Source organism: Pelophylax lessonae (genome assembly GCF_965119305.1).
Source record: "Pelophylax lessonae genome assembly, chromosome: 5".
Lineage (NCBI taxonomy): Eukaryota > Metazoa > Chordata > Amphibia > Anura > Ranidae > Pelophylax > Pelophylax lessonae.
This window is the reverse complement of record NC_138772.1, coordinates 458403554-458475642: the sequence shown is the minus strand read 5'-3', so window position 1 is coordinate 458475642 and position 72089 is coordinate 458403554. Positions and strand designations below refer to the sequence as shown.

Below are 72089 nucleotides of genomic sequence, written 5' to 3'. Positions count from 1 at the left end.
CTGACTCCATTAGAATCTATGGGGAAAAGCATATAAAGATAAAAATAACATAAACATGGGGATGGTTCCAAAAGCTCTTCCAAGTCTAAAAGCCAGGAAGACAGTTTATATATTTGTGTGTGGACAACAGACCACTTAGTTGTGATCTCAGCAAACTCTCATTGTAGACTGGGCCTTTAATGATGCCCAGACTGTTGAAAACAGTTCTTTGAACAGCCAAAAGTGATTCCTTTAATTGCTCCAGGTTGCAAATTGAGTTGGAAAGGAAATTTGATCTCGACTTTTAAAACGTCACTCACCGCGGAGTGCGAGCTGAAACACTTTGATAACGCAGGCCGAGGCCGGGGCTGCCAGGCTCTGAGAAATGCCTGTATTAATTCTTGTCAAGACCATAATTGAACACCACTTCCTGCAAACATTTCATTTTGTTCTTTTAGTGTCGCCCGTGTGATCTGCCACCTGGTCTGTTCTCTGCACATGGGTACAATAAGACACTAATTTGTTTTGTATTTTTAGGCTGGGAATCAATGATGGAAAGACACATTTATTATTATACAGGTGATAAATGTCATGTAAATAATCAGAGTGACCATATACATGTATTAGAGTCATTATAGTAGACAAAGGCCAACAGTCTGGTGAATAAAAAGCAACCACAGGCAACAAGTAGAAGTCAACTGCTAGTGCCAGCCAGAAAAATCCAGAGCTGTGCTAAAGTCAGTTCACCCAATTAACAGTAACCTATATTTTATAATACAGTAAACCCCCCTCCATTGCGGGGGTGGCGTTCCGGACCCAGCCGCGAAAAGTGAAAATCTGCAAAATAGAAAAACCCTATTAAAATGCATTGTAGACATGTTTTTTTACTGTCACTGTACGTGGAAAAGCATTTTAAGGTCTTTAAACACACTTTTAAAACAATAGAAACTCATTTAAACACATAAAAGATACTGAGAGACATAGCAAGAGCTATGGAAAACACAAAAATATTTCATTTTTAATGATTTATATCGTAAAATAACATTACAAAAAAAAACGCAATATACCGGGACCGCAAAAACTGAACCGCGATGGAGCGGGGGTTTACTGTAATGAAATAAAACCAAATTTAATAAACTTCTACCGATGCTTTCAGCAGGACTAAGCCCTATTGCCTACAATTTAGTTGTGGCCTACTTCTTACAAATTTTTTTGTAGTTTTCGGTAAACATATGAAATTAGCCAGTAGGACACCCTATTGTAGAAAATGAACAGTTCAAGGAATAATATTCAGCAACAGACATTCAGGAGTTCTCTGCAAAATATCCAAGTTTGACTGAAGTCTACCATTAACCGCTTGCCGACCGCCCACAGTAATATTACTGCGGCAAAGCGGCTCGCTGTACTACCTGACTGGAGTGCACATGGTTTCCGCCAGAGCCACGCTCCCGCTGTGTTTAGTCACAGTGGGAGGCGGGCCGCGGGAGGAGAGGCGGAGATTGCCACCTTCCTCCCGTGATCGTCCGGGAAACGGAGAGAAGACCCGCCTGCTTATGTAAACAAAGCAGGCGGGTCCTCTGTGAGACAGTCAGGGACAGATCAGCAGTTTCAGCTAGGCAGAACCCCCCCCCCCCACAAACACACACACAGTTTGTAAGCATATAGGCATACATTAACCCCTTTGATCACGCACAGGGTTAGCCCCTTCCCTGCCAATGGCATTAATACAGTAACAGTGCATATTTTTAGCACTGATCCCCCCAAAAAGTGTCAAAAATGTCAGTTAGTGTTCCGGTCTGTCCACGGCAAAAATCGCAGTTAGCCGCCATTACTAGTAAAAAAAAAAAAAAAAAACAATAAAAATTACATAAATCTTTCCTGTAGTTAGAAATATAACTTTTGCGCAAACCAATCAAAATACCCTTATTACGATTTTTTTTTTTACCAAAAATATGTAGCAGAAAACAAATTGGCCTAAATCTTAAAACATTTTGATTTCTACATTTTTTTTGGGAATGTAGCAGAATGTGAAAAATATTGGTTTTTTGTTTTTTTTTACAATTGTTGCTTTTTTTTTTGTTTATAGCGCAAAAAAATAAAAATCGCAAAGGTGATCAAATACCACCAAAAGAAAGCTCTATTTGTGGGGAAAAAAAAGAACATTTCGTTTGGGTACAGTTTCGCACGACCGCACAATTGTCCGTTAAAGTAACGCAGTGCCGAATCACAAAATAGGGCCTGGCCAGGAAGGGGGTAAAACCTTCCGGGGCTGAAGTGGTTAAAATTGTAAATATAGGCAATGTCGAAGGGCACTTCATGGTTTATAACTAATTTTTTTTTTCATTTATTAAATCTTCAACATACTGTCAGAAGTGGACAGATCCCATGCTGGTAAGATCTGTACATGCATGCATGCTCAATAAACAACTTTTATATGGTTTGTGGGAAACACACTATTCAATAGCACTAATTGGTAGGTTCTGTTTTCTGGTTACAGGAAGCATGGGAAGCTCCCTGTAGTGAAAAAAGTGGGACATTTTGACTTAGAAGGCAAGAAAAAACAACTGGTCCTTGCTAGAAGCGAGCTTGGAAGTCCCCTGAACTCTTCTCTATCTGAACTTCCACTCTGTACTATTTTCTAATCAGCTGTGGCCCGGGTCATTCCCCACCCCATAGCACACATAATCAATGGGGCAGGAGGCTGGTGAGCAATGATCGCATTTGGACACGTGCCCCTATTTTTTTTTAACAGTTAAATTTTTTATTTTATTGTTAAACATATAAACAACACAAATATTCCAATACAATACATTACTCTGCACAAGGAATAATATTATCCATACATACAAACACAAAAAAAAAAAAAAAAAAATTCTTAGGGAGAGGAAGGGAAGGGGAATATCAATAAACCAGTTTAGGAACAAGGAGAAAAAAAAAAAAAAAATTATTAATAATAATAATAAGTGCCTACTTATATCATTATGGAACAGGTGACCTTGGCTCACCTACAGCGTCAATCCAGGCTGACCAGACTTTATCAAATTTTTTTGGGCAGTTCCTACTACCGTATGTGAAACGGTAGAATGGAAGTGTCTTAGTAACGGCAGCTATCCAGGATAATCGGGTGGGAGGTTCGGGTAACTTCCATCGCAAAAGGATTTCTCTCCTGGCATAAAACAGGGTATATGTAATGCACATTTTAGCATATTTATCCCCAGCCGGTTCTGTAAGGTTACTCAATAAAGTTACCTTTGGGTCCAAAGGAATCATGATGTCAAAGATTTCACCAATAGTGTCCGTCACTTCTTTCCAAAAGGTTGCCAGGTCAGGGCACGACCAAACAACATGTAAGAATGTACCTATTTCATGCCCACATCTAATGCACAAAGGATCTTTCGTGGGATATATCCTGGCAAGACGTTGCGGCGTATAATATGCTCTATGTAAGAATTTGAGTTGTATAAATCTGTCCCTAGCCGCTATCATTGAGGGGATATAATTATTAACCGAGTCCTCCCACTCTTCAATAGTCAGATCTGGAATGTCCTCCTTCCATTTATTATAGGTTTTCTCAGGGGACTGACTATGATCTGTTGAGAGTATGGAGTATATAGCAGAGAGAGTTTTCCCTATTACCTTAAAAGTTAACATTTTCTCCAAGGGGTCTGATTCCAGGACAACAGGGCCTTGGAACTGAGCCCGCATAGCATGACTAAGCTGGCAGTAACGAAACCCCATGGTGGGAGGTAATGAATGGGTAGACTGAAGAACATTAAAGCCTTGAAGTCTTCCATCTTTAATAACATGTTTCATAGTCACAATCCCTCTAGCAGCCCATAACTGTGGATCAGGGAGATGATATAAATGTTTTAAGTTAGGATTACCCCACAGCGGAGTGTGGGGGGATATATGCAATGGTATGTTATATATAACCCGCGCCCGAGTCCATATCCGCAGGACAGTCTTCATCAGACTGGTTATTTGAGGATGTGCCTGTTCCCCCCGGAAAACAAGATTACTAAGGGCCGCATATGAACCCAGTAGTGCTGCTTCTAGTGTAACTGCGGAGTTAGTTTTGGGCTGGGAGAACCACCACCGGACCGTCACCAGAACAGCCGCCCAAAAATACAATTTAAAGTTAGGAAGCGCTAAACCTCCTCTTGCAAGAGGAAGGTATAGCGTGCGTCTTGCGACTCGTGGAGTACGCCCGGCCCATACAAAAGTTGTTACAATACTATCTAATCTCGAAAAAAAGGTTCTAGTCATATCAATGGGGGAATTACGAAAAAGATACAGAAATTTCGGAAGATAGTTCATTTTTATTAAATTAATTCTGCCAACGGGGGACAAGGGAAGCATGCGCCAAGACGCACACTTTTTATTTAATTGTAAAACTAAAGGGTCAATGTTATTTTGCTGGTATACCTCCAATGTTGGACCCACTTTGATGCCTAAGTACACCATATCCTGTACCCATTTCAACGGTGTCTGAGTATCAATTAAAGGTATCGATGGGTGTAGTGGAAAGAGGACGGACTTAGACCAATTAATACTTATACCTGAAAAACGACCAAAGATGTCAAATAATTGTAGGGCCCTATGTAATGATGTGGAAGCATCCGCCAAATAGATCAAGGTGTCGTCTGCATATAAAGACAACTTCTCTTCAATGATCCCCACCTTAATGCCTCGGACTTGTGGGTCCGCTCGCAACATAATCGCGAGCGGCTCCAAAGCCAAGGCAAACAAGGCTGGGGATAACGGACATCCCTGTGGGGTACCCCTCAGTAGAGGGAATTTATCCGATAGAGATGTATTAGTACGGACTCTAGCCGTAGGGTTCTCATAGAGAAGCTTAATCCATGAGACGAAATTAGGGCCAAACCCGAAGCTAGGTAGGATCCTCCAGAGAAATGGCCACTCAACAGAATCGAATGCTTTCTCGGCGTCAAGGGAGGCGACCACAGTTGCTCCCCCCCCCCCGACGCCAAGGCCATATGTGTAAACAATCTCCGGATATTGATATCAGTACCCCGTTCAGGTATAAATCCAGTTTGGTCCGGATGGATCAAGCCTGTAATAACACTATTAAGTCGAGTGGCCAAGACCTTTGAAAGAATCTTCCCATCAACATTTAATAAAGAAATAGGTCTGTATGATGAACATAATGATGGGTCCTTCCCTGGTTTAGGGATCACAACAATAACCGCTTCGCTCATTGTTTTAGGGAGTTTCCCATCATTTAGAGATCCTAGAAGAGTGGCTAATAAATGCGGGCCCAAAAGGTCCATATGGGCCTTATAGAATTCAACAGGAATTCCATCCGGTCCTGGTGTTTTATCAGGTTTTAGGGAGGCCACCACTTCCTGGATCTCCAAAAGAGTAATAGGGGCGTCTAATTTGGCCCTATCTCTATCAGTTAAGACTGGAAAGTCCACTGCCTGTAGATAATGATCGAGTTCATCTCCTGAATAATTAACCTTAGTATTATATAGGGCCCGATAATAATCAGTGAAGTTATGATTAATAGTTTCTGGATTAGAGTGAAGAGTACCTGATTGATCCTGAATATGTGCTATACTATAGCCACTTGTCTGTTCCCTAGAAATTTGCGCCAGCATTTTACCGTTATACTCTCCGTGTACGAAAATATGTTGGGATTGAGAAAGCAGTTTTTTCTGTGTAAGGGCTGTGCGTATTCCCATTACCTCCCTAGTCAAGGATTGAAATCGTGTATAGTGAGTGGGGTCTCTAGTTTGTATGTATAGATTTTCCATATCTCTAGCTTCCTTTTCTTTTTGCAATAGATTTGTTCGCCTATATCGTTGGATCTTCCCAATAGCTGTCTGATAATACCCCCGGGTGCAAACCTTAAAAGCGTCCCAGACCATAGCCACTGATGACGTGCCCGGATTTATCTCCCAAAAGGCCGCTATCTGGGGTTCGACTAAAGGGTTTATATCAGAATCAGCGATCCAATATCTGGATAAACGCCATAATCTATGAGAGGGGTTACCAGATAATTCCATATTTAAGAGAAGTGGAGCGTGGTCGGAGATCCCACGAGGAAGAACCCGAATCTCCCGCACCCGAGATAGTAATGACCCACTTGCAAACATTAAGTCAATTCGAGAAAAGGTTTTATAAGTGGCGGAGTGGCAGGTATATTCCCTAGCATAGGGATGGTGCCAACGCCATAAGTCTGTCAACCCATAGATCTCAGCCCATTCAGCAAGATCCGATCTGGTGGAAGAATCTCCAGTCATTCTATCCATGTTCGGATCTGGAACCATATTAAAATCACCCACAATAAGTATGTTATCATTCTCATATTTTGCAATTTCTTTAAAAATTTTATATAACAGCCTGATTGAAGCCGGCGGAGGTATATATAACCCTACCAGCAATAAAGTAAAAGATGATATCTGCAGATTGAGCAAAACAAATCGTCCATCCGGGTCCAGGGAAAGACCCATTAGTCTGAACGGGAGAGACTTGTGGATAAGAACGCTGACTCCACGAGCATACGTAGAAAATGTAGAGTGGTAATGGTGCCCAACCCATGGTTTCTTAAGAGCCAGCGTTCGAGTACCCAACAAGTGAGTCTCCTGCAGGACACATATGTGGGGATTAAACGCTTTTAAATATTGAAACACTAAAGAGCGTTTCTGCGGGGAATTCAAACCTCTAGTGTTCCAAGAAATCACCCTTAAAGATTCCATATCCACTCATAAAACAATGTATACAACATAATAACAGTATATAAAAAAAAAAAAAAGGGAAAACAACTGAAAAATACAATAAATACAATAACAGAGTAATGATTCAAACATCCCCATCCCCCCCACCCCACCCATCTCCCCAAAATTGGAGAGGGTTTGTATCCCACCCACCGCGGACCTCATAGTCCACCCTAGGGGGTAAGTGTCAAAAAAAGGCGCTATATTACCCCCCCCCCCTTAGGAAAAAAAAAAAAAAAAAGGGGGGGGGGGGGGAGAAGACTCCGGCGTTCAAAAAGGACGAAGGAAAAGAAAAACTTGTATCTTGATTCACCCAGCTGTCATGTAAAATTTGGGAAAGCAAACTATGACAGACCAAGAGGAAGGAGAAAAAAAAAAAAAAAGGGAAAAACAAAAAAAAAAAAAAAGTTCAGTTTCTGTCTTATTTGTATGTCTCAAGCCAGGATAATACCTCTTTTGGGGAAGAAAAGAGACGCACATGTTCACCATCTTGTACCCGCAATTTAGCTGGAAACAGAGTACTATATTTCAACCCCCTTTCTCTTAACTTAGAACGGGCTTGATCAAATGACTTCCTCTGACGCTGTGTTTCAACAGAATAATCTGGAAAAATAAAAAGTTTACCACCCTCGTACACGTGCCCCTATTTAGTCAAAGTCATTAAGTCTGGGGAAAGGAAAATCCTATCTTGGCTCCTTGTGCTGCTTCCTTCTCTCATTTTAGCCCTGCTGTGTAGGGCTCTTTCACACGGGCGTTCCGTATGTCCGTTTTTCATCCCATCCGTTTGCGGATGAAAAACGGACATAATGTATCTCTATGTAAATACGGATGTCATCTGATGATCATCCTCTGACATCCGTTTTTTGTCAGTTCAGTTCAGTTGAGTTTTTTTGAACGGAGGAGAACCCTATTTTTTCTTCCTTTCAAAAAACGGAACGGAAGCAAAAACGGATGTCAGTGGTGTCATCCGCTAACATCCGTATTTACATAGACATGCATTATGTCAGTTTTTCATCCGCAAACGGATGGGATGAAAAACGGACATACGGACCGGATGACACAAGTGTCATCCGTGTCCGTTACAAAAAAAAAAAAAGGACCTGATCGGGCAAAAAAAAAAAAGGAACGACCGTGTGAAAGAGCCCTAAGGATGTCAAGAGGCTGACACCAGGCCCATTCTAGGTACTTGGAAAGCTTGCTATAAAATATAAATTTAAAACTGATTTCCAGACAGATATAAAGGATACAAATTAGTATAGCCCTGTATTAATTAATGCATATTTCAAATGAATAATGGTTTATGATTTTTTTTCTAAGTTTGACTTGGTTTCAGCCTTTTGCAGTCCTTGTGCAACAGAGCTCAGACTGAGGGAGCGAGAAGCTGCACAGGAAGCCAATCAGTTGTGCTGTAGTGTAAGCATCATGCTAATAGGAGGAGAGAGTGGAGTGACAGAGAGATGAATTCATCATTCTACTGCTTCTCCTTTCACTGTCCAGTCACAGGCTGGGGGAGGGATAAGACCTGTAAGTGTAACATACCTGCAGCAGAGAAAAATTAGGTCTTCTGTCCTCTGCTCAATGCCATAGCTGTTCAAATCCCAGAACTGGATGGTGAAAAAAACAAATTATTTTTTGGCAGGTAAAATAGTTTTCTTATTTTTTTTTTTTTTTTATCTGTTTGCCTTTAATGATGTATTAATGATCACACAGCTTTATGAATTTGTGTCTTTTATATCTGTCTGGAGCTCCGCTTTAGGCTTAATGCACATAGACATAAAAACACCTTTGCAAGCGTACAGCCTAACTTCTTGTATGCCTCTAAACACAGTTCAATGCAGCGTTTAGATCAGTATTTTAAGAGGAATAAAAAATTCATTCTTTTAGGAGCCCATGAGCAAAATGCACGCACGTATTTGCATAGACAAACATGTATGAGCGTATATGCATTTCAATGGCCAGAATAAATTAAAAGACAAGTTTAGCCAAAGATTTTTTGCCTCTACATTCTGCAAAGTAAGCGCACTCCTGCAACACAGACTTGCATCACAGAGGTTCTCCAGACTTTGGAAGGATCCCGACCATATTGTCGAAATCCACCCATCTGCGTGATAGGCAGCTGGCTCAGCCTGTTGAGAGCCTGAGCCAGCTGCTCCTGCCCCTGTGCAGCCCGGAGCTCCAGTTAGCGCTAAATGGGGAGAGCAGAGAGCGGTGACTGTAAGTCGCCACTCTCCATTCAGAAATAATCAAGAACTGAGCGATTAGCAGTCATGTGATCGCTCAATTCTCAGTCTTAGACCCGACAGGGGACAGTTGCAGCATCAGACCAATGTAACAGCATAAAGGTGAGTATGCATAGTATGTTTATTTTTTTGAAAACCACAAACTTCTACTTTGATATTCTAGCCCAGTGGTCCTCAACCCTGGCCTACAGGGCTCACTAACAGGCCAGATTTGCAAGATAACTGAAATACATCCCAGGTGATATCATTTGCTGCTCAGTGATTGCAGTACTCTAGTCTGCATCTCCCCAAGGTAATACCTAAAATCTGGCCTGTTAGTGGGCCCTGTAGGCCAGGGTTGAGGACCACTGTTCTAGCCTATTAGAATGCATTCATGCTCAACGTGCGTGAATATGCACATAAGGGCGCATGCATACGCAACATTAGAGGCGTTTTTTTCTGCAAGATTTTTGCCAGATTCTGGCAGAATAAAATAAAGCATATACTTGTAGCATAAATTGATACCCTGGTGTGTAGGGGGTCTTTAGGTATTCCTACATTTGCAACTTGTATTATCATTGCTGCAAAGGCTCGGCGGACCTTGCTGGATTTTTCTTTAATGTGTATTCTTGGTTAGTGGATTTTTTTTTAGGAACCTCTTTGGCTATGCAGCATGTTTCTATATTGCTGCCAATTACTTCTCTGGCTACATTCTATCTAATTGCAGTTAAACTTTTTGAGTTTGGTGGAAAGTATTACAGTAAAGGTTGATTTTTCCAGACATCAAGGGCAGCTGTATGCAACACCATGCAAATGACAGGGATACGAATCAGTTATATTATTATGTATTTATAACAACAGCATTTTCCAAAGAAATCTGGCTGACTATAATGATGTGGATGTTAATGCATATTGTACATTGTATTATTATACTTCACACCTCCCCACTCTGTGCTAATAATTATTCCATCACATTTAACAAGGGCTGTAATGGCACCATTGTGTGCCTATTCTCATTTTCTCAGTGGATAGTACACAAATGACATTTTTCATATTTTCCATGAAAATGACTCAAGGCCCTAGCAGTATGTCTTTTTTTCTGTTCAGATTTCTCTAATTGAAGGGAACAGATATGCTTAAAAAAATAATAGCAGCTGAAAATGTCAATTTATTTGTCACTTGAGCTGAAAACTTATGTGAATATTTTTTTGTTTAGAATCTACCTTGAAGAATAGTCTACTTCTATAACTGAAGGACTCCTCGTGAAGACCACAGCAGGTGCCCAGACTTGGAAACTGAAACATAGTTCTCACCGCCAGAGACCTTGACAGTCATAAAAGACTGTTAGGATGCTTAAAGTGAACCTGTAACACCTATTATGTATATAAATGAGCAATATGAACGAGACAAAATCAGCAAAACGTGGCTACAAGTACCATTTAAATCCTGCAAATAGTTTTGGTGCATCAATGAAGCCCCTGGTTCCAGGAGCATTGTTCACAAACCCCTAGAAATTGAATTCTTTAAATTGAACACTAAGTTCTACACTTTACTGAAGCAGAGCCACTCCAATTGGGCTTTCATTTGGTAGTAAATAGTTGTGAATGTCTCCTGTTTTTTTCCATTCCCAAAAGAAAACTGCCCCAAAATAGTAAAAAAAAAAAAAATGTTTTTTAAATTTAGCTTTATAGTTCTTGTTACTACCATAATCTACCACCAAAGAAAAACCCAAAATAAATTCTCCTGCTCCTGACAATCGCAATGATACCACATATGTGTATGTTATTTGTTGTTTGCACCCGTAGTACAGACCAGAAGCGCATAATATTGCACACTTTGCTTTTTGTTTTATTTTTTTTTTTTACCTAAAACACACTGACACTAACTGACACTGATGCTAATTAAAAAAAAAAATCCTGTCCCAAATATACTGACCCTGACCTTGACCTTTGACCCTTACTCGACCCAAATATTAACCCTGGCACTGACCTGGATCAAACCTTAATCTAGGTATTTTTCTTTATTTTGTTTATTGATTATTTATTTTAAATATATTTTTAAATATATTTTAAATATATTTTTAAATATTTGTTTACAAACACCTTTTTCTTTCTTTCTGCAAGGAATGAGAAACATACATTGTATCCTTCTTCTCCATTCACAGAAAGAAAAAAACACTTCACAGTGACTGATCACTGTGGTAGCCAATCAGAGTCTACAACAGCGATCAGATGACCCAGAATCAGGAGATCCGTGTCCTGATCATTAGTATGGGGCCCGGGGCTCTCGGAAAGATCCTGATCTCTTTGCTGCCAGCACAAAGGTAGAAGCACATATATAAAGCCCCACGTAAAAAAGCCCAGTGTGGGGAGGCTGCATATATGTGTTGCGTCAGCGTGAATGGGTTAACCTCCCTGGCGGTATGATTGTTTCCAATTTTAGATGTTGAAAGCGATACCTTTATTTTGCATGTAATTCTTAACCACTTGCCGACTGCCTAACGCCGTTCTACGTCGGCAGTCAGCCCCTCACAGGCAAAGTGACGTAGGGCTCCGTCACTAGCTTGTGAGGGTCTAGGGAGCGAGCGCGCGCCCCCGGAGGCGCGCTCCCGCTCCCGCGTGGTCACGGACCCACCCGCGCGTGTGACCAGCGGACCCGATGTCCGCCGGTCACTCGGCGATCGGCGGGGGAGAGGGAGAAAGTCAGGCAGCTTGTGTAAACAAGCCACCTGTCATTCTCCTCGCTGTAAAGACACTGATCACACGGATCTAGCCAATCACAGTAGAAAGCACGCCCCTAGGGATACACACAGCCCCTCCCTCCCAAATAAAGTTAACCCCTTCACTACCAGTGTATTTTTACAATAACAGTGCATATGTATAGCACTGATTACTGTAGAAATGTCACTGGTAACCCCAAAAGTGTCACAAATGTCAGTCAAGGGTCCGATCTGTCCGCCCCAATGTCGCAGTACCGCAAAAAAAATCGCAGATCGCCGCCATTACGCGTTAAAAAAAAACAACAAAAATGACAAAAATCTTTCCCTTTGTTAGTAAACGCGATAACTTTTGCGCAAACCAATCAAAATACGCTTTTTGCGATTTTTTTTACCAAACATATGTAGCATAAAACAAATTGGCCGAAAATTTTAAAAAATTTTGATTTTTACTTTTTTTTTGGGGGAATTTCATATAAAAAAATGTGAAAAATATTGTTATTTTTGCAAAATTGATGCTCTTTTTTTGTTTATAGCGCGTGATCAAAAAATCGCACAGGTGATCAAATACCACCAAAAGAAAGCTCTGTTTGTGGGAAAAAAAAGACGTCAAATTCGTTTAGGTACAGCGTCGCACGACCGCGCAATTGTCCGTTAAAGTCACGCAGTGCCGAATCGCAAAATACCCCCTGGTCAGGAAGGGGGTAAAATCTTCCGGGGCTTAAGTGGTTAAGGACGAGCAGCCCAAACCAACTATTTACATATCATTTTTTTTTTACTGGGCGTTCTTCTTTATAACATCTCGGGTATGATAACGTTTGAAATACAAAATCATAAATTATAATATAATAAATAACTAACTATAAAAAAGGTAAAGTATATATATATATATATATATATATATATATGTGTGTGTGTATATATACACACGTATGTATATATATATATATATATATATATATATTTATATAGTGCAGTAAAACTGCAGGCAAGGGCACTGGGAGGCAAACTAATGTCAATTTATTTTCTTAAGTAATGTAATCCAATAGGATTACAATATATCAGTGTGTTTGTGTGTTTTACTTTTCAAATTTGCCGCCGGTTCCACCCCCCTTCGACGTGACGCTCGCAGGGAACGGAAGCCGGAGCACACAGCAACAGGCGAAAGATCTGGCCGCCATATGCTGCAGGAATACATGATGGGATCCCGGGGACAAGGTAAGTAACCTCTCTTCCAGGATCCAGCCATGCTCCCTGGCGGTACCCCGAGTGTGCCTCATGGTTACCGCTAATGGCACTGAAATTCCACCCCGAGCCACACTCGGGAATACCGCCAAGGAGGTTAAAGGCATAGTTCACCTTTACCAAAAGAATACCCAATGCAGTTAAGTGGCTGTAGATAAAATCATATTGTCTGGCTTTGACTAAAGTTATATAATGCCCTTGCTACAGGTGTAGGCCATTTATGTACCTCATGATGAGTGACTGAAGGTGGCATCATCCTGTCCTGCCTTGTTGCTAGGACATTGCTAAGTCACTCCCAATCATTACTGCTCACCCCCACAATCACAGGAGTAAGCTCTCAAACCCCTGCAAATTTGTGGTCCCGATCTCCTCTGTCGCAGCATTGATGAGCTCAGAGCTACTGCATCAGGGAAGAGAGAGTGCATGAAAGGGGGTTTGAATCGTCTGAGAGTATCTTAGCAATGTACTAGCAACAAAGCAGGATGGGATGATGCTATCCCTGGGAGTTTTTCGCCAGGCTTCAGGAGATGCATAAATGGCCTCCACCTATAGCAAGGGCATTATTTAAAGAGTAGATTCAGGATGAGCAACTACAAAAATTGTAGCTGCTGACATTTAATAAACAGACACGCACCTGTCCAGGGATTCGGCACTGTGCTCACTCAAACTGGTTTTCTTTGCCGGTCTTCAATCTCCGACACTGGCATCTTAACTGTGGGCAGCGGGCTCTGACTCTTTGCGGCTTCACAGCTGTTTGCTCACTGCGCATGCACGAGCCGCGCTGCGCTTTGTGAATGGTCCCACAGGGTTCTGGGACCTGAGATGTGTTCCTGAAAGCTGCGGGCAGAGAGGGGGGGAGGAGAACTTCTGCTCGAATTGCCTAGGCCAGTGATGGCGAACCTTGGAACCCCAGATGTTTTGGAACTACATTTCCCATAATGCAAATGCACTCTGCAGTGTAGTTGTGCATCACAGGAAATTTCGTTCCAAAACTTCTGGGGTGCCAAGGTTCGCCATCACTGGCCTAGGCGATCCGAGCAGAAGTAGGTTGGCTACCTGTCAAAACTAGGCACCTTCTGCCCCCTCCCCCTCCAAAAAATATAATCCAAATGTGATAGAGGAGGTGGGGAGGAGATAAAAGCGGAAATTCCCTTTTTGGGTGAAGTTCTGCTTTAATTTTGGTGAAGGCTGCACTGTGTGTTTTTATCTACAGGCACAACTTTCCTGCATAGGCAGTTTTCTGGCAAAGGTGCACTAACCCTTTAAACAGTCCAATACCAGAGCTTCAGCAGCTGTTAGGAGATCTCAGATTGGTTTGTTAAATTATAGGAAGGGCTTGGATCTCAAAACACCAACAATATTCAAAAGATTTAAAGGAAACTTTCAATATTTAAAAAGCTATTTTTTATTGTTAGATTTATATGTTTTATACGAAGTAAAGAGTCACTTTAAGGAAAGGCATAAATATGTGTCCATGGATTTCTACACTTATTTCTGATCCATCTATTTTTGCCTGGAATAGTCAACGATCCTTTCATGTCTATGTCATAGAATATAGTCAGACCATACACCGGCACCGCACATTGCATTAAATTGGTCTGCAGGACTGTTATCCCAGAAGGAAGCCTCTTCTAAAGATGATCCACAAGAAAGCCTGCAAACAGTTTGCTGAAGACAAGCAGACTAAGGACATGGATTACTGGAGCCATGTCCTGTGGTCTTATGAGACCAAGATAAACTTATTTGGTTCAGATGGTGTCAAGCGTGTGTAGCGGCAACCAGGTGAGGAATACAAAGACAAGTGTGTCTTGCCTACAGTCAAGCATGGTGGTGGGAGTGTCATGGCCTGGTTCTGCATGAGTGCTGCTGGCACTGGAGAGCTAAAGTTCAATAAGGGAACCATGAATGCCAACATGTACTGTGACATACTGAAGCAGAACATGATCCCCTCCCTTCGGAGACTGAGCCCCGGGCAGTATTCCAACATGATAGCAACCCCAAACACACCTCCAAGATGACCACTTCCTTGCTAAAGAAGTTGAGGGTAAAGGTGATGGACTGGCCAAACATGTCTCCAGACCTAAACCCTATTGAGTATCTGTGGGGCATCCTCAAACAGAAGGTGAAGGAGTGCAAGGTCTCTAACATCCACCAGCTCTGTGATTGTCGTCATGGAGGAGTGGAAGAGGACTCCAGTGGCAACCTATGAAGCTCTGGTGAACTCCATGCCCAAGAGGATTAGGGCAATGCCGGAAAATAATGGTGGCCACACAAAATATTGCCACTTTGGGCACAATTTGGACATTCTCACTTAGGGGTGAACTCACTTTTGTTGCCCGCAGTTTAGACATTAATTGCTGTGTGTTGAGTTATTTTGAGGGGACAACAAATTTACACTGTTATACAAGCTGTACACTCACTACTTTACATTGTAGCAAAGTGTAATTTCTTCAGTGTTGTCACATGAAAAGATATAATAAAATATTTACAAAAATGTGAGGGGTGTACTCACTTTTGTGAGATACTGTATATCTACTATAATGATGATTTCTCTTTTGTTGTAAGCTAATATCAAATAGATATTCTTTTCAGTATTTTGTAGTTTGCTCAGTAAGTTGTTATTAGGTATCTATTTTAAGAAAACTATAGTTAAAGGTGAAGTCTTGAAGGAACCAAAATCAAGTAAAAATATATTTCCGTGAACGGCATTTTTTAGATTCTGGGAATTCCTTTTTATTTTTCATTTTCTATGTTGGCCTTCACAGAAGAGCATGTTGCTCAAATTAACTCTCGCGTAGAAGTTGTGCATGACAACATGGAAACAATTAGATGTGTTGCTTCTGGTCTATGCCCCCGGAGGACCTGGTCTCTTTGTTCCTCAGACACCAGCTGAGATGCACTGGTTTCTAAAGTTTATTTCCTGTAAAACTCCGGTCCTTCTTCTGCAGCCCAATGGGACCTCTTATTAGACCACACAAATCGAAGCCAGTTCTCAGACAGCCAGCAATGGGATAAAACGTTAAGGAAAGGACTTGAAAGATGAGAATGTGCTCTATGAAGACTGGGGGAGGAAAGTCCAGGAATCATAAAGAAACAGTTTCATTGTCAACTCAGTACTCTGTATTATATTCAGGTTTTTATGTGTAAGGTTTAGATTAGGTGCACACATCTCTTGATCTCAATGCTGTATGCTCAGTCCTTGAGACTAAAATGTGGTGTCTGCAGTCTGGCTCATTAGACTCCATGGTTCCTTTCATGATACACATGTACAAATAAAGCAGACAGTATTAAAGATCCCTAGACATGGCAAAATAACATCTTCTTTAAGCATCAAGGTTAATTACCAACTTTAAGACAAGTTATACAAGGGTAGCTTCTACACTGCTTTTTTTATATTACAAGAAGGTACTACATTATATCTAGTAAGGACTAGGTATAAGATGTCCTTTTTGGAGTCCAGATCAACATAAACATTTGCAAGGCCACCTTAAGTGCAGCAGTGAGCAGTAGTAGAGTTTATTCTACCGAGTGCTGGAATTATACTGGCATGGCGGTGGTGCTAGTCCTAGACTAACTGGGTATGCACTGTCCAAAAGCAAAGGAAGACGCTAGCAGAGGGGCAGGGGAACAAAGGGGGCTTGCAGGATAATTATTATGGGTGGGGCAGTCCTTTGAGATGTTCTTCTGGCGGCTTTCGTTGGGGCCTTTTAAGAGCGTGTTTTCACTTAAAGCGGAGTTCCGGGCACAAAAATCGATATTTTTTTTTGTGCCCGTCCGCTAGTTTCGACATCACCTGAAAAGGATTTGGATAGTTAGGTTTTTTTTTTTGTTTACTCACCTTGTAATTGAAGATCGTAAATACTCACCTCAGTGTACTTCCTCCCTCTGCGCCGCGGCTCCACCGTCACTTCCTGTCTCGTGATGATTCCTGGGAGCTGAACGTCATCGCTCCCAGGAATCAATGCGACAGCACCGGCCCCGCTCGTCACTTCCGGGCGACGCCGCATTCCCCTGCTAAACAGCTTCTGGGCATGCCCAGAAGCTGTGGAGGAATGCGGCGCCGCACCGGAAGTGACGAGAGGGGCCGGTGCAGGCGCATTCTGGGAGAAGAAAACGCGGAAGAAGATGCCGAAGAGGACCGCGCCGGCTTCAGCTGCCCACAAGAGAGATGGAAACGCTGTGGAAGAAATTTTATAAGTAAGTATTTCTTCTAAAAGGTAAGTGCGAACCGGGACAGATCAGAGGCTAGCCATTGTGGAATGTGCTAGCCCTGACTGTCCCGGGGGTATATTTGTTGAAAAATCATTTCTGTGCCCGGAACGACGCTTTAATGACAGTCCCAGTTAAGGTGCATGCAGTATAAGCACAGTATAGTTTTGGCACAGGTGCTAAGTAGATGTGGTTCAGGTGTGGTAAAATTTTGGTATAATGCAGTATAGGGTTGTTGTAGGTGCAGTCTAGGTTTGGAATAAATGTGGTATAGAGTGCAGTATGGATTGGGTACAATTGGTGTCCTGCCCTCCATGCCTCGGTCCCTGCTAGCAGTATTAGCAATGGGCGAATAGCCCTTTCACCAGTCTCTGAGATGCTGCAGTGACCTCTCTCTGTAGAAGGAGGTCCCCCTCACCCCTCAGTCTCTCCCCCTAAGCCTCCGGGAATCAGCGATGGGAAGCAGAGGGTGAGTGGATGCTCCAGGCTCTCTGCTGCAGTGATGCAGGTGGTGCAATGTGGGTAATCCTGTGCTACCCCCCGGGTGTCCTTACTCTCTGGCGCAGGCTCAGATCTCTCCTAGTATAGTTTCCAGGTGTTCTCTCTCTATCTTTCTCAGTGCTAAGAGGAAGAACTTTCCCTGGCAGATTAATAAAAAAACCTCCCTCCTCTCTTCCTATTGCACAGTGCATTTTAGAACCTATGGTATAACCATTATACTGAAGTGTAGCCATTATTTGACTGTTGTCTCAAACCACAACTCACAGCAGTGCTCTGCAGTGAAGTCTATGGGCTTGCTTGGCTTTAGCACTCCTCCTGCTGGCTTGGGGTGGATGGAGCAACATAACATTAAAAGAGAAGTAAAACAAAGCAATTAAAACTCACCTAGATGGGTGCAGCACCAATCCCAGCTGCAGCTGTCCCCCGTTGCTTCTAAGACTTCTTAGACTGAGAACTGAGCAATCAAAGACTGCTGATTGTTCAGCTCTTGGTCCTCAGCCTGCAGAGAGCAGTGACTGTCAGTCACTGGCTCTCTGCACTGCCCCTCCAGCGCTCACTGGAGTGTAGGTCTGTGAAAGGGGTGGGAGCAGCTGGCTCAGATTCTCAGTGGCTTGCTGAGAGGCTGCGCCAGCTGTTGTTCCAGGCTTCTGGGTGGATCCTGACCATATGGTTGGGATCTTTTCAGAAGCTGAACTGGGTCTGTAACATCAAGACTTTACCCCGCTGTTTGCTGAAAATGGTTAAAGGAGTGTAGAACTAACTGCACTCTTGTGATCCACAAGAGAAGTGTAGCAAAAAAAGCTTTGGCCCATACTTTTCCTTTGATATAATAGTAGAGGGAGAGAAGAAAATAAAGAACAATGTCTGCTTCTCCATGTTGTTGTAGATCCGCATTTGGCTACAGATGGATAGATGGATAGATAGATAGATATGAAACTGCCATTGACCACAGTGTATATCCAGACTTTTTAGAGGTGCATCAGAGTTGGGGTGCTGCTAAGGTTTGGCCACAGTGCAGTGTATCCATGGTTTTTGTGCGGGGTATCTGCTGTTTCCTATAGATGTTGATTATGTCCTGCGTTTTCTGAAAACACACCAAGTCCTGCATACTGCATCTCTGGTGTGCAGAGTGGTGAAAGAGCCCTAAATACAGACTCCTAACACAAATTCCTCTGTTTTTTTTTTTTTAAAGCGGAGTTCCGGCCTCAAATACCTTTTTTAACTAAAAATACCCCAATAATACTATTCCATCGCCCTTTACAGGACCGCTATTCTCATACTTACAAGGTGTATATTATTGGATTTTAGTGTGGGCGCAGCCATCTTGGATGTGGGCATCTGAAGCCACAGTGTAATCTGCTGTGTCCTTCTTCCTGATTCCAGGAAGTGTTCTGGGAGTTCTTCCTGATTCCAGCCTCCTGGGAGTGATGACAAACAGCTCCCAGGATGCAATGCAAAGGCGGAAGTGATGTCATTGGCCGTGGCCACAGAGGGGGAAGTAGGAGGAAGTACAATCAAAAATGCCTTGAAAATAAGGTAAGGGACCCCCCGAAAAAAAACTTAAAGTGCCCAATTGTTGATCAGCATAGCGAGCACTCCAGGAATCACTAAAGTTGCAAAATAGGCCGGAACTCCGCTTTAAGTCCTTTTTAGATATTCATTACTTTTTTCCAAGCCCTGATGAAGATAGACTGTTGTCTTTGAAATGAGTAGGTTGTTTTTTTATGATCAAATAAAATGTCTATTATTAGATAGATAGATAGATAGATAGATAGATAGATAGATAGATAGATAGATAGATAGATAGATAGATAGATAGATAGATAGATAGATAGATAGATAGAGAAAAATATATAGATGGGATAAATAGAGAGAGATAGATAGGATGGGATAGATAGAGATAGAAAGACATTTATATTAAAAAAGAATAGCGCACACATGCAAAAGAAATGACTATCAAATATGGAGACAATCCATAAATAAAAATGGGGATTTAGTCCCACCATATGGCCATATCGTGCTCAAGCCCACCACTGTGTCAAAGTACCCCATTATCAGTGGGTCCTACACTATCCATAAAAAAGGGGTGAATCCAGCCTTTCTTACCCTTGGAGACAACACTCCTTGCTGGGAAGGTGTGCTAATGCACTACAGGGGACTCCTCCTATATCTACTTGATAGTGGACACTGATAGAGTACAGGTGTGTGTGGGGGGGTGGGGATGGGATGCTCAACCCCAGAAGTCTGGTCAGACCGAATACATAATAAACAAGCAAAAAATTGGGGGAGCAAACCCTGAACATGTATATCTAAAGCCAGTGCAGCTATGGACCAAGCAACATGTATATTAAAAAAGAATAGCGCACACACGATATGGCCATATGGTGGGACTAAACCCCCATTTTTATTTATGGATTGTCTCCATATTTGATAGTCATTTCTTTTGCATGTGTGCTCTATTCTTTTTTAATATACATGTTGCTTGGTCCATAGCTGCACTGGCTTTAGATATACATGTTCAGGGTTTGCTCTCCCAATTTTTTGCTTGTTTATTAGAGATAGAAAGACAGACAGACAGATAGATAGATAGATAGATAGATAGATAGATAGATAGATAGATAGATAGATAGATAGATAGATAGATAGATAGATAGATAGATAGATAGATAGATAGATAGATAGATAGATAGATAGATAGATAGAAGAGATAAGTAGAAGAGATAAGTAGAAGAGATGGATAGAGAGATGGATGGGATTACAAGAGATAGATAGATAGATAGATAGATAGATAGATAGATAGATAGATAGATAGATAGATAGATAGATAGATAGATAGATAGATAGATAGATAGATAGATAGATAGATAGATAGATGATTGTGGTGAAGTATCCGGATAGATGGATAGATGGATAGATAGATAGATGATTGTGGTGAAGTATCCGGATAGATGGATCTCACAGTGGACACACGCCTCTCAGCCAGCCAGCGGCTCTAGCTAATTAGCACACGTGATGTGAATAGGAAACGCTGTAGTGAACAATGGTAGCGTGGGAAACTAGTGTAAACTGCAATTACAGCAGCCTTCTCTTGGAAGGGAAAAATAAAAAAATAAACACATAAACAACAATAGCTTTCAGCGGGCAGACTGGCAGCCTGAGAAAGGAGGTTGTGGTGGAACGCTGCCGTCACATGGCCGCCAAGCACAGGCCGTCTCTTTTCTGGCCACAATGGAGGGCCTGTGAAGCCCCTTATTTCCGTGTGCTGGAGCGCAGAGGCTAAGCAGCGGAGAGGGGGGCGAAGACGGGGAGAACGTGTTTTAGGAATCTCAGCACTTGCCAGGTCGCCGGGGAGGTCATTTAACTTTTGTTGAGGAGACAAGGGAGCAGAAAAGAAAGGGGGTAATGAAATATCCTGCCTGAGACAGCTTACAAGCACATGTCCCATGCTGTCATCTTGATAGGCTCCGAGGTAACATTTGCAGATTACTGTCTAGTTGCCAAGCTGAGCGGTTGGTGGGCATTACGTATGTGAAAAGACTTCAGCCTTTTCCCTTCCCAGTCAGCAATTCTGGAGGAGAATAATAGGACTATTGTGAGGGATGTTTCCCTGCTGCAAGTTCACCACCTAAGCACAGCGATTACATAGCAGGTAATCAGGACACAAGGACGCTTCTTTCTTCATCCAAACACAAACACTTAGGACTATTGCACATATTACTGGAATGTAACTTTTTTTTACATTCCGGCTTTCAATTAAAGGGGTACTAAATGCTAGGGTTTTTTTTTTTTTCCTTAAAGCAGTATTAAACTGAAAACCCTAAATGTAATATATTGCAGCTTACCAATCATCAGAAGCAGTGGCTGCATTCGTTTTCTTTTTTTAAGATTTTTATTTTCACCTGGTGACCCGGCCAGTAACACACTTCCTGTCTAATGCTGGCCATACACTACCCGAAAAATCCTTTGAAAATCTGTCATTTGGTCCGTTCGTTCGTTTTTCGTCCAGGTAATGGGCGCAAACAGAAAATTTGTTTTAACTTTTCGGAGCCGAAAAATTGAAAGAATAGTTTGGAAAATTCTGCCGAACGACCGATAAATTGGAAGGTTAATGTGTTTCTTGGCCGACCTGTTTGCACTAGGTATATGTGACAAACTGAACGAAAAGCTGATTTATTTATGTCCATTGAACAATTTATCGTTTGAAATTCGGCATTACATGATGGCACGAGCGTCTGCTCTCACGGCCGATTTTTCGTTTTCGAAAATGAGTTTGAACGATTTTTCGGCTAGTTTATGGCCAGCATTAGGGTGCCTGTAACATGCAATGTCTCTTCTGCAACAAAATAAATCTACCTGGCTGCTTGCAGTCTTCTTTAACCGCTTGCCAACTGTATACTGTATATATACTGCAGCAAGGCGGCTCTCCTGCGCAGGATCATGTACTTGTACGTGATCCTGCATTCACGGGCATTCACGGGCATTCGCGGGCCTGAGGCACGCACGTATGCCGCTGGCGACCAGCTCCCGCTATACACAGCGGAATCCAAACAGCAGCTCCAGCAGACTCAATGTTCGCTGAGACCCACCGATCGTTTGGGACAGAAGCAGAATGGCAGTCTTCCTATGTAAATAAGGCAGATCACCGTTCTATCAGTAGGGAAAGTAGTGATCCTGTGTTTCTGCAAAGCAGGAATATGGATCTCTGCCTTCCCATAGTACAAGCACCTCCCCCACACTTAGTAAGCAAATTTTTGGCCCACATTTAACCCTTTGATCACCCCTGATGTTAACCCCTTTCCAACCAGTGTCATTAGTGCAGTGAGAGTGCATATTTGTAGCACTGATCACTGTAATAATGCTACTGGTCCCACAAAAAAAGTGTCAAAAGTGTCACTTTGTGTCCGATTTGTCTGCTGCAATATCACAGTCCCGCTACAAGTCGCTGATTGCCACCATTACTGGTAAAAAAAAAAAAAAATGAATAAAAATTCCATAAAAATATCCCATATTTTGCAGACGCTATACCTCTGGCGCAAACCAATATACACTTATTGGGATTTTTTTTTACCAAAAATATGTAGCAGAAAACATATTGGCCTAAATTGATGAAGAAATTAGATTTTGTACATATTTTTATTGGATATGTTTTATAGCAGAAATGAAAAAATATTGTTTCAATTTTTTTGTTTATAGGGCAAAAACTGCTCTGTTTGTGGGGAAAAAAGAACATCAGTTCTATTTGGGTACAGCGTCGCACGATGGCGCAATTGTCAGTTAAAGTAACGCAGTGCTATATCGCAAAAAGTGGCCTGGTCATCAAGGGGGGTCAACCTTCCGGAGGTGAAGTGGTTATAATGTACACTGAGCTGCACATGCACAGCTAAGTTTACATTCCAGCGCAGCGCCTGCATGCTGGGATAACAGAACTCTTGTGTATGTGCAGAAGAGATGACATCCCACATTGGCCAATCAAGATGGCCAAAGAGCAGCACCCAGAAAAAGTTGAGAATAAGATGCCCGCACCAGTGAGGGACTGTTAACCGGTTGCCGACTGCGCACAGTATATTTACTGCGGCAGTCAGCCCCGGCCAGGCAGAGTGACGTAGGTCTACGTCGCTCACCTGTCACCGGGTTTTGAGCCAATAGCGGGCGAGCGCGGGCCCACTGAGGCGCGCGCCCGCCTCGACTCGTTCACGGAGGAGTGCGGGCGTGTGACCGGCAGACCCGATGTCTGCCGGTCACACTACGATCGTCGGTAGAGCGGGAGAAAGGCGGAGCGGCTTATGTAAACAAGCCGCCTGTCATTCTCCCCTGTGTAAAAATGGAGATCAGACGGTTCTACTATGTATATATATGTAGAACCGTTGATCTCTGTTTTTACACTAGTAGACCTGTCCCACTACAGTTAGAATCACGCCCCTAGGACACACTTAACCCCTCCCTGTCCAATACAGTTAACCCCTTCCCTGTCAGTGTCATTTTCACAGTAATAGTGCATATGTATAGCACTGATTACTGCAGTAATGTCACTGGTACCCCCAAAAGTGTCAAAAATGTCAGTCAAGGGTCCGATCTGTCCGCCGCAATGTCGCAGTACCGCAAATAAAATCGCATATCGCCGCCATTACTCGTTAAAAAAAAAACACCAAAAATGACAAAAATCTTTCCCTTTGTTAGTAAACGCGATAACTTTTGCGCAAACCAATCAAAATACGCTTTTTGCGATTTTTTTTTACCAAACATATGTAGCATAAAATAAATTGGCCGAAAATGTTAAAAAATTTTGATTTTTACATTTTTTTGGGGGGGAATTTCATATAAAAAAAAGTGAAAAATATTGTTATTTTTGCAAAATTTACGCTCTTTTTTTGTTTATAGCGCATGATCAAAAAATCGCACAGGTGATCAAATACCACCAAAAGAAAGCTCTGTTTGTGGGAAAAAAAGGACGTGAAATTCGTTTAGGTACAGCGTCGCACGACCGCGCAATTGTCCATTAAAGTCACACAGTAAAAAATCGCAAAAAAAACCCTGGTTAGGAAGGGGGTAAAATCTTCCGGGGCTTAAGTGGTTAAACCCATCAGTTTAACAGTTTTAAAAAACAGTTACAGGGAATGTAACTGTCCCATTGGTTGTGCTCTCAACCAAACTGTCAAACCATCCAATGGCTGGAGTCATAACTGATCACATGTGCAGCATCATGACCATTGAAGATAAACACAGGCCAAGATGGCAGCTGCCTTGGCTGAAAACAATAAGAGGGTTTACTTCCACTTTAAGTATTGTAGATTTTAGTTCTGCTTTAAATCCAACCTCAAGCTAACACTTTGTAAGCAGTTACAGCAACTGTTGCTTTCCCATTTGGGATAAAGGATTTGAATATAAATGAATAAAAGCTGACCATTGTAATCACCCTGGGATAAAGTGGGGGAAAGCAAATGCTAACAGGGGTAGGCTCTTTATTGCAGAAGAGATATGCTGCAATAAAATAAACCTACCTGTCTGTTTGCAATCCTGCATAGAATGTATACTGAGAGGCACATTAGCATTCTAGCACAGTGTTTCTTAACTCCGGTCCTCAGGGCACACCGACAGGCCTGATTTTAAGTATTACCTTGGGGAGATGCAGACTAGAATACTGCAATCACTGAGCAGCAAATGATATCACCTGTGATTTATTTCGGTTTTCTTGCAAACCTGGCCTGTTCATGTGCCCTGAGGACCGGAGTTGAGAAACACCGTTCTAGCACACTGTCTGTGTGCCAGGATGACTGCACTCCTGCACATGTGCGCAAGTCACGCCAGCCAATCAAGATGGCCAAAGACTGGCACCTGGAAGAAACCAAGAAGAAGATGCTGGCGCCAGTGAGGGACCTCATTGGTGTCAGAATGTTAGAAGGGAAATATATTTGTCTTTACTTCCATTTTAAAGCGGAGTTCCGGGCACAGATGTCATTTTTCAATAAGCATACCCCCGGGACAGTCAGGGCTAGCACATTCCACAATGGCTAGCCTCTGATCTGTCCTGGTTCGCACTTACCTTTTAGAAGAAATACTTACTTAGAAAATTTCTTCCACAGCGTTTCCATCTCTCTTGTGGGCAGCTGAAGCCGGCGCGGTCCTCTTCTGCGTCTTCTTCCGCGTCTTCTTCTCCCAGAATGCGCCGCACCGGCCCCTCTCGTCACTTCCGGTGCGGCGCCGCATTCCTAAACAGCTTCTGGGCATGCCCAGAAGCTGTTTAGCAGGGGAATGCGGCGTCGCCCGGAAATGACGTGCGGGGCCGGTGCCGTCGCATTGATTCCTGGGAGCTATGACGTTCAGCTCCCAGGAATCATCGCGAGGCAGGAAGTGACGGGGTGAGCCGCGGCTCCGAGGGAGGAAGTACCCTGAGGTGAGTATTTACGATCCACAATTACAAGGTGAGTTTTAAAAAAAAAAAAACCTAACTATCCAATTCCTTTTCAGGTTATCCAGAACTAGCGGACGGGCACAAAAAAAAAAACATTGATTTTGTGCCCGAAACTCCGCTTTAAATGGCTTGTCACAACCCTCTAACTGCTACTGTATAAAAAGCTTGAAGCTTCTCTGGATAGCTTGATCTGGTAAAGGAAGTTAAAAAATACCAGACTAAGGATGGCTTCATACTGCCCCACTGTGCTTTGGGTAAAGTCCAGCTAACCCACTGTTTTCATGCAGGTTAATTGCACCTTCTCATAGACTTCATTTATGTCCCCCAGTTTTAATGCGCTTTCTGGAAGCTCATCAAAACTCTTGCATGCAAGTCGCCCTTACTGGTTGGACCACCAGGTGAAAATAGAAAAAAATCCTAAACAAGGAAAACAAATGCAGCCACACATCTAAGAATTGGTCAGGTGCATAATAAATATTTGTTTTTGGGTTTAACCACTTAAGCCCCGGAGGATTTGGCTGCTAAAGGACCAGGGGTTTTTTTGCGATTTTTTACTGCGTGACTTTAACGGACAATTGCGCGGTCGTGCGATGCTGTACCTAAACGAATTTGACGTCCTTTTTTTCCCACAAACAGAGCTTTCTTTTGGTGGTATTTGATCACCTGTGCGATTTTTTGATCACGCGCTATAAACAAAAAAAGAGCGTAAATTTTGCAAAAATAACAATATTTTTCAAATTTTTTTATATGAAATTCCCCCAAAAAAATGTAAAAATCAAAATTTTTTAACATTTTTCGGCCAATTTGTTTTATGCTACCTATGTTTGGTAAAAAAAAATCGCAAAAAGCGTATTTTGATTGGTTTGCGCAAAAGTTATCGCGTTTACTAACAAAGGGAAAGATTTTTGTCATTTTTGGTGTTTTTTTTTTTTAACGCGTAATGGCGGCGATCTGCGATTTTTTTTTTGGTACTGCGACATTGCGGCAGACAGATCGGACCCTTGACTGACATTTTTGACACTTTTGGGGGTACCAGTGACATTACTGCAGTAATCAGTGCTATACATATGTACTGTTACTGCAAAAATGACACTGGCAGGGAAGGGGTTAACTTTATTGGACAGGGAGGGGTTAAGTGTGTCCTAGGGGCGTGATTCTAACTGTGCAGGGACATTTCTATTGGTGTAAAAGCAAAGATCAACAGTTCTACATAGTAGAACGGTCAGATCTTCACTTTTACACAGGGAGAACTGACAGGCAGCTTGTTTACACAAGCCGCTCTGTCTTTCTCCCTTCACAGGAGCGATCGTAGTGTGACTGGCGGACATCGAGTCCGCTGGTCACACGCACTGACTTGCCTGTGAACGAGCCGCGGCGGGCGCGCGCCTCGGCGGGCGCGCGCCCGCCCGCAATAGGCTCGCAAGTCAGTGACAGGCGAGTGACGTATCGATACGTCACTCTGCCTGGCCGGGGCTGACCGCCGCAGTATATAGTCGTGCGGCGGTCGGCAACCGGTTAATACCGCCCTAAGGCTCCATTCCCACCTGAGCGTATCGTTTTCAGGCTTTTTTTTTTTGAACGGGCTTTTTCAGGCGTTTTTTAAGGCGTTTTTTGCAGGGGTTTGGAGGCAGGCGTTGACATCTAACAAAAACGCTGGCAATCTGCCAAAAAAGAAGATCATGTACTTTTTTGAGCTTCAGGCGACAAAGTGCTCATATGTGAACAGGGACCATTGAAATGAATGGAATTTTACTTGTCGGGCGTTTTGAGACTTCAGAGATGAGCGTTTGACGAGCTGAAATACGCTCAGGTATGAACAGGGCCTAAGGCATGTCAAGTGATGATCTACATATAATGTTAGGGGAAGAGTACAGGCGCCAAACTAAGTGCAGCATGAAGGACTTTATTAACCTCTTCCCGACCGCCCGCCGTCTTTTTACTTTTTACATTCTGGAAGAATGGTCAAACATTCCCATAGACACACTCTAAGCCTTGTGGATAGCCTTCCCAGAAGAGTTGAAGTTGATATAGCTGCAAAGGGTGGGCCAACTCAATATTGAACCATACAGACTAGCCTCGTACACACGCAACGATTGTTGAATTTTCGGCCAACGTCCGATTGCCCGATTGTCGGCTTGTTAGTATGATGCTTCTGACAACTGACTGCGACTTTTTGAAAATCTGGTGTGCATGCTATAAAATTTTTGTTGGCCGTCAACAGAACGGCCGATTGTTCGTCAGTCAATACAGATTTCGGCAGACAAAAATCAGATGAGCAAGACTGGGCATGCTCAGAGAAGAAAAAACACACTGAAAGTAAGCCAGCACATGACATCACTTCTGAAGTTGGTTGTTGTTGGCCGAAAAAATTTGTGTGCAGTCTAGAGCACATTCCAACCAACACAACAACACTGGACAAAAGACGGCCGATCGGCCACTTTTGTGGTTAGATTTCCTTCAGATTTACCTTTTCTATGTAGTGCAAGGGCCTGCCAGATTGCATACAAATTGAAAGTGTTTAGGTTTGACCTCATATTATATGGTTTTGGTAAGTCTAAAGGAAAAAGTCTTCAGAAAATCTTATAGTGTGTATGGCCCATAAGACTGGAATGCCAATAAAGTTCATGTGTGTGTAAAGGCAGACGTCCCAATACTTTTGACAACATAGTAAACCTTATCACTTGTTCCCACAGGCTTCCTCCTCTCCTTGTGCAACTGGTCCCCTAAAGCTGCTTCTCCTCCATGTTCCATTCATCAGTTGCACTCTGACATCATTCTGTACAATGCAAGACCTGCAATAGTAGCCAACTGCAGGTGTAGCTTTAATATTTCGCCAGAGTTTAACTTTAACAATTTGCCGACCGCCCACTGTACATATACTGTGGCAGGATGACCAGTCTGTGCCAGATCACATACCTAGTACATGATCTGACACATCCGGGTCTTGGGAGTGTCCATGTGCCGTTGGCGACCTGCTACCGCTGTGACCACACACAGCGGGAGCCAGTTCTGTAGGGTGGCACTTTTCAGAGGGGCAGCAAAAAAACTGCACCCTGCAAGAAAAACAAAACAGCCTTCTCCCAGCTCCTGCATGAAAAGGGTCCCACCTGCTTGCGCTACACTTTTAGTATAGTGCCAGTCTTATGGGGTGAATTGGGATGGAGGGCAGGGTCCAGGAGGCAAATCAGTCTGGCAGCCCCATAAATCAGTCACACTGCTACCTGTGGGTATGATAATACCAGTCGGTGAGGACATTCAGACAGACTGCAGGCCACCGACCACACCTAATACAACTGGCTTGACTGCTGCCAATGCTAATAGGTGTGGCACTGCAGCCTAATGCTCCACCTACCCTCCTCCGCCCCCAGGTATGGCAGGCATCATGTCAGTAATATAATTTCATTTCTTTAAACATCCTTGTCCTTGAGCGAGAATATTGATTTGCATCATATACAATTAACACTTTTACCTGTATATGATGTCAATAATATTTTGGACCTGCTTACCTCCATGTGTGCTATCCCAATATGTCACTGGGTTAGTAAGATTACCCCAATCTTATAAGATATTTGACTTCTGTTTTTTGCAACTGATTGTTTCACTTATTTGTATAATGACTCTGGACTTCCTGGTCATTATACAAATAAGTGAAATAATCCTATGATTACAATCAGTGGCAGCAAATACAAGTCCAAATATCTTAAAAGAAATGAGTATTCTTACTAATCCAGTGACATAAGGCTGTACTAATGGGCACTGATAAGGCTGCACTGATGGCCACTGATGAAATGGCACTGATAAGCTGCACTGATGGGGCAGCACTGATATGCTGCACTAATGGGCACAGATATGCTGCACTAATGGGCACTGATATGCTGCACTGATGGGCGCTAATAGGCTGCACTGATGGGCACTAATATGCTGCTCTGATGGCTACTGATGAGGCGGCAATGGTGGGTTCTGATAAATTGCACTAATGGGCACTAACGAGGCTGCACTGATAAGGCAGCACTGATATGCTGCACTGATGGCCACTGATGAGGCTGCATGGGCACGAGGCGGCACTGATGAGCTTCAATCATGGGGCTGCACTGAGATGCTACCCTGATGGGCTCTGATATGTTGCACTGATGGGCACTAATAGGCTGAACTGATAGCCACTGATGAGGCTGCATTGATGGCCACTGATGAGACTGCGCTGATGGCCACTGATGAGGCTGCACTGATGGCCACTGATGAGGCTGCGCTGATGGCCACTGATGAGGTGGCACTGACAAGCTGCCCTGATGGGGCTGCACTGATAGACACTGATATGAATCACTGATAGGCTGCACTAATGGCCACTGATAGGCTGCACCTGTGGCCACTGATGTGGCTGTACTGATGGCCACTGATATGCTGCACTGATGGGCAGTAATGAGGCTGCCCTGATGGGCACTGATGAGGCTGAACTGATGGGCACTGATAGTCTGTGGTTTACAAATTGTGGGTCATAAAGAGGAAGGGGTGTGGCCTTTACAGGGAAGGGTGGGTCATATTTAAATTACTGGGTGCCTAAGTTTAGTCAGGCCTAGGGCAGCACAAAACCTAAATACACCATTGGCGGGAGCCCAGCAGCAGTGAACTCGATGTCACCCGCTGATTACACAATACACAGGCAGAACGGCGATCTGCCTATGCAAACAAGGCAGACTGGCGTTCTGTCAGAAGGGAAAGTATCGATCCTGTGTTCCTGCGAAGCAGAAACATGGAATAATGCCTTTCCCTAGTCAAAGCACCTCCCCCACAGTAAGAAAGCACAGGCTAGGCACACAGTTAACCCTTTCATCGCAATATAAAAAAGAAAATAAATGCTCCTGCGCTTGAGGGGTTGTTTATTCAACTTGGATAGCTGGAAATGACCTTAGCTGGTATTGTCGTCGTCCTACTGTGCTGCCACTCATAAAGGCTTAGGGAAACCTCCAAGGAAACTGAAAAGAAAAAATACAGAGGGCGCACCAACCTAGCGCATTACCTTAAAAACTATTTATTGTTAAAAACATATGTACATCATACTCACAAAAATGGATGAAAATGTATGAAGGGGGTTAAATCTTCTGGAGGTCAAGTGGTTAAAGTGGAACTAAATGCAAAAAATTGTGAACAGGCTGCAAGTGTCTCTTCTACAATAAAATAACCTTACCTGCCTGTTCACAATGCCCTGCAGTATATACATGGAGCCGCGCAGGCAGAGTGATGTCATTGTACATGGGCCAATCAAGACAGCCAAAGACTGGCAGTCAGAAAAAAACAGGAAGAAGAAACCTGCGCAAGCAAGGGACCTCATGGGCGTCCAACCATTGGAGCATTGAAGTCAGTTTTTCTTTAGTTGTGCTTTAGGTATCTATTTTAGCCTTGTTACATAGTTAATCTGGTGAAAAAAAAGGCACACGTCTATCCAGTGAAACCAACAAAGGAAAAAAAACCCCCAAAACACACAAATAGAAAACCTCCATATACACAATCCTAAGCCCACAGTCGATCCAATTTGCTACAGTGAGGGAATGAATTCCTTCCTGATCCCCCAAGAGGCAATTTGATATTCCCTGGAGCAACTTTACCTATAAACATTAGTATCCAGTTATATTAATGTATATTTAGGAAAGAATCCAGGCCCCTTTTTAAAAACAATCTAGTGAGCTGGCCAGGACCACCTCTATTCCACATTTTCACAGCTCTTACTGTAAAGAAACCTTTCCATATTTGGAGATTAAATCTCTTTTGCTCTAGACGTAGAGTGCCCTCTTGTCCTCCTGTGATGACCATAAATTTAATAACTCAACACCAAGTTCACTATATGGACCACTTATGTGATAATAATTGTCATATCTCATTGGATTCAACTGACAAAAACTGTCACTGTTTTGAAAATAAGTATCCTTATCCTGGTGTGTTAGCTTTGTGAATTGTGCCTATTGCATAGATAGGAACAATAACAAATAAGGCTTGGAAGACTATTGCTAGAATAACAATTTTTATGAAACACATAAAAGTCATTCACTCTGTCCATGGTGCTGAAATGAAAAAAGTATATTATAGCTGACCTATTCCAACAATGAATGCATGTTTTTATCAATAATACAAAGCAGAGCAAAAGCAGCAAAGATAGTAAAGTATAATATTTAAAACAATAATATTTAATAATTTCCCTTTGGGATTAATACAAGTATTCTTAATCTGCATATAAAAGTACTTTTCTGTAATAATTTCTATTGTAAATAAAGCAGTAGGAAGTCACATGTCACATGGCTGTGGCTTGGCCAATGGGCAGCTGTATTGAAGAATGGCATACGTTTGATATCACTAAGAAGAGGCATAGCTGATCAGTCCATTGGGGGGCATTATTATAAGACTAGGGGGGCTACATATAAGTGTTTTCACACATGAGTCACACAACTTCACCAAAAGTTCACACTTTTTTATATACTGTAGTAAATGTGTGAGTCTTGTGTAAAAAGATTGACAAATAGACCCATAAGGGCCTCCTGCTGAGAAGACTGATGTCCCTTTACTGGACCATACAAAGATGAGGTAGGTGCTGATAATAGTGCTCACTCTTGACTGTGTCTGTCAGATTTTTCTAGTCCTCTGTATCTTTCTGTCCAAGGGACATTTGTACTAGGGATCGACTGATTATCGGCAAAGCCGATATATTGAGGGTCGATATGCACTTTCCCCGATATATCGGAATCAGCCCCGGAGGTTACCGATATTTCGGGAAAGTGCTTGTACCGGAGTGATACCTGCAGCTAGAGGCATCACCCCGGTACCGGCGTCCATAGACGACAGTCGGCTGTCTTGTAATGACAACTGATGCATCTGAGAAGCCGCTCGGCTGTCATTACAAGGAGCGGGAGGGGACATCCCCCCCCCTCCCGCCACCTTCCGCAGCTCACCCAGGTCTCCCTTCCTACCTTCGCCTTGCACAGCCGCCGAAGAGAAGACCCGATCAAAGCCGCATTCGGCTCTGATCGGGTCTCCATGTAAAAACCCGGAAGTGATGTCATAAAATCACTTCCGGGTACTCTGCGCCAAATTCAAAAAAATTACAGCATTCAAAACAGCCAAACTTGGCGTTTTGAGTGCTTTTAAGTGCAGAGGAGGGGTTTGGGGTCTTTTAGACCCCCAGATCCCTCCACAAGAGTACCTGTTAAAAAAAAAAAAAAATGTTTAATGTACAAAAATATCGGCCAATAGCAGCCGATACCGATATGCGATGACCAAAATATCAGTATCAGAAATAAAAAGACGATATCGATTGATCGCTAACTTGTACCCTCTCATTTTCTGTCCTGGGACTGGACTGGAAGGAAGGGAAAACTTCTCCACAATGTAGACATAAATAAGTCCTTTGCCCCACAGAATCACCTAACCTGGGAGAGGTAGAAGCAGGACCATAAGCTACTTCAGGCTATTACTCATATAGAACCGTCTGCTCCTACTCCCTTCTGTGTCCAATCACAGGCTGGGGAGTCCTGGACAATCTATCATGGTGACTTGAAGCAGTATTAAACCCAAAAGGAAACATTTATTATACTGCAGCTTACCAATTCTTAGATGTGATGACTGCATTGACTTTCTATTTAGGTTATTTTTCTTTCTTTGGTCATTTGGTGATCCACCCAGTAAGTCTGTTGTTTATTTTTTAAAGAACAAGCTCTTTTTGCAGATGTATCAGCTACAGGGATGAGACAAACCATTAAACACTGGCAGGGGTGCTTACAATATTTTGTTTTATTGATTTATGTAAAACCTTTATCCCAAAAGGAAAAACCTGTTGCTGTAACTGCATATAAAGTGTTAGCTGGAGTTGGGCTTCAATTTGTTAGTGCATCTAAATCTACTAGTAATACTCCCTGAGGCTGACAATGCTGCTGTCCAAAGGTGTCCCCTCTGCTCCTTCCTCCAGAGTGTGTGGGGGGGGGGGGGCACTCTAATACAGGAGGTGTGTTACTGGCCAGACTATCTGGTGAAAACAAAATGGAAAAAGGCCTAAAAAAAGAAAATGAATGCAGCCATCACATCTAATGATTGGTAAGCTGCAATATATTATATTCTTGGTTTTGGGTTTATTATCGCTCCTTAAAGCAGTACAACCCCTAAAAAAACAAAATGTGATATATTGCAGCTTACCAATGTGGTCTCTGCATTGGTTATCTTTTGTACATTTTTTTTCTTCATTTTCACCTGGTGATCTTGCCAGTGGCGCACTTCCTGTCTTAAAGTGTTACTAAACCCACAACAGTAAAATCAGTCTGTATATGCAGTAAAGCATGCTTGTTATACTCACTGTGGAACCTAAGGGGTTAATCCTCCACATTGTGTAAAAAGGCTGTTTGATCCTGTCTTCTCTGATCCTCCCCTTCTTCCACAGTCCCCAATCCATCTCGTTATAGTACAGAGAACTCTGCACATGCTCAGTGTGGTGTGTATTAATAGAGAGTTTTTTTGGGAGAGTGCATGTGGTCAGCACAGGGCCAATCAGCACTGTCCAGACAAAAAGTCAGGGGTTCTGCAGCCTCATAGGATAATCAGAGGAGAATGAAAACCCCTCTTAAAAGCTTTAACCAGTGCTTGGCCAGACACTGACAGAAGTCACAAGGCTGCTAAATACTGATGATGGGAAAAGGTATTTAGCAGTTTATATTTACTAAAATAATTGCATGTCCATGTTCTGTGTACTGTGGGACACCAGATATAGTGAATGCAGGCTCCTGGGTTTAGTAACAATTTAAGGTGTCTCCACTCTGAATGACAGAGCAACAGAGACACCTTCGGACAGCAGCATTGTCAATCTGGGGGAGGGTAGTGTCAGATGCGCTAGAAGATTTGGATAGACTGAATTAAAGCCAAACTCCAGCTAACACTTTTTAGGCAGTTTTTTTTCCTAAAGTCTGTAATACTTATCTCTACTTCAATGGTCCGAGGTCCTTCACCAGCGCTAGCATCTTCGACCTGGCTTCTTCTGGGTGCCGGGGTACATCTGCCTTGATTGGTCAGTGTGGGATGACATCATCACTTTGGTCATCTCTAAATACAGGATCTGTACTGGAATGTAAACATGCACAACATTCTACAGAAGACTGCCAGCAGGCGGGTAACTTTATTTTATTGCACGTCTCTTCTGCAATAAAGAGCCTTCCTGCCCACGTTTTTTTTAACTGAGGACTTTCACTGGACAGCTTGGTCTATTAAAAGAAGTTAAAATAACCCAGAGAAATGTTGGCTCAATCACCAGGGCAAAATAAAGGAAAAAAATCCTTAAAAAAAAACAAAAACAAAAAACAATGCAGCCACCACATCTAATGACTGATAAGGTGCAATATATTATATTTTCATTTATGGATTTAATACCATTTTAAAATACACTTTGGTTTAGTGGCAGCCAGTGTCATGTCCATATTTCAGCAGCATCATGTGTTTTCTTCTAATACATACCTTGAAAAAGAAAAAGCAGATGCAGATTTATATCTTCTTATATATATAAACTGTATATATATATATATGTATATATATATATATATATATATATATATAAATAAATAAATATATATATATATACAGTATATATACACTATATTACCAAAAGTATTGGGACGCCTGCCTTTACACGCACATGACCTTTAATGGCATCCCAGTCTTAGCCGTAGGGTTCAATATTAAGTTGGCGAGAAGGTCTGGCTCGCAGTCTCTGCTCTAATTCATCCCAAAGGTGTTCTATCGGGTTGAGGCAAGGTCAGTCAAGTTCCTCCACCCCAAACACGCTCATCCATGTCTTTATGGACCTTGCTTTGTGCACTGGTGGGCAGTCATGTTGGAACAGGAAGGGGCCATCCCCAAAGTGTTCCCCCAAAGTTGGGAACATGAAATTGTTCACAATGTCTTGGTATGCTGATGCCTTAAGGAGTTGCCTTCACTGGAACTAGGAAGCCAAGCCAAACTCCCGAAAAACAACCCCACACCATAATCCCACCTCCACCAAATGATTTGGACCAGTGCACAAAGCAAGGTTCATAAAGACATGGATGAGCGAGTTTGGGGTGGAGGAACGTGACAGGCCTTTTGGTAATATAGTGTATATATAATTACTTTTGTGTTCCCTTCTTATTCTCATGTAATGACACTCACAATAGGAGACAGTAACAGTAATGGCCATTGCTGAATGACAGGCTGGAACCTAACTAGCCCTTTTTACTGCAAACTGGTATATATTTGTTTGTGGCTGACAGGGTGCCTTGGATGGATTCATGTGGTTCCTGACTTTAAGTGAGTATCACTGGCCTATACTGACAAATTTGGTAATAAATAAATCAATATACTATTCTTAACTGAGTTATAAATGCCACAACTTAACACAGGCATGGAGCCACCTACAGAGTTAGCCTGGGTGGCTTTCTGTGGACACCTGCTCCCAACAATGTCATCTGCTGCAAGAATGGAATGTTCTTCACTGATTTTTACTATCCTGGCACACTTCATCATCTTCCCTGAAATGCTGCCAGTACACAGCCTGTTCACATCCCCTACTTATATTTTAGGGTGGATGTCCTGTAGAAAAAATAATAATATATATATATACTGTATATATATATATATATATATATATAGTATCTCACAAAAGTGAGTACACCCCTCACATTTCTGTAAATATTTTATTATATATTTTAATGTGACAACACTGAAGAAATGACACTTTGCTACAATGTAAAGTAGTGAGTGTACAGCTTGTATAAGTCCCGGTTCACACTAGGGCGACCTGTGAGGCGACCTGGTCGCCTCACAGGTCGCCGCAGGTCGCCTCCAATAGGGAAGCTGCGGACCCGTTCTAATAGGAGCGACACAAGTCGCTCCGACTTAGAAAAAGGGTCCGGAGCTTCTTTGGGGCGACCAGGAGGCGACCGCCATAGACTTCAATGTTATGAAGTCCGTGGCGGCTGCTCCGAGGTCGCGGCGCGCTGCTCGCACCGCGACCTCGGAGGTCACGGTCCGAAGTAGCGTCGCCCCAGTGTGAACAGGGCCTAACAGTGTAAATTTGCTGTCCCCTCAAAATAACTCAACACACAGCCATTAATGTCTAAACCGCTGGCAACAAAAGTGAGTACACCCCTACGTGAAAATGTCCAAATCGGGCCCAATTAGCCATTTTCCCTCCCCGGTGTCATGTGACTTATTAGTGTTACAAGGTCTCAGGTGTGAATGGGGAGCAGGTGTGTTAAATGTGGTGTTATCTCTCTCTCTCTCATACTGGTCACTGAAAGGAAGTTCAATATGGCATCTACATGGCAAAGACCTCTCTGAGGATCTGAAAAAAATAATTGTTGATCTACAGAAAGATGGCCTAGGCAATAGGAAGATTGCCAAGACCCTGAAACTGAGCTGCAGCACAGTGGCCAAGACCATACAGCAGTTTAACAGGACAGGTTCCACTCAGAACAGGCCTCCTCATGGTTGACTAAATGAGTTGAGTGCACATGCTCAGCATCATATCCAGAGGTTGTCTTTGAGAAATAGTTGAGTGCTTCCAGCATTGCTGCAGAGGTTGTAGGGGGGGGGGGGGGGGTCAGCCTGTCAGTGCTCAGACAATATAACGCACACTGCATCAAATTGGTCTGCATGGCTGTCGTTCCACAGGGAAGCCTCTTCTAAAGATGATGCACAAGAAAGCCCACAAACAGTTTCCTGAAGACAAGCAGACTAGAGACATGGATTACTGGATCCATGTCCTGTGGTCTGATGAGACCAAGATAAACGTATTTGGTTCAGATGGTGTCAAGCATGTGTGGTGGTAACCAGGTGAGGAGTACAAAGACAAGTGTGTCTTGCCTATAGTCAAGCATGGTGGTGGGAGTGTTATGGTCTGGGGCTGCATGAGTACTGCTGGCACTGGGGAGCTACAGTTCATTGAGGGAACCATGAATGACAACATGTACTGTGACATACTGAAGCAGAGCATGATCCCCTCCCTTTGGAGACTGGGCCTCAGAGCAGTATTCCAACATGATAATGACCCCAAATACACCTGAAAGACGACCACTGGCTTGCAGAAGTTGAGGGTAAAGGTGATGGACTGGTCAAGCAGGCCTACAGACCTAAACCCTATTGAGCATCTGTGGGACATCCTCAAATGGAAGGTGGAGGAGCACAAAATCTCTAGCATCCACCAGCCCTGTGATGTCCTCATGGAGGAGTGGAAGAGGACTCCAGTGGCAACCTGTGAAACTCTGGTGAACTTCATGCCCAAGAGGGTTAAGGCAGTGCTAGAAAATAATGGTGGCCGCACAAAATATTGACACTTTGGGCCCAATTTGGACATTTTCACTTAGGGGTGTACTCACTTTTGTTGCCAGCAGTTTAGACATTAATGGCTGGGTGTTGAGTTATTTTGAGGGGACAGCAAATTTACACTGTTATACAAGCTGTACACTCACTACTTTACATTGTAGCAAAGTGTCATTTCTTCAGTGTTGTCACATGAAAAGATATAATAAAATATTTACAAAAATGTGAGGGGTGTACTCACTTTTGTGAGATAGTGTGTATGTATATACATATATATATATATATATATATATATATATATATATATATATATATATATACTATATTCACTTCTGGAAGAATATATATATATATATATACACACACACTATATTCGCTTCTATATTCGCTTCTGGAAGAATGGTCAGACATTCCCATAGACACACTCCTAAACCTTGTGGACAGCCTTCCCAGAAGAGTTGAAGCTGTTATAGCTCCAAAGGGTGGGCCAACTGCATATGGACCCTACGGACTAAGACTGGGATGCCATTAAAGTTCATGTGCGTGTAAAGGCAGGCTTCCCAATACTTTTGGCAATATAGTGATTTTACAATCAGTTTCACTTTTAAGGCGGATTGTATCCTAAATAATAATAATCATTTTTAGCAAGTTTTAATTTTTTTTCTATCATAGCATTAAAGCTGAACTCCAGGCCCACACTGCAAGGGTTAAAGTAGTTGTAAACCCCTACCCAGTAAAGGGTCTGTCCTCAGGGGACACCCAGAGATTAAACCAATCCTCCTACATAAGTTGTACATTTCTATCTGGAGTCTTCTCTTCTCTACATACAGTACGTTCAAAGTGCAGAATTTAGAGACTAGTTTGAGCATTCAGAAAAGGGGGCAGGGCTAAATGAGGAGAGTTCTGACAGCTGATTGGAGGGAGGGGACACACCCTCCTTCACACAGAACACAGGAACAGAGCTGAGGCTGTCAATAAACTTGAGGTCCCTCCTCTGTCACCTTTTTTCTCCTGGTGTCAGATAAACTTGTCAGAAGTAATTCATGCTGATAGCAGAGGAATGAAGCAGCAGAGAAAAATGACACTTTGAGCTCCTAATTGAGTACACATTATAGAGGGATATGCTTTGTTCATATTTCATGTCTGAGGTTTACAACCAACTTAACTGCTTGTTTGGGTCTAAGGGGCATAGAAAGGTTTACTTACCCGATCATCCACACTGCTAAAACGGTGTCTGCAATGTCTTCTCCTCCATGCTCCAGTGGTCTAAGGTCCTAAAGGTCATCAAGACCATTGCAGAGCCCATATCCCTACATAGGATGTGATGACGCTGAGGAACAGTCCACCATTGGAGCATGGGGGAGCGCAGTCTGCTGGGGGAGCAGAGGATTGGGTAAGTAAAAGTGATTTTACTCTACCCTAAAAAAAATGAACAGTTAACCCTTGCAGTGCGGTTGCAGCCCCACTGCAAGGGAGAATTTTCAGACTCCCTGGAGTTGGGCTTTAAATATACTGAATTGTAAATGGGTATCTCATAACCACACAATGCCAGGGCAAAGCAGTATAAAAGAAACATTAATAAAAAAGTGCAAGTTACCTTTATATAATGAATACCAATCACAAATGTGCTGTATGGTCCTTAGTATGAGGACAGGCACAGCATACAGGAAGCAGTGTAAATTGCACAGCTGTTTTTATCATATTTTTCTCTTATAATAATAAGGTGACCACACATGGGCTGATCCCTCAACAAAAATCTGACCCCGACTCAAACTCTACTGTATGTTGCTTATGTTCTTCTCTCCAACTTGGCTGATTGCCTGATGTAACATGCGTTCATTTTTGGCCATAAAAGTCAGACTGTTGACCCGTCAAAAAATGTTCATCTTCTCTGTGTATGATAATGAGAGAATCCAAAATTTGTAAGCACTCTTAACCCTTACATTGCTTCCCAAGAAAGACTTAAATGTGCAGCATTGCTTGTTTTAGCTGTGAATACCCATCCTAGGGCTAAACTCCAAGCAGATATTAGAAAAGCACCAATGTATGCAAGAAAATATTTGTTAAAAAGTATAACATTTAAGCCTCATACACACGCAATGATTGTTGGCCGTGAATTTTCAGCCAACGTCCGATCGGCCGATTGTCGGTTTGTTAGTATGATGCTTCCGACAACCGACTGCGACTTTTCGGCCGAACAAAATCTGGTGTGCATGCTATAAAATTTTTGTTGGCCGTCAACAGAACGGCCGATTGTTCGTCAGTCAGTACAGATTTCGGCAGACAAAAATCTGATGAGCAAGACTGGGCATGCTCAGAGAAGTAAAAACACACGGAAAGTAAACCAGCACATGACATCACTTCTGAAGTTGGTTTTTGTTGGCCGATAAAATTCGTGTGCAGTCTAGAGCACATTTCAACCAACACAACAACACTGGAAAAAAGACGGCCGATTGGCCGGCCAACAATCGTTGCGTGTGTACGAGGCTTTATTTCAAATGCAACAAGTAAAAATACCTGAATTTTATATATTTTTTCTAGCCTCCTGTAATCCTCTGTACAGCAGCACTTGGAATGGGAGAGGAAGGGGCAGCACTTGGGGCCAATCAGGTGTCCTGCATTTACATGTGTTGAGAATCAACATGCTGACAGGAGGAAGGAGCAGAAAGATGACCTCATTGGGGTGTTTCTGCTCCTTCGCTGTCAAAACACATGCTGGGGTTTGGGAGGTAATTTAGCCGGGTTGCTTGTTGTCGATGTAATTGATGATTTAATTCAGATATTTTTAAATTTAAATCAGATTTTTTTTATTTTTATCAAATTTATTTTAATAAAAAATTTTGGAGCAAAAATCTATCTAAAGATAGTTTTCTTTTTAAGATACATTATTAATTTTGTTTATTCAGCATGAAATGGAGCTTAGTTTTGTAGCATGAGGTTGTATACTCTGCAATATTTACATTTTTGGTAAACTCATTCAATGAATCCAAGCTCTGCAAGCTGAGATAACATGCACTGCATTGATACATTCACACAATTTCACACTGACTACCAGCAAGAATGAGTCCTCACATTTAAAGAGCACCTGTGATTTCAGATCCATCATGCCAGCACCTGTTAGTCAGCATCCACTCCCTCACCTTGTTGTGTCACTGCCGCCTCAGCAGCCGTCCTATTAAAGTGAATGAGTTCTTATTTAGGAACACCGTTCTTTGTGTTAATGCAGCAAGCCCCCCCCCCCACAGTTAGAAAGCACCCCCGAGGGACACATTTAACCTTTGATCGCCCCTCTTTTTAACCCCTTCCCTGCCAGTATCATTAGTACAGTAACAGTGCATACTTTTAGCACTGATTACTGTAGTAATGTCACTGGTCCCCCCAAAAGTGTCAAAAATGTCAGTAAGGTGTCTGATTTGTCTGCCGCAATGTCGCAGTCCTCCTAAAAATCGCAGAACGCCTCCATTACTAGTAAAGAAAAAATAAATAAATAAAAATTACATAAAATCTTTTCCCTAGTTTGTAGACGCAATAACTTTTGCGCAAACCAATCAATATACACTTATTAGGATTTTTTTTTTTTTACCAAAAATATGTAGCAGAACACAAATTGGCCTAAAATGATGAAAAAATTGGATTTTTAATTTTTGTTTTTATTGGGAATGTTATATAGCAGAAAGTGAAAAATATAGTTTTTTTCTTTTCAGAACTGTCACTCTTTTTTTTGTTTATAGCGCAAACAATAAAAATCGCACAGGTGATCAAATAATATCAAAAGAAAGCTCTATTTGTGGGGAAAAAAGGACATACATTTTTTAGGGTACAGCATCGCACGACCACGCTATTGTCAGTTAAAGTAACGCAGTGCCGAATCGCAAAAAATGGCCTGGTCATTAGGAGGGTAAATCCTTCCTGTTCAGAAGTGGTTAAATCATGATTTAAATTGTGATTTAAATCGACTTGATTTAAATCAAATCCACCCTGCTTGTAGTGACACTAAACAATTTCCTTATTCCCCAAAAAAGAATCCATACACATTGACTATTTAATGGTCCTGTAATCTATTTTTCATTAAATTGTTTCTTGCTGCGTTTCTCTGCCTCCTTGTAATGTCCTCTGTGGGCACACAAACCTCTCCACTTCCCCATCACTACCCCCTTTTTTTTTTTTGGAACAAGCAGTGAGCTTTGGTTGTGGTCCTATGTATTCTTCAAAATCCCATAGTCCATCTCAGGCATGAGCAAAGGTAGGTGGCCCCATTTCTACATAGTTACATAGTTGGTCAGGTTGAAAAAAGACACAAGTTCATCTAGTTGAACCAATAAACATGCATACATGGAGTGGGACCATTGAGAATAAATGTACTATTTTATATTAAGGCTGGGTTCACAGTGATGGGGTGCAGGGACCACAGCGATTCCTGTGTGGTTCCCTGCACCGCATCATAATAATCCCAGGCGGTTCACACTGTGCTCTGCAAACTGCAGCGGGTGTCAGTATAAAGTTAATGATACCCCCAAATTGGTTTGCACAACACAGTGTGATTAGTGGATCTGAAAACTCATGCAATACGATTCCAGTGCGGACAAAAAAAAAGGGTCCTGCAGATCCAGTGCAAATTTAGCCCAATTCGCACTGCACTGAATTCACATGTCACTTGTAGAGAAATCCGGTGTGATTCCTGTATAAATGACATGCAATGCGGTACACCACATCAGTGTGAACCCTGCCTTAAGCAGAACTTCATCCTAAATTATGTTCTCCTCCTCTAACAATTTTAGGCTTTTTTTTGGAGGGGGGGGAGGTCGGGTATCTAGTTCTGGTAGGTAACCGCTCCCATCTCCGTTTGGATCATCTTAACCAGGGGTCCCCAAACTTTCTCAACAAAGGGCCACTTTACTGTCCTTTAGACTTTGAGGGGGCTAGACTGTGGCCAGTTGGAGTGGTAATTGTCCTGGCATCAATGGAGGTAAAGAATGTACCATCATTGGTGTCAGTGGGAAGAATAGTGCCCCATCATTGGTGTCAGTGGGAAGAATAGTGCCCCATTGTTGGTATCAGGGGAAGAAATAGTACCCCATCATTGGTGTCAGTGGGATGAATAGCGCCCTGCAGTTGGTGTCAGTGGGAAGAATAGTGCCCCATTGTTGGTATCAGAGGAACAAATAGTGCCCCATCATTAGTGTCAGTGGGATGAATAGCGCCTTGCAGTTGGTGTCAGTGAGGGGGAATAGTGCCCCATTGTTGATATCAAGGGAAGAAATAGTGCCCCATCATTGGTGTCAGTGGGGTGAATACCATCCTGCAGTTGGTGTCAGTGGGGGGAATAGTGCCCCATTGCTGGTATCAGGGGAAGAAACAGTGCCCCATTATTAGTGTCAGTGGAACGAATAGCGCCCTGCAGTTGGTGTCAGTGGGGGGGGGGGGGGATAGTGCCCCATTGTTGATATCAAGAGAAGGAATAGTGCCCCATCATTGGTGTCATTGGGAGCAGTAGTGCCCCATTGTTACCATCAGGGAAAGAAATAGTGCTCATTATTGGTGTCAGTGGGAAGAATAGCAACCGGCAGTCAGTGTCAGTGGGCGGAATAGTGCCCTATTGTTGGTATCGGGGGAATAAATATTGCCCCATCATTGGTGTCAGTGGGGTGAATAGCGTCCTGCAGTTGGTGTCAGTGGGAAGAATAGTGCCCCATTGTTGGTATCAGAGGAAGAAAAAGTGCCCCATCATTAGTGTCAGTGGGATGAATAGTGCCCCATTGTTGATATCAGGGGAAGGAATAGTGCCCCATCATTGGTGTCATTGGGATGAATAGCGTCCTGCAGTTGGTGTCAGCGGGAAAAATAGTTCCCCATTGTTAATATCAAGGGAAGAAATAGTGCCCCATTGTTGGTATCACGGGAAGAAATAGTGCCCCATCATTGGTGTCAGTGGGAAGAATAGCAACCTGCAGTTGGTGTCAGTGGGCAGAATAGTGCCCCATTGTTGGGGTCAGTGGTAGGAATAGTATCCTATTGCTGGCATCATTGACAGGAATTATGTCCCATTGTTGTTGTAGAAGGAATAGTGCATTATATCAGTGTGAGGAATAGTGTCCCAAGGGTCTGATAAAGGGCCACATCCAGCCCCCGGGCCGCAGTTTGGAGACCACTGATCTAAAAGATTTCATCTTAAGTTCAGCCCCCCAAGCCTGCAACCTGTTGGGACACGTCACAGGTCACTATGAGCCTGTGAGGCCATTCACACAGCGCAGCGCTGTACAGGTTAACCACTGCTGTGCAGCACACATGTATGACAGGTGCTCTTCACCATGGATGGTGAGCGGTCCTCTCAGCTGTATGTGGAGTTTCTCATGACTGTTACACTGAAGGAAGCTTTTTCCTCAGCGGTTCACATCTGTGCATCTATTTCCCAGCCATTAAACACAGCTCACAACAAAGAAGACTTATCTATTAGCAATCTAACTCGTATTTCCATTATTCCACATAGAAAATACACAAGACAAAACAGGATGTTCCTCACAAAGGAAGCTAGAAGAACGAAATGAGCACATAATGCTGCCGATAAATGGATTCCTCTGAAGGAACACCGGGCATCATTCTTAGTAAACAACTTCCTGGCTGTTCTATGAGGTCCAGGAAAAAGACTACTTTTCTGACATAACATTTTTAATCTATGCAGAATATTGACAACCAATCGAATTTCAGTGTTTGTCAGACAGACAATATTTTCAGGCCAGTGACATTAAAGAGCAAGTATATATTTTGGGAATTTTTTTTTTATGTTCTTAAAATTATCTTATTTAAAAACTTTTTCAATAAAAAATATTTATGTAACAGTTACGCATTTAAAGCTGAACTCCATGTTTGACCCTCATTGCATACTTACATGAGTCCAGCCTGGTGACGCTAATACAGTGATAGCTGCAATCTTCCCCGTCTTGTGTCAGACATTTCCCCCCCCTGCACACTGACCCCCTGTGGTCCCCAATGTAGCATTGCCATTATGAGTATGAGTTGGCTATGAGTTAACTTAACCAGTTCTGGCCCAAAAGGATTTGCCCCCTTAATGACCAGGCAATTTATTTTGTGATTCCGCACTGGGTTACTTAAATGGTAAATTGCGCGGTAGTGCGACACTGTACCCAATTAAAATCAATGTCCTTTTTTTCCCCACAAATAGAGCTTTCTTTTGGCGTCATTTGATCACCTCTGTGATTTTTTTTTTTTTTTTGCGCAATAAAAAAAAAAAAAGAGCGACAATTCTGAAAAAACAAAAAACAATATTTTTCACATTCTGCTATATAACATTCCCCCCCAAAATTTAAAAATCTGACTTTTTCATCCTTTTAGGCCTATTTGTATTTTGCTACATATTTTTGGTAATAAAAAATCACAATAAGCGTATTTTGATTGGTTTGCGCAAAAGTTATCGCGTCTACAAACTAGGGGAAAGATTTATGTCATTTTTATTTTTTTTACTAGTAATAGCGGTGATCTGTGATTTTTAGCGGGACTGCGATATTGCAGCGGACAGATCGGACCTCTAACTGACCTTTTTGACACTTTTTGGGGGACCAGTGGCATTACTACAGTAATCAGTGCTAAAAATATCCACTGTTACTGTAATAATGACACTGGCAGGAAAGGGGTTAACCTAGTGGGTGATCAAAGAGTTAAGTGTGAGCCTAGGGGAGTGTTTACTAACTGTGGGGGGAGGAGCTTATACAATTACCATAGAGACCTGTGGTCCTATATAGAAGGATCACAGGTGCTCTGTGATCATTTCAGAGAGAACGGTCAGCTGTGTTTACAACAGCTGACCGTTCTTCTCTCTCAGCGGGGAACGATCGTGGGTGCCCGTCGGCAATCGCGGCTGCTGGCCCCGTGCATCAGCCTCCCCGCTGCCTAGTGGCAAGCTCGACCCCCAGCACCACACATGCGACGACGTAGTACTTTGTTGTTTTTCGTGCAGCCGAGCCAGCCTGCCGCAGTAAAACTGCGGCGGGGGGTCGGCAAGGGGTTAAAGTGGTTGAAAACCTTTACATACACCAGCTGAAGTGACTGGCCTCAGGTGTTATATAGAGATAAAACAAATCTTCCTACAAAAGTTGTATGTGTTTATCTGCAGTCTTCTCCTCTCCAGAGCCATTCAAAATACACAGATCAAAGGCTATCTCTCAGCTCCAGAAGGCAAGGGGCAGTGATCTGATGTCACACACTACACAGCATAGAACATGGAGCTCAATGTAATCAGAGACCTGAGTGGAAAGGGGACACCCCCTTGACATAGTCTCATAGGGAAACATGCACAGCTAAGGCCCCCAATCACCTGCTGTGTGATGGGTGGGGGGTGTCTCCTAGGATTGTTTGGTGTCAGCATAGACTCTCAGAAGTGACTCAGATAGCAGGGGAATAAAAGGACAGAGAGGGTTGAAGCAAATACACATTATAGAAGGATATGCTTTGTTCATTTTTATTTTCAGGGGTTTACAACCGTAATGAACAGTGATCAAAAAACTGGGATCCAATCAGAGCGGGTTCTAATTGTTTGTTGAGACCAGGAGCTGTCATTGTCAAGCCAGTTTCTGAACTAGGGGTTTGCACTGCTGCAGGCTTCCAGTTCTTTAGTGAAATGTGGAATAATGCTTCTTCAACACGGGGAATTATGTTGGGAAATGGCAATCTGCAAAATAAGGAAAGGAAGAAATTAAATTAATGTTTACATTTTAAAATACTGCACTGCTATGCTAAGGCGTTTATCTTTGACCCTTCATGCTTTGTATTAACATGTCCATTCTTAAAGGGTAACTTCACTGATTGTGACCAATCACAGCAATCACATGACAGTTGTACACAATGAATCACTTTCATTCATAGCCATTCATTGTGTACTATTATGTTGATCTCTGTGATTGGTCACCGTGATCACATGGTACAGACAGGGTCAATCCCAATGCATCTGTACCGTGTGAGAGCTGTGGCCAATCACAGCTTTACAATAGTACACAATGAATGAATGGATGCCATTCAAAAAAATGATTGCTTACAGTGATAATCACTGTTATAAGCAAACATAAACTGCAAAAAAAAAAAAAATCCTTATCACTTCCCCAGAGTAGTACCGTGTCACTATGGTAACATTGTATTGCTCTGGTGACAGTATGTAAAAATAAAAAAAATAAAATAAATGTTAACAAAATTGCCACACCAGTCATACCACAACGCTGTACTGCACCGGTGACAGTGTGTTAGAAAAAAAAAAAGAAATTGAGAAAAAAAAAAAAAAGCCACATTTTGTTTAAATTTTCATTTTCCAAAAAATGATGACAAAAAATTACAACTTCAAAAAACTTGTCATGCCTCTTACTAAATACCTTGGACTGTCTACTTTCCAAAAAGGAGTCATTTGGGGGGGATTTGTACTGTTATGGCATTACAGGACCTCAAGAAATGAGAGTACATCAGGACTGACTAAATAATATACACTGATTTAGGCATATTTTACTAAAGAAATGTCGTGGAATACACTTTTCATATATTTATAAATAAAATATGTATTTGCAACAATGTGTACAAGTGGCACTGATTGTCTATTGTTTTATTTAGACCCCTCCAACAAATAGAGTTTGATTTTTGGCCCTCTTGAGCCCTGCCTGGAGCCCACCCCTTCCCCCCGTGGCTTCAGTGCCACTCCTACAACTTAACCACTTGCCAACGGCCCGCTGCATATATACTTCGGCGGGCTGGCTCGGCTGTGCTCCTGGGGACTCCCGCCCCCACTAGGCAGCGGGGATGCCAATCCACAGGACCGGTGGCACCGATTGTTGCCGAGGACTCGCGATCCCTCCCCGCTGAGAGAGAAGGGCGGTCAGCTGTTGTAAACACAGCAGACCGTTGTTCTCTCTGAAATGATCACAGAGTGCCTGTGATCCTTCTATATAGGTCTCTATGATCATTTCACAAGTCCTTCCCCCCACAGTTAGTAAACACTCCCTAGGCTCACAATTAACCCTTTGATCACCCCTAGGTTAAGCCCTTCCTTGTCAGTGTCATTATTACAGTAACAGTGCATATTTTTAGCACTGATTACTGTAGTAATGTCACTGGTCCCCCCAAAAGTGTCAGGGGCTCCGATCTGTCCGCAGCAATGTCGAAAGTACCGCTAAAAATTTCAGATCGCTGCCATGACTATTAATAAAAAATAAAAATGACATAAATCTTTGCCATAGTTTGTAGACGCAATAACTATTGCGCAAACCAATCAAAATACGCTTATTGGGATGTTTTTACCACAAATATGTAGCAGAATACAAACTGGCCCAAAAGGATGAAAAAATTTGATTTTTACATTTTTTTTTTGGGAACGTTATATAGCAGAAAGTGAAAAATATTGTTTTTTTTTTTTTCAGAATTGTTGCTTTTTTTTGTTCATAGCGCAAAAGATAAAAATCACACAGGTGATCAAATACCACCAAAAGAAAGCTCTGTTTGTGGGAAAAAAAGTACATCGATTTTATTTGGGTACAGCTTCGCACGACCACACAATCTCCCGTTAAAGTAATGCAGTGCCGAATCGCAAAAAATGGCCTGGTCATTAAAGGGGGAAAATCCTTCCGGTCCAAAACTGGTTAATCCATCTGTACTGCCTACGCTACTGACCATGCTTCAAGGAATCGCTGTCTGCCAGTCTGTGTACCCCTAAATTGTGGATTTTGTTTTCAATGCATACTTTTGTAAGTCCTATAAGATTTCACACATAATGTACATTGATTGTCACAATGTATTTGCTTGTGTATTATCAAAATGATTTCTTTCTTTTCAGCGACCATATTTAACTGCACCCCATGAATCCCTGAGGAAGCCCTCAGTGTGAAACGTGTCGGGACGAGGCATTCCTTTCTCCCCTTCTTTATGGATTGCATGTTACTGTATTTACATAATATTTTGTTATTAATCTGAAATTTATGGGAGTTGCTTCATTATTGGGGGTTGCTGTACCAAATGAGTGATTGAACTTTTGTTGCTCAAATATAAATATATTTATATATTTTATAAATTTATATAATATATAAAGTTTAATTTAGAACAAGCAGCAGCTTCCTGAGGTTATAATTATTGTTTATCCATTTCTCTCCAGGAGCGCATAGTATGGTGGATATATAGAGTTTTTAAATACTGAATATGACTTACTGATCTTTTTCATGTTTTTAGGGGAATTACACCCAGATACTTTTTAATGAATTTCTAATAAAAGACTACTTTTTAAGAATATAATGAGTATGAATGTATTATTCTGACAGAAGGATTTAACACCTTTAAATCCCTGTTCTTTCCTATTCTACATTTTGGGCATTTGTTTGGGATGTGATGTGGATTCACTAAACTACACTCATTTATATGTAATCTTTTTTTTTTTTTTTTACTTCACAGTTTTGACAAACTTAAACCACCAAGTCAGTTTCCCATGCTGGCAGACTAGAGATGATCTTTGACCTCAATTTTTCATGCTCAATTACTATTGCCCCCCGGCCATAATATTTAAAAGGTCTTTCCAAAGTCTTTCCCTTGCCTTTGCAGTATCAGTTTGTTTGACACCTTCTTTATATTACGCAAGCCTTTCATTATGCATGATCCATTTAAATGTGTTGGATATAAAAATCAGCAGACACTTGCATACTATCTTTCAATAAAGTTGTTAGAAGGTATAATATCTTTTTCGTCTCACTTTTTCCCCTAGTTCCTCTATATCCCGCACCTCCAGGGGAGAGATTTGTTGGTTGGAATTCATGGAGCATTCTTATGCCATATCTCCGTTTTTATCAAACTGTCTCCCCAAACTACATTTTTTAAGAGGAAAGAAAAAATTCAGAGGAAAGCTTGACCATTCAGTTTGGCCTGAAGAAGAATAATACAATCATAGGCGTGCCAGGTGTGCCTGGGCACACCCCAATCACCCTGTGTGGCCCAAATCCCCCGTTTAGACTCCTAATATTTTACCCAAGTTTCCTAATGGGTCTTCTAAAAAAATTTACAAAAATTATTTAAAATATAATAATAATAAAAATAAAAACTATTGACACTGTCCACTGCCCTACTGACACCAAGCTCTGTCCTTAATGACATCACTGACTGCTCTACTGTCATCATCAGTATATATACACAAGCACACACACATACTTGTTTGAGCTTTTTGGGTGCACACCCTAATGCAATAGGCTGTGCACACCTATGAATGTAATAACATCTGAGGTATGCTAGTCACTCAGTGGATGTCACCAATGTAGATCGTCCTACATGAGCCATTTCATAAGGTATAAGATACTATGTGTAAAAAATCCCAAAAGTTCCTGGGACTTTAAATGAGGCACCCCACAGACATACATTTTAATAAATGTACAGGATTGCAAATTCATAGTTTCATGAATAACCACAGTAAAAAAAAAAAAAAAAAAACGTAAAAAAAAAAAATAATAATAAAATGATTTATAAAATGTAATAGATGAATATGATAACAGTATAAACTCATTCTAAGTCAAAAAATAGTTTTAACATTAAGTACAAATACTAATACATGGTGGTATGTCATATTCTATTCCAGAACTCATTGCATACAGTAACTCAACGCGTTTCATGGCTCATGACCACTCTTTAGAAGAAGATACAAGATACATTTCTGTAAAAATGGATTAATAAAAGCATAATAATATCATACAGTTCAATTAATAAATCCCCAAATGTAACAAATAACCCTAATACTTACAAATTCAACTCCAAGTAAAATCAAACAAAACACATGGCTGAAGGTCCTAGAAAGCGCCTGAACTGGGAGCAGTGGCAGTATGACCCGCAGGGGCAAAGCACAGACCTCTTATAGACCACTGAGCACAGAACTCTTATAGATCACCAAAAACAGAATGCTTATAGACCACTGAGTACAGAATCCTTATCGGCCACCGAGCACAGAACTCTTATAGACCACTGAGCCCAGAACACTTATAGACCCCCGAGCACAGAACTTTTATAGACCACTGAGCACAAAACTCTTATAGACCACTGAGCACAGAACTCTTATAGACCACTGAGCACAGAACTCTTATAGACCACTGAGCACACAACTCTTATAGACCATCGAGCATACACCTCTTATGGACTACTGAGCCCAGAACATTTATAGACCACCGAGTACAGAACTCTTATCAGCCACCAAGTACAGAACTCCTATAGACCACTGAGAACAGAACTCTTATAGACCCCTGAGCCCAGAACACTTATAGACCACTGAGCCCAGAACACTTATAGACCACTGAGCACAAAACTCTTATAGACCACTGAGCCCAGAACTCTTATAGACCACTGAGTACAGAACTCTTATAGACCACTGAGCACAGAACTCTTATAGACCACTGAGTACAGAATCCTTATCGGCCACCGAGTACAGAACTCTTATAGACCACTGAGCACACAACTCTTATAGACCATCGAGCATACACCTCTTATGTACAACTGAGCCCAGAACACTTATAGACTACCGAGTACAGAACTCTTATCAGCCACCGAGTACAGAACTCTTATAGACCCCTGAGCACACAACTCTTATAGACCATCGAGCATACACCTCTTATGGACTACTGAACCCAGAACACTTATAGACCACCGAGTACAGAACTCTTAGGGACCACTGAGCACACCCTAAGCAGGGAACAATCGACAGCTTCCCAGGTACAGGTATCTGGGGTATATAGGATGCTTTTTCCAAGATACAACACTTTCTTTTAGAATGTAATATTTGTCACTCATATGAGTATGTCAAGACTCCTTACCAGGGTCCTGGTTAACCCCTGGAATGCTGGAGTTTATTGTCATCTGATAGATCAGCAGTGGAACGAAAATGGAATGAAAAGTGAAGAAGTAACTTGAATAGAGCAGAGCACTGTCCAGGTTTCCTGGGGGTATATTAAAGAGCAGGCCAGGCTGGTGCCAGCCACCCAGACAAGAGTGTATGGCACTCCACAGCGCCGTCTCTGTGTGCACTCCCCGGGGAGCTCTGCCTTGCTGAAGTGCATTGATTCAGACTTCTCTTTCTGCCTCCTCCTTGTCCTGAGCTGGGATTACATTACAGACTCATACAATGCTGCCCAGAGTCCAGGCAGGAGTGCAGTGCCAATGTTACATAAAAATGGCATCCCCGGTAGCCAAAATGGGGTGTAAGCTGCCCTGCTTCCCATACTGAGTCTCTGCCCCCCTGATCTTTATCATGTGCAGCAAGTCAACTGACAGGACCCAACACCAGAGACACCCTAGTTCACAGCACCGCTGCTCCCCAGTAACCCCTTCACTGCTAGCAACTCTTTATCACATTGACCCATGCATTGCTAGCATCTTCTCATCCAATTCCCCCATACATTACTGGCAGAGCCTCATCCTATTAACCCCTTTATTGCTACAAGCACCTTGTCCCATTTTACTCCTTCATTGATAAAAGGTCCTCACGCCCAGTAACCCCATCATTACGATAATGCTTCATCCCATTAACTCTTCCATTGCTAACATTTACTCACCCTATTAACCCCTTCAGTATTATTAATGCCTCATCCCATTTTACTCCTTCATTGCTAAAATGTCCTCATCCCCAGTATCCCCTTCATTACCATAGTGCCTCATCCATTAACTCCTTCATTGCTAACATTTCCTCACCCTATTAACCCCTTCATTCACTGATCCCAGTAACTCCATTGCCACAAGACCCTCATCGCATGAATCCCTTCATTAGAAACAACTCATCACATTAACCCCTTTATTATTGGCCATTCCTTTGTTCTATTAACCCCTTCATTGCTAAGCGCTCATCACATTAACCCCATCGATGCTAATATCTCATCACATGAACTCCTTCCTTTTTGCCCCATCCTAGTTACCCATTCATTGCTACATGCTTCAAGTTCTCATCACATTGATCCCTACAGTTCTAACATTGCCTCTTCACATTAACCCCTTCATCGTTGATAGCGCTTCATCCTATGAACCTTTTTATTTCTAAGTGTTCATCGCATTAACCCCATCATTGCTATAATCTTATCCCATTAACCCCTTCCTTACTGACAGTGCCTCAACCTATTAACCCTTTCATTGCTAAGTGTTCATCGCATTAACCCTATCATCGCTAACATCTCATCACATTAACCCCTTCATTACTGACAGCACCTCATCCTATTAACCTTTTTATTGCTAAGTGTTCATCGCATTAACCCCATCATTGCAAACATCTCATCATATTAACCCCATTACTGACAGTGCTTCATCCTAATAACCCTTTCATTGCTACACACTCTTGATCCCATTGATCCCCTGATTATGAGCTGTCCCTCTATTAACCCATTCATTACTTAATATCTTGGCCAGCTTTTATACTGTACAACTGCCATCCATCCTGCAAAATGATGTACCAAAACTCAGACATGCTTCGAAGTTCTGCCTGCAGATCCTTCACAAACTCTTCAGCTCCATGGTTGCCTGTGAACACCAAAGTAACTATTTTCCCGAGAGGATTTAATTATTATTGGCATTGTATATTGCTGACCATTTACACAGCACCTTATGTACTGTACATGGAATACTATGGTTTACCCTGTGACATTGCTTCTTTCTCTTCCAAATCATAAAATAGCACCAAAACATGGGATCCCATCAGCTGCCACCAAGATTTCTAAGCAGCACTTCTCTGCTAAACCACCTTTAGCCATAAAAGAAAGTCACACTGTGCAGGCTGTACTGGGATTTCTGTAGACGGCGGATCGTCAGATATGAGGACTGCGCGCTCCTTCATTGGCACCAGAGTGTGCACATTGCAGGGCCGGCTGGGATAGTCATGTAATAGAGGTTCCTGGGTAAGCTGGAGGTTATGAAGGGTCCCCAGGCAGCGTCGTGCCATGCTCTGGGATGTCTGGGAGTTGGTGTATCATGCTATCAGCTGCACAATGTCACAGATTACATTGTTTATTTTTTCCATGGCTGTTCTAGAGGAAGCTGGAAGTTGCATGCAGCATTTTAAGATACAGAAAAAGTTTGGAAACTGGTTGTGAAATTTGCGGCCACTGTTAGAAATGGCCGCAGGAATGTCTGTGCCGGGGTTTGCACACAGTATTTTTTAAATTTAACCATTTTATCGTCATGTTGTAGTATTTTTCTATTGAGTTTTAAGAGTATGTTGCTCAAATTGAGGGTTTCGCTGAGCCTTGTTCTCTGGGCACCTTTCACTATAAATAGTAGTTATACCATATGTCCCTATGGTTTGAGAAAGGAGCTTGGACGCCCCAAAACGCGTAGCCGCGTCCCTTCACTGCAGGATCTTCCTAGTGTGCTGTTACTTCTGCGCCCTTTATACGCTCCAGGGTTGTTCTGGACATTTCCGGGTTTGTCTGTCAGCATCCGGTCCACAGAGCTGCGGTATCCAACACAGCGGAGGAATATATAGAGCAGTTTTGTTTTGATGAGCAAACTTTTTACCTTTACCGAGTAAGTTGCCAGTTGTTTTTAAAAAATGGAATAATTTTAATGTTACACTTAGTTGGTGCCCCCTTCTTGTCTTTTTGGGGAAAAAGCACAGTTAGGATAAAAGCTGCCGGTCATATTTGGTAATGAAAGGGTTAGTTAGATGAGAACAGCAATTAAAGAAATATTATAAGGGGATTCTACTAGTCATAAAGATGGCAATTTCTTACATCATCAAAATTAATGAAGGAGTGAATGTGATAAGGAGCTGCTAGTAATGAAGGGGTTAAAGAGGATTTAAATACAGTAACCAGAGATGTTTGGGGCAAAGCACGTCATTTGAAAAGGCAGAAGACAATTGTACAGGGTAAAAACTGGACATAACATTTGGTAAGGAAAGGGTAAATTAGAATGGCAATCATTAAAAATAACAACACAAGGGGCTTCTACTAGTAATAAAGAGGCTCATTTATAAATGAATCAGGTAAAGGAAACTTTATAGAGATGTCACAAAATCGTACAACCAGACTTTAAAAGTACATGTAATTTACATCAGAGATCAATTCAGCATACCGGTATTGTAATTCACGTCACAGGAAAGTTTTCAGCGCCCTATAGATCCTTGAATAACCGGACACTAGGGCCACCATAATAATATTAATAAAGGAGTGAATGAGATAAGAAGCTGCTTCTAATGAAAGGATTAACAGAAAAAAAATGTACAGTCAATCAAAAAATAACGGGTTTGATTCTAATAAACTGCTTGTCACTAATGGGTTAATGGGGGTGTAGGGCTGCAAGTAAAGGAGATAATGGGGTGAGATGCCCCTGGAAATTCAGGGGTCAATACAGTCAGCAATTCCTGGTAATGAATGGGGTTCCCGAGATGATGAGCCGCTAATTATACAAGCCACAGCAACATAAGCAGTTGTTGGCAATGGATGGGTTAATGTTATGAGGCTCTTCTAATAATGAGAGGGTTCCTGGGATGAGAAGCTAGCAATGAAGGGGTTAATGGGGTTGTGATGCGAGCACTGAAGGGGTTCATGAGGTTGTGATACTAGCAATGAAGGGGTTAAAAGGATTGTGATGCTGGCAATGAAGGGGTTAATGGGGTTGTGATACTAGCAATAAATGGGTTATTGGGGTTGTGATGCTAGCAATGAAGGGGTTAATAAAGCAGTGGCTGGTAAGGGGTGAGGAGTTGCCAGGAACTGCTGGCAACCAATGAGTTAATAGTAGGGCACTGCCTAGGGTGGCCATACATGTTCAGATTTCTTGTACAATTTTCTGTTAGATTTTCCCAAAACCATATAATATGAGGTCAGAACTAAACAAAACTTCCAATTGTATCCTATAAGGGAGGCCTCTGTTCTACACTATTGAAGGTAAATCTAAAGAAAATTGTATAATGTATGGCCAGCCCTAGTAATGAATGGGGGTTTATGGGATGAGAAGCTGCTGGTAATGAAGTGGTTAATATTAAAACTAGGCACTGCTAGCAGTCAATGGGTTAATGGAACAAGAAGCTGTGAAGGGGTTAATCGGATGGGGTGCCAGAAAGTCATGAAGGGGTTAATAACAATGAATGGACTATGGTGTAATGAAGGGGTTAATAATGAATGGACTATGGTGTAATGAAGGGGTTAATAATGAATGGACTATGGTGTAATGAAGGGGTTAATAATGGACTATGGTGTCATGAAGGGGTTAATAATGAATGGACTATGGTGTCATGAAGGGGTTAATAATGAAGGGGTTAGCTGTATGAGATGATGTTGGAAGTAATGAAGGGGTTAATGGAGGGTCTCTGGGACCAGACGCTGAATAGAATACAGGTGACAATACATGATTGATCCGTTGTTGGCAGTGAACTCAGCTGGTAATGAAGGGGTTAATATGATGACTGAGGTGTCCGGACGGTGATCGGGAGCGTGCACAGGGGAGAGAGGTGCCGTTGCTCAGTCCGGGAAGCGGCGCCGTGCACGCGCAGGGATCCCATTGTTCGCGGAACGCCGGCGGCGGCGGCTCCCTCTCCTCCCGGCCGCAGGCTGTCACCGCCCGAGACAGCCACTTTCCCACGGCCCGCGCGTGCTAACAGACTGCCCTGCAGACTCCAGCTTGGCCCGGAGCCAGACCAATCCGGGGCGAGCGGGGGCGGAGCTATCCCCGCACTCCCCCCTCCTTCGCCTGTCAATCACAGAGCCGCTAAGTCCTTTTTAGAATGGGGGACCGAGCGGCATCCAAGACTCCTTTGTGGGGGCCGTGACGTCACGGAGCGGAGGAGGAGGGGGCGGGGCCGTGGCAGGAGAATTATTGGCTACAAGAAGATAATTGTGTTCCAGGAGCAGGCGCCAGAGCTCCCCTCCTCCCCCACTCCCCCACTCCGGGGAAGAGGCGAACCGTGGGAAAGGGATGGCTCACTCATAACCGCGGGGACAGCCGGAGGAGGCAGCACTGTGACAGCAACCCGACACAGCCCTACACAGAGCTATACACAGCCCTACACTCACCCACACTGCACCGACACACCATGAAGAGGAGCCACGACTACAGCTCGTCCGACAGTGAGCTGGATGAGAACATCGAGGTGGAGAAGGAGAGTGCGGATGAGAATGGGTGAGAATAACCTCCAATATCATCCATCCTATCACTGACATCCAGCACCGACTTTACACCGACTTCTCACAACTTTACTATTCCTGACACTTCTTCATCTCACCACCTTTCATATACTCATCCTTCATATTATATATACCTTTATACACCCATCACCCACATGTCTACTACATGCAATATACAGAAATAATATATATTTTTTAAATAAAATTATTATTATTATTTTTTTAATCCTTTTTTTTTTTTTTTCTTTTAGGAACCTGAGTTCGGCTCCGGGATCGATGTCTCCATCCACCACTTCCCAGATCCTGGCTAGAAAGAGGCGTAGAGGGGTGAGTGTCACACGGCAAGCTTTACCAATGCTCAGGGTCATCTACTGCATTATATTATTATTATTATTAGTATTATTATTAGTAGTAGTAGTAGTAGTAGTATTATTAGTATTATCATTATTAGTATTGTTATTATTATTATTAATGGTATTCATACAGCACTGACACTGAACTTTATATATACAGTACATTCACATCAATCTCTGCCCCAAAGAGCTGACAATCTAACATACATTACAGGCCAATGACCCTACCTCCAGCATGTCTCTGGAGGGTGGGAGAACATGCAAACTCCATGTGAATGGTATCCTGGTTGGGATTGAATTGCAGACCGCAGTGCTGCAAGGCAGAAATGTCACTTCTACTGTCAGGAGGAAGAGATCTTGTGAAGATCAGATCCTTTTTTTATTATTACGAGTAATTCTATAGCACTGACCATTCAAACACCGCACAGTCACACTAGTCTCTGTCCTTAATGAGCTTACAATCTAAAGCCCCTATCTCCCATACAGAAGCAGGACAATTTAGATGGAGGGCAATTAACTTACCAGAGCATCCCTGGCTTGTGACTGTTGGAGGAAACCCATTCAAGTAGAGGGAGAACATGCAAACTCCATGTAGATGGCATCCTGGTTGGGATTGAATTGCAGACCCCAGTGCTGCAAGGCAGAAATGCCATTTATACTGTCAGGAGGAAGAGATCTTGTGTAGATTAGATCCTATTTTTATTACTACAGATAATTCTATAGCACTGACCATTTATACACCGTACAGTCACATCGGTCTCTGTCTTCAAAGAGCTTACAATCTAAAGCTCCTATCTCCCATACATAAATGGGCCAATTTTAGATGGGGGGCCAATTAACTTACCAGAACATCCCTGGACTGTGACCGTGGAAAGAAAACGCATGCAAGCAGAGGGAGACCATGCAAACTCCATGCAGATTGCTCCATGCAGATAGTGTCCTGGTTGGGATTTGAACTGAGAACCCTAGTACTGCAAGGAAGGATTGTCATTTATGCTGCCCGGATCTTGTGTAACATACGACATGTCCGGAGCCCTTTATTATTATTATTACAGGCAATTGTATAGCACTGATAATTTCCATTCACGTCAGCCTCTGCCCTAAAGGAGCTTACAATCTAACATCCCTAACTCGCATACTATGGCAAACCTAGACAGGAGACAATTAACCTGACAGGAGACAACCTACCAGCAGCATGTCTTTGGTAGGAAACTCATACATGCAGAGGGCGAACATGCAAACTCCATGCAGATAGGGTCCTGGTTGAGATTTGCTTTGGGGACCCCAGCACTGCAAGGTAGAAGTACTAAGCCACCATGCTACCTTTCCATAGACCCCTGCACTGAGATGATGTGCTCAGTACTTCATTTTCACGTTGTTACGAGTTATTATATTCAATGAAAAGCACTAGTATGATGTTACTGTCATTTTTCTTTGCACAATCCATTCTATTGGCTCACATTACTTCTGAGTCTCCAGATAAATGTCATCCTGCAATTTAGAATATCAACCCCAAAAAAAAAAAAAAAAACATTACTCGGTCTTTATACAAGGTGCTGAATCTTCTCTTTCTGTTCCTTTGTAGATCATAGAGAAGCGTCGCCGGGACAGGATTAATAATAGTCTGTCTGAGCTCAGAAGACTGGTGCCCAGTGCGTTTGAAAAACAGGTACGGATCCGATCACTACTACTTCTACTACAACCGCCGTCACCGGCCAGCTCCATTCTGGATTATTCTACAATACAATTATTTCAATGATATTTAACACTTATGTTATTGCTTTTCTGTGTGTTATACAAAATGGGAAATTAGGGCTCTGCTTTACAGTCCTATTACTTTCACAAATTCAAAGATATTATTATTATTATTATTATTATTATTATTATTATTATTATTATTATTATTATTACTATTATTTAATATTTATTTTTATTTATTTTTTACTTTCTCAGGGTTCTGCGAAATTGGAAAAAGCTGAGATTTTGCAGATGACGGTGGATCACCTTAAGATGCTGCACACTGCTGGGGGCAAAGGTAAATCTCCGACTATGCAGCTTATAAAAGAAACAGCTCTTCTGTTCCCAGTATTGTCTTCCAGTCCATCAGAGCTAAAGTCATAATGTTATACTTGAAACATTGACTCTGCAACCTTTTCACTTTAATCTTTATTTCTTGAAAAAAAAAAAAAAAACTAAAAATCTACTCTCAGAATGACTTACCTGTGACAGCTGTGATGACTGGCAGCCCTGGTTCGTTATGTATAGTCGCTGAGCATTCACTTTTTTTTCTCTGCAAGTGATTAATTAGTCAGTATTGTTTCTTATACAAAATAGAGATCAGGATTGCAGCAAGGAAGTGTTCTTGTTTTTATTTGATGGTCTGGGCTGGGGACAGCTATATGCAGAGCTGTAAAACAGGCTGCCAGTACGCAAATAGACAAACTTGTTTACTGAGCTTGTATAGGCATTCACCTTAACTGGCATTTTATTTCAGTCAGCTGTAGATCCTGTAACAACTGTTGTGAATCTAAGGTGGTGAATGTCTGTAATGCCACACGTCAGTCTACCTGCAAAAAGTTAACATTATACAAAGTGTTAAAGCACAATCAGTGTAATATGTCAGTCTCATGGTTGTGATTTCTTTAGGTTTTTGTAATACCTTTTTTATTTAGCAAACATTCCTATTCCTAATAGACCATTCCTTGTCAACCTATTACCCCTAAGGAACCCCTAAAATAATTTTCAGGGCTGGGAAAACATTAATAAATTATTTTGGGGAGCAATGGCAGAAAATGCCCCCTACATTGGTGGTCAGTGGGAAGAAGGTTCCCTTACACTGGTGGCCAGTGGAAAGAAGGTTCCCTTACATTGGTGGTCAGGGGGAAGAAGGTTCCCTTACACTGGTGGTCAGTGGGAAGAAGGTCCCCTTGCATTGGTGGTCAGTGGGAAGAAGGTCCCCTTGCATTGGTGGTCAGTGGGAAGAAGGTCCCCTTGCATTGGTGGTCAGTGGGAAGAAGGTCCCCTTGCATTGGTGGTCAGTGGGAAGAAGGTCCCCTTGCATTGGTGGTCAGTGGGAAGAAGGTCCCCTTACACTGGTGGTCAGTGGGAAGAAGGTCCCCTTGCATTGGTGGTCAGTGGGAAGAAGGTCCCCTTACACTGGTGGTCAGTGGGAAGAAGGTCCCCTTGCATTGGTGGTCAGTGGGAAGAAGGTCCCCTTGCATTGGTGGTCAGTGGGAAGAAGGTCCCCTTGCATTGGTGGTCAGTGGGAAGAAGGTTCCCTTACATTGGTGGGCAGTAGGAAGAAGGTCCCTTTACATCGATGGTCAGTGGGAAGAAGGTCCCCTTATACATTGGTGGTCAGTGGGAAGAAGTTCCTTTTACATTGGTGGTCAGTGGGAAGAAGTTCCCTTTACATTGGTGGTCAGTTTGAAGAAGGTTCCCTTTGCATTGGTGGTCAGTTTGAAGAAGGTCCCTTTATATTGGTGGTCAGTAGGAAGAAGGTCCCCTTACAATGGTGGGCAGTGGGAAGAAGGTCCCTTTACATTGGTAGAGAGTGGGTTATATTTTCATTTGGAAACGGATTACAAGAGTTTTCTAGAATATGTAGCTATAATACTATGCAAAGGTTATATTTAACACAGAATACACAGTGTGCGTAACTTACGTTGTGGTTGTATTTGTTGTAGGTTATTTTGATGCCCACGCTCTTGCCATGGACTATCGTAGCTTGGGTTTCAGAGAGTGCCTTGCAGAAGTTGCCCGGTATTTAAGTATAATTGAAGGTATGGACACAGCTGACCCTCTCCGAGTGCGACTGGTATCGCATCTAAACAACTATGCCACTCAAAGAGAAGCTGCCAACAGTGCCCACTCCAGCCTTGGACACATTCCCTGGGGGGGAGCCTTCACTCATCATCCTCACCTCTCTCACCCTTTGCTCCTGGCACAGACTCCTCATACAAACAGCAGCAGCACAACGTCTTCCACAGAGTCCCACCACCAGAGCAGACTTCCTGGGTCACCACATGCCGATTCACCCGCTTTGCGTGTCTCCTCCAACGGAAGCCTTACGTCAGTGCTGCCAGTTGTCACTTCTTCAAAACTCTCTCCTCCGCTCTTGTCCTCTGTGGCGTCCCTCTCCGCGTTCCCCTTTTCCTTTGGATCTTTTCACTTGCTGTCCCCCAATGCACTGAGTCCGACAGCACCAGCACCCACGGGCAAACCCTACAGACCCTGGGGGACGGAGATTGGAGCCTTTTAAGACGGTTTTATTAGAAACTTGTTAGTTTTTATGCAGGGGGGGGATTGGAAAGTCCAGCTGTGCTGGGCTACTATTGCTGACTTTGTAATGCCAACCTGGGTGATATGATGGTACCATTGCAAAACTATTTCTCTTTTTAAATGACCCCAAAAAAATATTTTCTTTTTCCTCTAATGACCTTTATTGAACAACGTACCTTTCTGTATCAGAATGAACACAGGCCCTGGCTTAATATTTAACTTGCTTTGTAATGTAATAATTTCAGTTTATGTCATGACATTGAGACAGTTTAACCGATTAGTTTAGTGTTTTGGCATTTTTTTTTTTCTATTAGAACGATGATGTCTTAGCCTTTAATTTGTGGAAATCTGCATTCTGAAATAACAGTGTTTTATTTTGCTAATTCTTTTTTTGAGTTGTGATATTCTTCATTTGTTGACTATTCATTTTTTTGGAGTTATATATTGCCAAGCGTTGACAAATCATGTTTACCAGCTTTGCCCAAGTGCACCAAAGTTGGTACAAGACTCCATTCATTCCCTTTTATGAATCTGGGAAGTCCAACCTTTTTAAACAGAGTCCCTAACTTCTAATATATATTGGATGGTCTCCTGCACTAGAATTTTATTTAACAAGTAGACTAATTTAAGAAGACCTGCTATGTTTGTACATATTCCCTTCTGTGCATGGAAGAGGCACTACCTGAAAGATAGCCTCTACTGTATTGGGTTCAATCACTGTTGTACTGGTCTACTGTGACTAAATAAAAAAAAAAAAAAAAAAAAAAAAAACAGTGTGCTATTTTAAACTTTGTGTTTTTCATGTTTTCCATTTTTTTTTTTCTTTTTTTTTTTTTTCCCAAAATGCTTTATTGATGGTTTTTAATGCTATTTGCTGTATTGCATATTCTCAACCAGGGTTATGTGAAACCCTAGGGTTCCTCCAGAGATTGCTAGGGGTTCCTTGAGCTGTGGCTAATCTCCCATTTGGTGGTCATTGCACAGTTCCGGGCCAAGCACCTCTTGGCACTACCAGCTGCAGGACACCAATGATCTTTTTAGCTCTGTTAGGGTGACATTTTGACCACTAATGTAAAGTCAGCCATAGAGGGTTTGAATCTCAGCCAGTTCAGCTGAGATTTGTACCCAATTTGATCCATCGATCGACTTGGGTACAACCAGTCTGTTTTGATTTCTTTATTACTGCCGGTGGGTATAGCCGTTACCAGTAAACGTGTTCTGCTGGCAGGGAAGGCTCCCCGCTGTCAGAACACAATAGCTCTGCGGAGGGCATTTGAGCGTGATGGAAGGAAAGAAGTTTGAGGCATCTATGGGCCGCTTTAGAGGGCATTCTTTCCACTGACCACCAATGCAAGGGGCACTTTTCCCACTGATCTCCAATGAATTGGTTTTAACAGGGGTTCCCGGAGACCTAAAAATTATTTCAAGGGTTCCGCTGTGGCTAAAAAAAAAAAGTTGAGGCTGCTTTAGGGTCCATTCACACTAGCGCGACTTGTCAGGCGACTTGGTCGCCTGACAAGTCGTGGTCGATCGCTCGCCACTGAATAGTACAGGACCGGTTCTAATAGGAGCGACACAAGTGGCTTCGACTTAGAAAAAGGGTCCTGTACTACTTTGGGGCGACCTGGAGGCAACTTGCATTGACTTCAATGATATGAAGTCCCTGCAAGTCGCGCCGAGGTCGCCCCAGCAAGTCGTATCGCGCCAGTCTGAATGGGCGCTTATAGATGAACTACTTCTGTTGTCACAAATGTCAACCATAGGTGATATCTGAATGTAACTTCATTGGAACATATCTGTGCAAGACATTTGCTTTTGTTGTCATGTAAATATCCATTGCATAGGAGAGATCATAGTTCTGAAAAGTACCATTTCCAAACTTTCAGCCTCACAATAGAAGCATACAAATTGTAAAATATTTTTAAAACAGCGCTACCAGGCGTGTATAAATTATCACAAAAAAATATATACACGTCTGGTGAAGGTGATTTCTCTTTATATTCACCCTAGATACCTTAAATGTATATGTAAAGAATAAGTCCCTGACTTATTAGAAAAGTCTAGTCTGTTCTATGTAAGAGAAGGCAGAGCTCTGGAGAATGCTTTATCCTGTGAAAAAGACACATGCAACCAGTGTTCAGCGCTGTTTTAAATATATTTTACAACTTCTTTCTTGTTTTTTTACCGACGTAAGCAGCAGCTGCAGGGGACACTATTTTATATTTACTTAGCACGGGTTTAATATATTTTTTACACAGAAGCATAAAAATGTTTATGAATATTATATTTCTATTAGGGCCAGTTCACACCAGAAAAACAGTCCGGGTGCAATCTGGATGCTTTACGTACATGTTTTTGATGCGTTCCAGTGCATCCCCCCCCCCTTTTTTTTTTTTTTTTTTTTTTTTTTTTACGTCACCTTAAATAAGGATATGTGTGTTCCACAGCACTTTTGGTGCATTTTTTGATGCGTTTCAGTGCAGAAAAAAATGCAGCATGTTCTATTTTCTTTTCTGGATCTGACTGCGCTGGTGTGAACTGTCATTGAAAACCATATAACCTATTATCCATACATTTTTGATGCAGGAAAAAAAAATGCATTGGACTGCATGTGGTGTGAACTGGCCCTTCTAATACACAATTGCAGTATTCTTCACCTTTTCTGCACCTTGTTAAATCAAGTTAGGCATAGGGCCAAGATAACTTCCACTGAAAACCAGATCAGTTGTAATGGAAACCTCATTACTTTGTCACGTTACTGTGGTTAAATGACTCATATTCAGCTGAATTCTCTACCGTCCATACAGCTGCCAGTGCATTACTACAATCTCCAGTTACAAGTATGGTAAAGATCTGACATAGGCAGCTTGGAGCGCCTTCTAGTGGTGGCATTAGGTATAGTCACCTGGTGTATATCTTGTAGCCTTTCTCAACCTTTTCAACACAGAGGAACCCTGGCAATAACTGCCAGTCTCAGGGAATCCCTGCTAAAAATGACTGTCTTTAACTTCTGATACATTACTGATGGTCAGTAGGAAGAATGTTCCTTACATTTCTGGCTATTGGGAAGAATTGCCTCCTTCCAGATAGCTAAAAAGTTCAATGGTGTCAGTGGAGACTTATCTGAGAGACAGAAATTTTCCATTGCCTAAAGTGAAACTTTACTCAGAAAATGAAGTCCTGTTAGATCACTTCAGTTTGGCCCATTTTGTATAGCTATAGCAGGAATAGCTATATAATACATTAAAAATAAATGCCAATACTATTTAAAATACAGTAATATACTGTCTCTCCATGCTCTGCACATGCTCAGTTGCTCTCCAGTTTAGGCATTTTTTTTTTTTTTTTAGGCACTGCTGAGTTTGTAGAGGCCCATCTGCTGACAGCCTTGAATTAAACCCTACTGTCCTTTACAGCCAAGAAAGCTGCTTCTGTTTGATCTGCAACTGCCATGATTCTTCACATGTGATCAGTTATGACACCAGCCATTCAATGGTTTGGCTGAAGACACAAGCAAATGTAACAGCAATTCCAGGAATGTAACTATTTTTTGAAACCCTTAAAGTGGTTGTAAAGTCTCTGTTATTTAAAAAAAAAAAAAAAAAGTTATACTTCTCTCCTCTGTGCAGTTGGTTTTACAAAGGGCAGCCCCGATTCTCCCTCCTCTTCTCGGGTCCCTCGTTGCTTCTCCTGGCCACTCCCTTCTGTCGAGTGCCCCCACATGGGGGCACCCGAGCCGAGCTGCAGCTCCGCGTGTCCATTCAGACACGGAGCTGTGGTTCGACCCGCAGCCTCTCTCTCCTGGAGAGTCCTGGACAGCTGAGGGATGTGTGGACAGAGATGGGGCTCAGGTAAATATTAGGGGGTGCTGGGGAGGCTGCTTGACACAGAAGTTTTTTTTTTTCCTAATGCATTAAGATAAAAAAAAACCTTCTGACTTCACAACTCCTTAAAATCGATGGGTTTAGTTCCACTTTATGATTTACTGCTGTTCAGGGGTTCTGGGCTTCAGCAAGATGGCAGTCTCCAGCAAGAAGAAACAGGAGGCAGTTTACAGCACACTCTAATCTGGGTAACATAATTATTAATGTGGTATGTATGTTCCTTGCTAAAGAACATTTTTTTTTTAAATTTATTTATTTTTGGTTAGTAAGCGTTAAACATACATAAACAATGTCTACATGGAAGGAAAAGCCCTTGCAGAACTTTAGAGCTAAAGAACATTTTTATCAAGTTGTTATGGGTAAGGTTCTGCTTTAAAGAGGAAGTAAAGTCCTTTTTTGTAATTGTACCTACAGGTAAGACTATAATAAGGCTTACCTGTAGGTACTGTGAATATCTCCTAAATTTGCACAGTTTAGGAGATATTCAGAGTGCATGCACCTGATGACTTCATTGGAGCATGCGCTCTAAAGATCTGGCTTACCGCGCCATACCTTTCAGAGCCGTTCCGTATAGTGCTACTCCCATACGTATGCGCGGGAGGGATGACATCACGGATCTGGCCACTCCCAGCGCCGTAGCCCGCAAACCTGAAAGAAACATTGGGGAAGATGTCAGCCATCTCAGCGCCACTGAGACAGCTTTCTAGGTAAGTAATTTGTAATGCGCTAGTATGCGAGATGCATACTAGCTCATTATGCCTTTGCTACATAGTTACATAGTAGGTGAGGTTGAATAAAGACAATAGTCCACCCAGTTCAACCTGTGTAGGTGTGTGTGGACGTATTCATTTCTCATACCCCTGAATGTTTCGATCCTTGAGATGTACGTCTAAGAGTCTTTTAAAAATAGCCATACTCCCCGCAGTTACTACCATTTGTGGCAGGGAATTCCACAGTCTTGTAGCCCTTACAGTAAAGAACCCCCTGCGTAGCCTGTGGTTAAATCTCTTCTCTAAACGCATTGTATGGCCTTGTGTCCTCATGCATTCCTTGCGACTGAATAGTTTTTTTTCTATGCTCCGATCACCATTGAGGTGTTTGTAAATCGCTATCATGTCCCCTCTCAGGCGTCTCTTCTCCAGGGAGAATAAATCTAGTGCTTCTAAACGCTCTTCGTAAATAAGGTCCTCTAATCCCCTAATAAGCTTTGTTGGCCTTCTCTGCACTCTCTCAAGCCCCAACACATCCCTCCTGAGGACTGGCGACCAGAACTGGACAGAATACTCCAGATGCGGTCGGACCAGTGATTTATAAAGTGGTAGGATTATAGTTTTATCTCTGGAATACATCCCCTTCCTTATGCATGCTAATATTCTGCCAGCTTTGGCAGCTGCAGCTTGACATTGCATGCTATTGCCTAATCTATCTTCCACTAAGACTCCCAGATCCTTCTCCATTTTTGTCTTACAGGTTTTTTTTTTTTTTTTGGGCTTTTTTTTTTTTCTCGAGGTTTACAAGTTCTTTAAGGAACCCCCAGCAACCTCTGGAGGAACCCTAATTGAGAAACCCTGCCGTACACTGTAAACCCATCATTTTATTTAACTTAATTCTATTGTTTGTAACTGGAGACAAGAAATTTGATTTGTAAGTAACAGCAAATCTACCAAACACTGGAAAATCTTGGGTATAAGGTAATTGCATGTTTGCTGGTGCCCTCTACTTCGTACTAAGTTGTCTACATTGCAGTCTGTTAAAATGCATTGAATTAACACAACTGATTCATTATGAATGGTCAGGCAATGCACTAAAACAGATAATAAAACCTGCATTACTCTTTTTTAACCAATCCAGCCCACCACCACTTGCGGTATAAGGGTTGTGGTGCACTGCAATGTTATGGACTCCTTTGACCAATGTGTTGGGGTGCCAGTTACAATAAGTAGCAGCGCACCGCACCGCACGTAGAGCAGTGTAATGCGCCCTTAAAGTCTAACTAAAGGCAAATCGTTTTTTTTTTTCCAGTTTTGGACAGAGTGGAATTAGAACCCCTGTCAGGTTTTTATTCCTGTCTGTGTCCTCATTAGGGAGATTCACTGTCTCTATTTGTCCTGGTGACTTATCACAGAGAATAAAAGTAAAAGAAAACCCCTAATTTAAGGTGATCACCAGAACAGGAAAAGAGGGGAAATCTTCCAATGGAAACACTAGTTGTGGTAACAGCCAGGGGTTTCCTCACTATGGAGGGTTTTCCTTTCACTTCCTGGTTTGGCTATGAATTGGGAAGTGAAGGTAAATCTCCCCAATTAGATACAGATGGCAAGAATGAACTGGTGCCTTATAATCGCCCTCCCCCTTTACTGTATCTAAAATGATAAAAAAAGGTTTTACTTCAATGTACATGTGGACAGACATTACATGAGGTGGGAGTAAATGGGATGTCTTTGAATGGCAGCAGACCTCAGCATATAAAGACAATGGTAACAGACATTTTTCTTTTTCTTTTTAACCAAGAGATTCTTGCTGTGATTCCTGGTCCCTGTTGCACACATCTATAATAGTATCATAACACTAGGGTTAATTTACTAAAACTGGAGAGTGCAAAATCGGGTACAGCTGTACATGGTAGCCAATCAGCTTCTAACGCCAGCTTGTTCAATGAAGCTTTGACAAAATAACCTGGCAGCTAAATGGTTTCTATGCAGAGCTGCACCAGATTTTGCACTCTCCAGTTTTAGTAAATCAACCCCTGTGTTTGTTCTAATTGATTGGAAATAAGATTCTGAAGGACTCAGATCTAAACCTCATTGAATGTCTATGGCCAGTGTAGGGGCCTCAATAGACATTACAGGCCTGTTGGCAAAGGAGGCAGAATCCAATGCATTTTAGTAAGCTGCCTGGTCCTTAACCGCTTGCTGACCGCTAGAGTTGCCACCTCATCCCTTTAAAACAGAACACAAATTAATTACACAGGTTCTGAGGCTAATTTAATGCAGAGAAGGCTCCAAGTGAGTTTAATTACCACCTTAATCAGCCACAGAACCTGTGTAATTAATATGTGTTCTGTTTTTTAAAGGGATGAGTTGGCAACCCTACTGACCGCCCACAGTAATATTACTGTGGCAGAGCGGCTCGACTGTGTCCAGTCATGTAGTACTACGTGACTGGAGTGCATGTGGTCTCGGCGGCACCTTCCTCCCGCTATCATCCAGGAAACGGAGAGAAGACCCCCCTGCAGGACCTCTTACATTGGACCAAGACGGCCTTTACTTGGTTAGGGAGGGTTAACATTATTAAGATGAATATCCTCCCCAGGGTGTTGTTTTACCTGCAGATGCTACCTATCCCCCTACCTCGTAGCTTTTTCCGACTTCTGGGCGGCCTGATTACAGGCTTCGTCTGGAACGGTAAACGCCCCCGCATTGCCCTGGCTACCCTGAAGTGCCCCAAACATTTGGGAGGTCTCGGCCTTCTGGACGTCCAACGCTATTATCGCACAATTGTCCTTCAGCGTATCCTCAACTGTCGCTTCCATACCCAGCTCTGGGTCCCGCTTGAAAAGTTTATGGCGGGCAGGAATCTATCCCTTGGCTTTCCCTTGAGTACCGGGGGCTGTCAGATAATGTCTCTCCCCTTATGGTCCATGCTCTTGCGGTGTGGGACCGAGTGAATAAGCTTCTGGACCTGGCACCTTCTGTTTCCCCGTTGGTCCCCCTGGGGGGCTACCTTTGGTTCCCCCCTGGGGAACAGATGGCCTTTTTTGACCCCTGGGTGGATGATGACAACGCCAGTTGCGGGAAATTGAACGCGGTAAGCTCCTGTCTTGCGACATATTAAAAGCATGCCACAGCGGGTCCCCTATGAACTTTTAGAAATATAGGCAGCTCCACCATTTCTTTGCTGTTCATGACCCCTTCATCCGCCCCCAGACCTCTCTTAAGCCTTTTGAACGTCTGTTCATCCAGGACGCTCCCATCCCTCATATGGTTTCTGAGTTGTACCAATTGTTAGGTGCTGCGTCCTCCGTTTCTGCGCCCATCTGTGTTTGACTAAGGCAGCGGGACCTAGGAATGCAGCTCTCTGACGCCCAACTTTCTTGTCTTTACCAACAAACCCATTCGAGCTTAGTAGACTCCAAGATGCAAGAAACTAATTACAAGCTTCTGACGCGTTGTTACCGGGTACCGGCAGATTTGTCCTGCATCTATCCCTCGACCTCCTCTGCATGCTGGCGGAACTGTGGCGGTATTGGTACCCTACTTCGCTTGTGGTGGGAGTGCCTGGTAATTGCTCCCTTTTGGCGCAATATCCAGGGACAGATTAAGTCTGTCCTGGACTTGGATGTGCCCTTCAGCCCCCTCCACTTTCTCCTGCACGTGCCCTGTATGCTGCTCAGCCGCTATAGACGTAGCTTACTGCCTCATCTCCTTAATGCTGCTAGGAGATTGACCCCGATTTATTGGAAGCGGCCGCAGGTCCCGGGCAGGTTGGAGTGGCGGAATGGTAGACAGTATAAGGGATGCAGAGGACTGGGTTGCTGGATGTCGGGGGACAAGGGAGCGCAACGACTTGAGGTGGAGACCTTGGCTCGATTACCCGGGTGACCCAACCGCGCTACCCTCGAGCCTGGATCACGCCCTGTTAGTGTTGGCTGACCCGTCCGTGGCAGCCCTCTCCCGGCCTGGCCCTTAAACCCCTTCCCGTAGGGTGTCTTTGCTTTCAGATGGACGGGGGGATCTCATGGGGGCATGGTGCTGGTGGCGGTCTGGATTCTGGCAGGTACGACCCTCTTCCTCTTCTTCTTTTCCCTATGTTTCTTCCCTGTCCCCTCGCTCTCCTTCTTCCCTCCCCCTTTCCTTCTTTTTTTTCTCTTCTAGGTTTCCCCCTTCTCTTTGATTCCTCCTTTGGTTATCTCCTCCACGTACAGCTCAATCTACCTCTGGTGGGCGACTTTAAGACTGTACTGGGCAGACTGCTGGAGCTAGCTATGTTGCGTCTCCCTTTTCTCTGGCCCCTTTAGGCCATTGACCTGGCCTGAAGGTTGTGCTGTCCTCTCGTGAGGTCCTGATCTGTTGCCATGTAGCCCCCCTCCGCCCGCTTTGGGTGGTTGGGTGTGCCGTGGGGGCAACGGGTGGGGGCGCCGCGCTGGTGGTGGTCTGATGGAGGCCGTTGGCCCCCTCCCCCTGCGGTGTGCCCTGGCCTGGGGCCCCCCCTAGGCTCTGTCTCCAGCCTCCAGGAGACTTGAGGATGTTAATGACTGACTGCGGCTCATGGCTTCCGGCAGTCCGCCCTCTATTGCATGCCGAATGCTGGTTATTGTATTATATCCTGTTGCAAATTGCTGCTACTTTTTCATAGTGTTATGTACCACGTTGCACTTTTATACCCCCCTGGATTGTAGCACTGTTTGGCTAACACCCCTACCTCATACTTTCAATGTTGTTGTCTCATTTTTCTCTGTTTTCTTGTAGAAACTAAATAAAGATTCCTTTAAAAAAAAAAAAAAAAAAGCAATTCCTAAATCTCCCATTTTGAAATCCCGTGCAAGCCCCCAACTATGTCAGACCGTTGCTTTACTTTTCCTCATTCAGCATGGGAGAGTAAGGGAAAGACTCTAATTGGGTGCTTTGGGTACCACAGACAGAGAATGACCACTTCAGCCAGGCAACTAGAAAGTACGTTGATGATCATAATTCTCTCATAACAGTTCCACATCAACATCATGTGGAAAGGCAAACCTGAAATCTTCCTTTTTTAAATGCAATGTGAGCCCCCAACTACAGAGGTTTGACAAAAATATGGAAACACGGAGTAAAAGAACAAAATCGTTACTTAATATGGTGTTGGACCACCTTCCACATCCAAGACGGCCTGAATTCTCCTAGGAATTGACAAATATTATTCATGGTCACAATCATGGGCAACGTTCTTTTGTCTCTTTCAGTCAGTAACCATGTTGACTGTGCTTATGCTTATCAGATGACGTTTCCCTGAAAATGTATATGCCTTGATAGCCTTTGACACTTTACCTTGGGACACAGTGCAAATAAATTGGCAACTTCAGTCACAGAGGCACCAGCTAAGCGGGCACCAACAATTTGCCCTCTTTGAAATGACTCCATATCACTAGCAGCGCATGCAGTAAATGATTAAAGTAAGGCTTTCCACCTGTTATTTACGTGTCTCACCACACAGTGGAAGCAAAAGAATGTAAGGAAAGGGGGGATAGCCTATTTAGGGCCCCCTTTCCCTCATGGGATGGTGATGGTAGGAATTTTTAAGCCACCCATTGATTGATTTCAATGGGTGATTTTTTGATTGGTCAAAAAAGCTGATTGGGAATGTTCTGGGGGGGGGGGGGGGTTAGAATAGGTCATTTAAGGTCACCTGACCCTCCCAGAAAACTCCAAAAATTCCCAGGACTCATATTTAAGCAGTAGGATGAGGGGGGTCTTTGCCAGTCAACAGAGGGATATTTGAAGTGCGCCCAACTGATTCTGTTTAGGCTCCTTTCAGATGGCCGCTCCGCTGCTGTAGTCCGCTGCGGGACTTTTTTTTTTTTTTTCCACGGAGCGGATGACATTTGTGTCATCCGCTCCGTATGCCCGCATATCATCCCATCCGTT

The 72089-nt window shown here is 42.7% G+C and overlaps 1 protein-coding gene across 1 annotated transcript; it reads left to right on the top strand.

Moving 5' to 3' along the window:
• Positions 1–56857: 56857 nt before the first annotated feature.
• Positions 56858–61969, top strand: HEY1 (hes related family bHLH transcription factor with YRPW motif 1; the record flags this gene model as incomplete). The annotated part of the gene is made up of 5 exons (XM_082257291.1): positions 56858–56943; positions 57200–57275; positions 58887–58970; positions 59255–59336; positions 60988–61969. The coding sequence occupies 5 exons, from the start codon at positions 56858–56860 to the stop codon at positions 61560–61562; spliced, it is 903 nt and encodes a 300-aa protein (XP_082113417.1). The 3' UTR covers positions 61563–61969.
• Positions 61970–72089: the final 10120 nt, after the last annotated feature.